We start from the raw sequence: 72,089 nt of genomic DNA, 5'->3' as shown, positions 1-72,089 counted from the left end.
GTAGAGGGATTAGATGAGTAAGTTAGAGAAGTGCAAGTGTTCAGAATTTTAATTTACTCATAAGGAAGAGCATGAATTTAAGGTTTGTAAAAGATTCTTCAAAGATAAGGGGATGAATAAAATTTTCATAACTAGTCAATTCCTTGAATTTGAAACTAAGTTTTTGAACGTCCATTCTAACTAGGGTCTCCTAAGGTCAAACAATGGCTCTGATACCAACTTGTCAACACCCGGATTTTTAAGTCCAGATGCCTATTATGCCGTACATCGCAATCCCAGGAATATTGTTTTTGCGAGACATAATAGTAAGTAGCATAGAGTCATCATTTATTACAACACATACTTGTCTTACAACCATAGATCACATGATCCAATATTACACAAATATATTGTTCAACAACACAAATAGTAGCGGAAGCGAAGTAGTAGTGGACTATCTATTCCACAGGCAACGCTTGACGTTAGAAGACGGTCCTAGTTATCGTAGACGTCCTGTTGTCCATCATCCTGATACTGTTGCTCTCCTTCAAAGCCTGGCATTTGAATAGCCAGGGCAAAGCCATGAGTACTTTTAAAGTACTCGCAAACTAATACTCAAGTAATTACTTACTAAGTATATTAAGGGGTTATAAGCTCTAGGTTCATTTGCATAAAGCCAAGTTTTAGTTTGATAAACATTTAGTAAGCCTTATCATTTGCTAGACTAACTCAAGTGGGAACATTAGAGTCATTCCCACAAATCATTGTGATTCAAATCCATATCATCTTTCAAATTCATCAATCCTTTTTAAGATCAAACTCTGATAACGGAGACAGTATGGCCTTTCCAATCGTCCGTAACCGTGAACACGGCTATTCGAATAGGTTTAACACTCTGCAGAGGTTGTACTCTTGTGCCACAACTTTTGATTACATCCGTCGAGGATAACCCCGAATCATCGTAACTCAGTACGCGGATCATCAACCATAACCTTTCACTTATATATGCTAGTATAGGCACCTCTCCCCATGAGCTTGGCTTCCCGGTGAAAACCAACTGTTAACCCGGGAACTGCACAGGGCTTGGGTCGTACATTCACCTCATTTTCACATCATTTCACACTTAACGGAGGCAGCCTCGGCGTAACCCCTATGATGCTTGTTTAGAGGGAACCCATACTAAAATACACAAGTTTCTAGTTAAGCCCTACCCATAATCAGGTATTGTGGGGGTACTTGTTTAATTGGAAGGGTGTCACATTCAAACCCAATCATCAGTTTTCATTTAACTTCACCAAGTCAACCATGTCACCTTCAACTTCACATTCTTTCAAAGTCATTTCACTTCACCATGTTCCCATCTAGAGTAGTCAATTTTATTTGATTAGCACTAGCACCTATTTCAGGAGGGGTGCTATCTAGCTTTGATTTGTTCTAAGCTAACTTCATATATTGTTCTACTCTAGACCAAGTGAATCATAAATCAAAAAGTACTTTGAAATAAATGATCAAAAGTAAATGTAAGGTAAAAACATGGGATAGGTAAGACATAAATTAAAGGGTGATGGTGCCTTGCTCTTGTAGAGCTATGCACTTGGTGGTTAGCAAGGGTTAGCTTGCCTTGAGCAGGGTAGTTGTCAAAGTTCTCCTCCTCCTCCTGGGAGTAGGCTTCCTCCTCTTGATACTCCTCGTTACTAGCGTCTATATACGAATACGAGGTATAAACACCAAACCAACTCACATACTAAACTAAAACACACCAAAGATTCACACACTAATCCTAGCATCATATCAATCATGGCATGGTGGATTACTTGGTTGGTTCTTAGTTAAGAGAAAAATAATTTCCTCTCATTGTAATTATTACTTTGATTTTCTTATTTAGATCTTTAGAGAAAATAATTTCCTCTAATTAAATCTTATTAAGATTTAATCTCCTCAAATAATAATCAGGTATGAAATATAAGTTGACCAAGGTCAACATTCCATATCTATTATATGGGAGTATAATTTAAATGAAGTGCTACACTTCACACAATTTAAGACTACCATTTAAATGAATTAAAATCTCTAAATAATAATAATCAGAGGTTTATTAGCCTAATGTCATTTCCTCTGGTTGTATTACTTAGGATCAAGATTTAAATGAGAGAGTAGCTCTCATACTATTTATAGAATTTGAATTCCAAAATTTAATTGCACTAGAATTGACTACATAGCCATTATTTTGATCTAGTCCATGATCATACAAACAACCTGTCTAGATTATTGCATAATCAATTAGAAGACATCAATTGTGATTTATTAGAGTTGGAATCAATTTAAAATCAATTATGGTTGAATTTTAAATAAAGTTTCAATTTGCAAAAGTCCATGTCTTGTTATTTTTAGCAGTTTAATTCTACTATGAATTTGGAGATGGGACCAGTGGCATTGGATAGATAATTTCATGGGCTTTCCAACGGTATAAAGTTTGCTAGATTTGGAATTTTAGATTTCAAACTATTCAAATTTTACTAACTCATCTGCAGGACATTTGAATAATTAACAAATCCAGTATTTGAATTGTTGGGCTAGGCGGGAAATGTAAACGGGCCGAAACGGTTTTAAACTACACAGCGCAGCCCAACAAGCATCTGGTGCACTTGGGCCGCCCTGACGAGGTGGGGGCCACCCGTCAGTGGCTTTTAAACCAGCGAAACGTTGCGCAAGATGTGAACCGTAGGATTAGAAAGGGATCGAGCGGTCGGTGATCGTCGTCGTCTCCGACGAGATCCCGACGCGCTGGCGTCGTGACCAGGGGGTCGGAGGGAGTACCAGGCCGCTGGCGAGGGAGGGCAAGCTGCTCGGTGAAGTGGAAGTAGATGAGGAAGTCCCTGGTACAGCGGCGGAGCTCGGCGAGGCTCCAGGCGATGTAGATGTTCCGCGCACTCCGGCGGCGACGAGCTCGCGATTGGCGCTGCTCCGGCGAGGTGGAGTGGAATTGATGGGTGGAGAAGAGGCAGTGCTGAGAGGGGAGCAGATGGTGTGAAGGAATGGAGCTCAGAGCTCCTCTATTTATAGCGGATGGAGGGTGCCGTGGGGTGCTGTGAAGGGGCGGCCACGGCGCGGCGTCTACGGTGAACGAAAGGGCAAGGCAAGGACGGCTAGGCGTAGGCGTCGTCCTGGCGATGCTCAACGTGCAGCGGCGCAGAGAAAAGGGCGACGGGATCGATCGGTGGCTTGATTTGAGTGCGGCAGTACGTGCGGGATGATTCCGACGAGGACGACGGTGATGGTGCAGGGGCAGGCTATGGAGCTTGTCTAGCTCGTAGAGGGTGGCGTGTAGATGCTCGACGCAGTGCTAGCTCGTGCAGGGGAGGACGACGACGCTCGAGCGCGCGACGTACTGGCGCGGCCAGAGCACGCTCACCGCGTCGGCTGGCATGCACTGGCAGGGTTTTGGACGCGCGCGTTCTGGCCAATGCCGTGGCTTGGCGATGCTCAGCCGTGCATGGTGGGGTTCCTTAAGCAGCAGAGATGCTCTAGGACAAGGAGATGGGTTGAGAGGGAGGCCAGAGAGAGATTGGCCAAAGGTGGCCGGCATGGTACGGGTTGGTGCTCCTCTCCTCATTTCTTCACTTTAAACGATGGTGCCAAAGGCTAGGCTCAATGCAGGGGATGCAGAGGGAGCTGATGATCACGAGTTAAAGTCGGTTTAGGACAAAATCCATCGTGTAATAGGGTGTAACACAAATCTGGAACAATGTCTGCCAGGTGTTCGGCACAATGCCCGCAAGAATATTTTTGAGGAATTTTGGATTTCTTTTTGGTGAGTCTCAAACATATAATTAAGGTGAAAGATTGGTGGTGGTGGCATTCAATTTGGAGTTGATTTGCAAAGTTTCAAATTTGGGGTCATCTTCACTTTGTTTCAACATCACCACTTGTCAACTCCATACTGGTCAACCTGGTCAATGTTAGCCATGGTGGTCAACATGAAAGTTGTTCACCTTGACAAGGTCTTGGATGACATGGCAAGGGTTGACCAAGTTTATATTAAGAAAAGATAAAACCAGATGGGTAAAGTAGGGAACATTTTATAAAAGTCACTTTTGACCATTATCACATGTATGTAGGTTTTGAGATTTGCTTTGGTTTGATTCTTGTTTCTTTGATGAAATTGTGTTTGTTTATCATATATAAGCATTCTACAAGCAAGAGATCAAGCAATGGTGGCCTTTGGTGAAGATTTGCAATTTGACCTTATGTGTATGTGAGTGAGAATTGGGTTTTTCTCTATTTCTTCTATTCTTCTCAAATTGGGGTTAGGTGATCTTAGTTTAGGGTTTAAGCACGCTTGATCAACATACTAACACTCATCATGGCAATTGCACAAAAGGAAAAAACTATTATGCATGAAACTATATGTGGCACTATATGCATAGAAAAAGTTTTTGTTTGTTGCAAATTTTGAGTTTGGGAAATTTTCTTTCTTGATTATTATTGTTGAAACTTGGGATGTTACAATATCTCACTTGTTTTTATTTATTTTCTTTCATCAATAAGGTAGAAAAATCCCCTAACTTCTCCACATAATTTATTTTGCATCAATTTCTTGTCATAGAAATGCAAGATAAAGAGGTTGTCTCAGTCACCACCCAATCAATCAACCCATGAAACCAAAACAACATCAATAAAATCACTTTCAAGTTTAACTTAAGCAAGGAACAACTTCAATTTAAGCATTGGGTTCAAATACTATAACAACTCGATGATACCCCGCGCGTTGTAGCGGGATTTTTTAGCTATGTATAGAATAATAATTCATGTGCATATCTTCATGAAAGATTTGATGTAAAGCAACACATTTCATTTATTCAAATTTTGGTAAAAAAAAAACCTATTACATGGTCTGAGTACTTGATGAGTGCATTGGTAACTATCCAGTGTCTTTGTAGATCTTTTGGTCATCGCAGAGGATAGTCATGCCATGCCTCTTTCCACTTTTAATGTATTCAATTGTGACCACTTTTAATGTATTCAATTGTGAAGAACGTATAATCTGTACATGTATGCTTGTGATGTCAGCACGTGAAGGTGCTCCTTGTTTCCCCTCTTGTAAAGTTAGATGAGGGGCGGTCTAATGTCCTTGAGTTTTTACTCCCTCGGCATACACCTTGATGACTTCTATTTGTTGATTATCTGAAGAAGGAAGTATTTACTCGATGGGCCTCACTGGTGTGCTGGATAAAAAGAAATGTGCATGAATGTAGCAATGTGAAATATAAATAAATATATATGGTTTACTAAGCAATTGTTATCACCAGATTTTGACCGAGTCAGAGGTGGGCCGCGATCAAGATGGGCTTGAAGGATATACATGGAAGAAATACATGAATCGGCCTTATATGCAAAGTTTGGGCTAGTTTGCCCTTGTATCTGTAAATATGATAGGATACGTGTCGGTTAGTTAGAGTTTGGCCCGTGCCCGGTTGGGATTATTCCCACGTTAGAAAGTCTACGGACTATAAATATGTATCTAGGGTTTATGAAATAGACAACAATCACGTTCACCACAAACCAATCTAGGCGCATCGCCAACTCCCTTGTCTCGAGGGTTTCTTCCGGGTAAGCATCATGCTGCCTAGATCGCATCTTGCGATCTAGGCAGTACACGTTCATCCGCTGTTCATGTGTTGCTCGTACTGAAGCCTTTTTGATGGCGAGCAACGTAGTTATCTTAGACGTGTTAGGGTTAGCATTGTTCATAGTATCATATGCTATCGTCGTGCAACCCTGAGACGTCTAGCCGCCCTTACGCCTATCTTAGGTGTAAGGGCGGCACCCCGCTTGATCATTATTTAGTAGATCCGATCCATTATGATTGCTCCTTGTTCTTCAAGGATTAGTTTAATATCTGCATAGTTAGGCCTTACAAACGGGTTGAAGGATCCAGTGGCGCGTAGGGTGTAGTTTGCTAGCCCTAGACAGGATGTTCCGGGGATCAACCTCGTGTTGGTTTTTAGGCCCTGTCTAGGGTCGGTTTACGATCACCGTGCGTGGCCGCCAGGCTCAATCACTAGTAGGATGTTCCGATTATGTGGTGAAAACCCTAAATCGTAGTAGGTCGTTTTAGCTTTATTTTGATCAAGCAGGACCACCATATATTCGTACACCTCGTACGGATCATGGGTGGATCGGCTCTTTGAGCCGATTCACAGGACAACCTGAGAGCCGATCGAGGCTCGTATTTAATGTTTACGTGTATGCCATGCAGGAAACTAAGCGAGGCACATCCATCACCTTCCTGACCAGGTATAGGTCAGGTGGCACGCCCTTGCACCAGCATCGGACGTGCGTGCCGAATCTCTGCGGGCCGTCGCTCGGAGGGACCAGGGCCAGCCGCAGTCCTGGGAGCCTCCCGGCTCTACCGTGTTGCCCGTCGCTGCTCGCCGGTGGGTTTCTGACCGTAACACATTCTGGCACGCCCGGTGGGACAATCTGCGACATCAACCGCATCGCCATCTACATCTGAGATGGCGGACGGCACTCCAGTCACGTACGAGGATCTGACCGAGGAGCCCAAGAAGAAGTATGACGAGGTCAAAGCAATCCTCGAAGCCGACCTCATCGGCTCTTTTCACAGAACCCGCTCACATGGCATCAGGTGGAAAGGGTTCTCACCTGAAGGCGCGCTCGATGGAGTGGACCTGTCCGCCCCGTCAGAAGAACGCACCAGGTCCCTGCGTCAGGAGGTTAACTTCATGGTAGCTCATTCGCTACACCGCCATTCTGAGAGCCTGGTGAACACTTTGGAGCGTGTCGCTCTTCGGGTGATCCAGGAAATCATGAGGCATCAGTACTCTCCGTCAGGACCAGCTCTCGGGACTTACCAAGGAGAGATGCCACTCCAGTCCCGTCCACTGCTGCCATTCGCGTTGGCAGCACCAGAAGTGCCGAATTCACCGGCATACGTCGTCTACAAGATCGGTGGTGACCCTAGTGACTACCAGTTCTTGCATGAGGCGCCTAAGGAGATCCCTCACGGATACACGTGCACATACGTGCCAGACTGCGATAGAATCGGGCACTCACAAACCAGACTGCAACAGCAGGGACTTCTGGAACAGCAGGAGGAACTTCAGCAACAGATCTTGAGAAGCAGACGTGGCTAGCTAAGTATGCCACTCCGACAAACCTCCAGAGCTCAGCTCCTGTAGTTGGCTCAGAGCTGGAAAAGCAAGCATGGCTGGCTAAGTATGCCACTCCGGCGAATCTTCAGAGTTCGACTCCTGCAGCCAGCACCGCGGATCAGATCAGTACCATCCTGAGAGACCAGTTCGGCATGGTGCCGAAAAGGAGGACAATCGGCTATTCCAAGCCGTACCCCAACGAGTACGAGTTGATCCCGCTACCACCCAAATATCGGCTCCCTGATTTCTCCAAGTTTAATGGATCAGATGGTTCCAGCTCCATCGAGCATGTGAGCCGATACTTGGCACAGCTGGGCACGATCTCAGCATCAGATGAGCTGCGTGTGAGGTTCTTCGCACAGTCCCTCACAGGATCGGCTTTCGGGTGGTACACATCGCTGCCACCAGACTCAATCCAGACTTGGAAGCAGTTGGAAGAGCAGTTCCACATGCAGTATCACTCAGAGGCTTCCGAGGCTGGTATTGCCGAGTTAGCACAAGTACGTCAGAAGCGCGGAGAAACAGTGTCAGAATACGTCCAGCGCTTCAGGACCGTTAGGAACCGATGCTATTCGGCTCGTGTGACTGAAAAAGAAGCAGTCGAGTTGGCGGTGGTGGGTCTCGCATCACCGATCAAGGACGTGGCCTCCCAAGCAGACTACCCTTCACTGGCGCACATGGTGCGAAGGCATCAATATATGAACAGCGCCACCCAGATGTATACCAGGATAAATTCAAGCGTGCGGTGGTCCTGGTTGAGACAGAAGAAGATGAAGGGTCTGCGGGAGATCAAGAGGTAGCAGTGGCTGAATGGACTCGGGGGGCAACCCCCATATCCTGCAAATGGGTTAAGCCACCAGGTCCGCCCAGAGGGTTTGATTTCGACGTAACTAAAACTGAGCAAATTTTTGACCTCTTACTTAAGGAGAAGCAGCTGAAGTTACCCGAAGGCCTCAAAATCCCCACGGTACAGGAGCTGAACGGAAAGCCATACTGCAAATGGCATAACTCGTTCTCCCATACCACCAACAACTGCAGGGTGTGGCGTCAGCAGATCCAAATGGCGATAGAACAAGGACGTCTAATTTTCAACCAGTACGCCATGAAAGTCGACACTCACCCCTTCCCCGCCGTTAACATGGTGGAGTGCACTTACCCTGGAGGGTGCCAGCCAGGATTCTCGTTCAACATCAACATGGTAGGACCTGGACACCACTCTGGTAAGGACGGAGACGAGGGCAGCTGCTCTCGTAGCAAGGACACAGAGGAAGCCGTTCCACGCGATCGGCTCCGTCACGATGGCAAGCGCTACATCACAGAGGGAGAAGTGAGGAACGTGAGATATCAGCGACCTCTCTCTGATCACCTCCTCAACAAGTATGTGAGTCAATATGACCAACGCCGACGACCCAATGACGATGATGAAAGAGATCGTCTGGCTAGGGACGCCAGGAGACGTCGTCGGCATGATCGCGACGAGGAGAGATATGAGCGCCACGCCAAGGAAAATTCAAGAGAGCAAGACGATGAGGATAGGCACTGGGACTGCCCCTTCTTCATACACTGCTGGGATTCAGGAATGAGCCGATTGCCTACAATCGGCAACTGCCCAGAATGCAGACAGAAGAGGAAGGATGCAGCTAACGTGTCCGTGTTCAAACGTCTAGGGCCTCTCCCACCTCGGAACAAGCACGCTGAGTCCTCTCGGGTGGAAGATCTCGAGGATTTGGAAGACGGTGATGAAGAAGAAGAAGACAGGTACCACCGGCCAAGGTGGTGCCCTGATGGACTCAGCCGTTCCCAAAAGCGTAGAGTTCAGCGACTGCGTGGCTTGGAGGAAGCCGAAAGGTTATACCTGCACACGCTAAGGAAGGCGCGGCCTGATCTGGCCGCGAAAATTCAACGAACCATGGATGAAGAGTGTCGACCACAAAAAATGGAGTGGCGCCCCAAGCAAAGGAAAGCCGATGATGAAACATCGGCTGGCACAAACATGGTGTTCATCCTTCCGACGGAGTTTAGTGCTCCAGGATTAGACGAGGCACCCGTGGCACAACTTGACTGCGGCCCACGGCCAGCTATCTTTGAGAAGCCACGAGAAAGAAGCTACAGACATCTGAAGGCCCTGTACTTGCGAGGTTATATCAATGGGCAGCCTGTCAACAAGATGTTGGTGGACACCGGAGCGGCAGTCAACATTATGCCATACTCCATGCTACGTCGGTTGGGACGCTCTAGCTCGGATCTGGTCAAGACCAACGTGACATTGAGCGATTTCAATGGCCAAGCGTCTGACGCACAAGGTGTTCTGAACGTGGATCTGACCGTAGGAAGGAAAACCATCCCTACGACTTTCTTTATTGTCGATAGCAAGAGCACCTATGCTGTCCTGCTAGGAAGAGATTGGATCCACGCCAACTGTTGCATTCCATCCACGATGCACCAATACGTAATACAGTGGGATGGAGATGAGGTAGAGGTCGTCCATGCAGATGACTCAGCCGAGGTTTCAACGGCTGGCATGAACGCTTGGGAGACAGCAGGCCAAGAGCCACCCTCAGGCATCAATTTGGACGACTGTGAGCGCATCGACCTGACAAAGGATGGGGTTAGGCTGGTCTTATCCACCGGCCTGACCGTATAGCAAGAACAAACCTATGGACAAACATGGCGAGGCCGATCCTTGGGATCGGCCCCAAAGATCTATGGAGGAACATTGCAAAACCTTCATTGAGCGATTCGATCAACATGGAGGCCGATTCCAGCAATCGGCCAAAATTATCCTCACCACACATTCTGTCTGTGTTCAACGTCGATCTAATGGGCAGCGGTTTTACGTCGGCTGATGAGAGTCAACACTAGTCCTAACAGAGCCGACATTCAAATACAGTGCCTTGGCTAGCTACAGAGCCGATATCCGCAGTTACCTGGCAGATTCGGCTCGGGGGGCACCTAATCAGATGAACATGTGCGATACATGTGCAGTGAAATATTGGGGGCCGATAGGAAAATCGGCCAGTAAAAAAAAATTCTCATGATATACAGCCGATGCACGGGCATCGAATTTAGAGCTAAGAAACAAAGCCGATGCACAGCCATCGACTCTAGTACATTTACACAAGATCTACCGTCGGCCTGGCTAAGTTGGCCACCTTCTCAGCTACGCTCGTAGGAATGGCTAGGACCTCTGCATGGTGGCTGTCTCAATTGCCTGAGTTCAAGGCCCTTAGACTGAACTGTGTGTCCTCGCCACTGTTCTCACCTTAACTGAGGCTCGGGGGGCAGCTGATTTGGTAGACGCTCTGTTTTTGGAAGCCGATTGGAGTGTCATCGGCTGACCCTGCATCATAACCTTCTTCGAAAGCGGTGAGTTGTTGCAGAAGAAGACTATTAGAGCTGCGGAGAGGAGCCTGAAAGGGAAGCCGTCGTCATCTACAGGCTCTGGACCGTCCTGTTGCTGCAAGAAGATGAAGGAGACTGGGTTCTCAAAATAGCCGATGAACAGCCATCGGCTATAGGATTGCAAAGTATTATGGTCAGATATCAAATTACAGTCTGAATTTGAGAAGTGCTTGACTGATGGTCTAATTGGTGTCTGAGTCTGGCTTCATGGGCGTCTGAGGCGAAAAGTCCGATACGTTGCTATCGGTCTTGGTGCGGCAAACGGAAGACTTGGAATTGGATTAATTGAGAGTCAAATTGGAAGAACAATTCTTATTGATTCAAAGGAACGGCTTTACAAGGAAGAGCCGATGGCTCTCAAAAGGGGCATCCGATGCCTGGTGCACTGCTACTACTAGTCCTACACTAATTGGCCCCTGTTCTAGGGGTCGTCGCTGTCCTCATCGTCGCCATTGTAGCTGCCGTCGGCGCTGCTTCCAGAAAGTTCCTCGTCGCTGTTGCCCCAGCCCTCGGCCGGCGCCTCTTCTTCCTCGTCATCATCATCATCCTCGCTGTCCGCCCAAGCGCGGAAGCGCTTCGCCGGCGGATACCCAGCGGAGGAGGAGGAATCATCCTCCTCCTCTTCCTCTTCTTCCTCTGCTTCTTCTTTTTCGTCCTCCTCGTCGGAGGAGGTGGAGTTCGCCCAGGAGTGGAGGTCGTCTTCGCTCTCGCTCTTCAGTTCCCCTTCGATGAGGAACTCGAGGTCGTCCTCCCCATCGGTCAGAGGTAAGTCACCATCTGACCCGATGAGTGCTTCGGGTGGGCCATCTGGCACTGGATCAAAGTTCCACTCCTGCTCGCTCGAGGAGGAAGATTGGAGAGAGAGGCCTGAGGAGATGGAGGAAGAGGAAGACATTGCTACAGGGAAAGGGGGTTTTTTAGGTGCCGATGGCCGGAGCAGAGCAAGGGGATGAAGTGGCGAACCGTTCGGCACAGTTAAATAAAGGGAGTATAGTGGGGATTTAATGCCACAGCAGTTTCCGAGGAAGTGATGCCAAAGCTATCAAATCTTGCGGAGAAGTTGAGAAGGCAGGGCATCATGATGAAGAATACTGTGACGGTTCTGCCACGACATGACCCGACGAAGAAAAGCAGAGTGATTTTGGAATTATCAATTCCAAAACCAGGGGGGCATGTGTTATCACCAGATTTTGACCGAGTCAGAGGTGGGCCGCGATCAAGATGGGCTTGAAGGATATACATGGAAGAAATACATGAATCGGCCTTATATGCAAAGTTTGGGCTAGTTTGCCCTTGTATCTGTAAATATGATAGGATACGTGTCGGTTAGTTAGAGTTTGGCCCGTGCCCGGTTGGGATTATTCCCACGTTAGAAAGTCTACGGACTATAAATATGTATCTAGGGTTTATGAAATAGACAACAATCACGTTCACCACAAACCAATCTAGGCGCATCGCCAACTCCCTTGTCTCGAGGGTTTCTTCCGGGTAAGCATCATGCTGCCTAGATCGCATCTTGCGATCTAGGCAGTACACGTTCATCCGCTGTTCATGTGTTGCTCGTACTGAAGCCTTTTTTATGGCGAGTAACGTAGTTATCTTAGACGTGTTAGGGTTAGCATTGTTCATCGTATCATATGCTATCGTCGTGCAACCCTGAGACGTCTAGCCGCCCTTACGCCTATCTTAGGTGTAAGGGCGGCACCCCGCTTGATCATTATTTAGTAGATCCGATCCGTTATGATTGCTCCTTGTTCTTCAAGGATTAGTTTAATATCTGCATAGTTATGCCTTACAAACGGGTTGAAGGATCCAGTGGCGCGTAGGATGTAGTTTGCTAGCCCTAGACAGGATGTTCCGGGGATCAACCTCGTGTTGGTTTTTAGGCCCTGTCTAGGGTCGGTTTACGATCACCGTGCGTGGCCGCCAGGCTCAATCACGAGTAGGATGTTCCGATTATGTGGTGAAAACCCTAAATCGTAGTAGGTCGTTTTAGCTTTATTTTGATCAAGCAGGACCACCATATATTCGTACACCTCGTACGGATCATGGGTGGATCGGCTCTTTGAGCCGATTCACAGGACAACCTGAGAGCCGATCGAGACTCGTATTTAATGTTTACGTGTATGTCATGCAGGAAACTAAGCGAGGCACATCCATCACCTTCCTGACCAGGTATAGGTCAGGTGGCACGCCCTTGCACCAGCATCGGACGTGCGTGCCGAATCTCTGCGGGCCGTCGCTCGGAGGGACCAGGGCCAGCCGCAGTTCTGGGAGCCTCCCGGCTCTACCGTGTTGCCCGTCGCTGCTCGCCGGTGGGTTTCTGACCGCAACAGCAATACTTATTTCTATCTCCTTGTTGCTCCATGTATAGCTTACCGGAGAAGCGTGTGTGTTAAATGTTGTACGTGTATTTTGATATGGTCAAATTAACTGATATTGTTCCTCTTATACAGAGGGATGTTGTGGTGCCTCAAATTTGGTTACTGGTTATTGCAGCAACTTTAAAATGGACCTTTAAAAAAAAATCATTGAAGTACTATATATAAGGTATTTTTATGTCTTAATTGGCAGCATTTTTTTCCTAGAAGAACGACAAATATACCAATGTTGTGCACACACACCAAATGCACACGATGCCCAGGGACACTATCAACAAAGTTGTATAAACAACAATAGAGTAGTTGCCTTTTGAGACGACGATGATGGCTGCTCGAGCAGCATACATGTCTTGGTCAGCATCTCCCTCTTAGGGCCCTTCCGTTGTTGTATACTCGATGGTGTAGACAATTGACCATCAAAGGGTGCAGAACAACTCGATGGTATTTCTTGTGCCTTACACCAGCGGGAAATAGTAAATATAGAAAAATATAAGCATCCTACCTGTTGGTGTTTGAAGAACTGATGTAAATGATTCCTCATTTAATCTTAGACATACTGACCGTTCTTCTATACCTGATGTATTTTGATCAATATGATGTCAATTGAATAAATCGATACGTATATATATTTTTTAGATCAAAGGCCAAAGGCCCGACGTTAAATTAATAACGCCCTCAACGGCGACAAGGTACAAAGAGCTGAACCCAGCTTACAACACAAACCCACACACCCACACGAATTGCCAACATGGCTACAACCGGGAACTCGAACGACGATCACGACCCTTACGAAGCCTACGAAGACTCGGAGAAGAAACCGGACAGCAACAGTGTCGGGCCGGAGCTCACCCTAGAGAGAGCCATCGAACACGCACGCCGTCAACAGAACTCCCCGCCGCGGGCAGCGCCACCAGTGGCCGACCACCACTGTGCATCGACCACCGCCGATCGAACCCCAACAAGCAGCACCATGGAAACTCAACAAGGAGACAGGGCAGGATGCAAGCCTTGCCGAAGTTCGCCAAGCGAAGAACCAACGCCATCCGAAGAAACATGGTAAGCTCCAAGACGATGTCTTCAAGAAGAACACGACACGGAAGCGCCGTCACCGCCCGATCCGCAGATCTTAGGTTTTCACCCGAAGCACCTTGCTCGTCGAAAACCGCGCCTCAGCCTCACCAACAACGGAGAGCCGCACACTGTGAACTCCAAGGCGGTGTCTACAAGAAGATCACGACACAAGAGCGCCGCCACCGCCCGATCCGAGGATCTTGGGCTTTCACCCGGAGCATGTAGAAGGACAAGGAGAAGCCTCACCAACGCCTTCAAGAAGGGAGCGGCGTCCGCGAACGTCGCCGTCGTGGCCCGAGCGGGCAAGGGTTTCCCCACGGCAAACACTCCCCGCCTTCTACACAGGAAATCAACCGACGAACGATCGACCCGCTGCCACCGCATGCTGCTCGCCAGCCACCACGTCGCCCCCGCGACCATGGTTTCCGGCCAGCTCCTGAGCCACTGGCACGCCCGCTAACCAAAATGGCCCCCACCGACCAGGGCCGCCGCCCCGGCGCCCAAACTCTGCTCGCCGCTGAACTGAGGAAGACGAGAACCACCACGAAGAACACGGACCTGCGGACACGCGACGGCACGCACCTGCACCACCACGAGAGAGGGCGCAGCGGGGGATCGACGCCCCACAGCCCCCACGGCTGTAGAAATCGCCAGATCTGGATCTGGGGCTTACGGGAGATCTCGGCAAGGCCCAGGGCCCCTGCCACGGCCCGAGCACGCGGCGACCAGCCGGCCTCTGCCCCTGCCCGTCCCATTCCCCGCCGCCCTCCTCAAGAACGGCGCCGCTGCCGACTCGAGCAGCCGCCGAATCACCGCCCCGAGCGCCGCCTCCCGTCGCCCGCTGCCAGGAGCAGGCAGAGCTCGCGCCGCTCGCCGCTGCGGATGCTCCGGAGGGAGCCGCCACCGCGAGGAGCACGCCAAAGGCCTCGGAGTCTCCGCGCCGCCACCGAACAGCCGCGCCGCGACGCCCTCCGCCCAGCGCCGCGCCCCACCAGCCGCCACGGCCCGCGCCGCCGCCACCGCGTGGAGGAGAGGAGGTGCCCCGCCGCCGCCGGCGCCGCCCGAGCTTCGCTCAGGGCGCGCCCCTTGGCGGCGGCGAAGCGGGAGACGCACCCGGGGAGGGAGTGGCGGCGCGGCGGGTTAGGGTTTCGCCCACGCGCCCACGGGAGCGCGAGGACGAAACAAATACACTTCGGTCATCGATACGTATATATCAGTCAGTATGAGAGATGTTGACCCTGACTAACCTCTATTTCTTTGGTGCACACGCCGGCGCCGGTTGTTGGAAGAATAATGGTTCAGTTGAGGGGTAACAACATGTTGTCACTGACGACATTTTCGTCCATGACTAGATGACACAGAATTCCTACCAATATGGCTCGTGTTATTCTTAGAATTTTCAGAGCTATCCATCTTTGCAACAGCATATATACAGGCGAATTGAAAAGAAGCAGGTATCGCTGTTCTGGTACTTTGACCAAAGATTGCATGGTAGTAAATTCAGGGAAGATTTCATGATACAAATACAGTATAACAGCAGGAGCATAATATTAGAGCTTCCGTACGGTACCATGCATGATTACAGAAATAGATGATGGATGTGCTCATCCAATGTAAATTTAATAAATTCAGGATTAGTAGAATACAACTTGCGTACCGATGCAATTAGGTGTTGTGCAGCGTCCGTAGGCAGTAGAAACCTCCTAGCTTGAGCGAGCAAACCCACAAATCCAATAAATCCAAAGAAATCTGGAGGATTGAGGTACCATCAGAATCCAATCAAATCGGAGTAGAGGAAAAACGTCATGTGGAATTGAAGCCAGATCTCTGGCAGCGTCCGTAGGCAGTTCATGCCTCCTAGCTTCAGCTAGGAAACCCACAATCCCACAAATCCAAACAAATCTGGGGGATTCAGGTAGCATTAGCCGGAATCCAATCGAATCGGACGCTGAGGAAAAACTTCAAGCGGATTTGAAGTTGGATTTCAACCTGGCAGAATTCAAAGATATGTTGAGGGATTGAACAGATCTAGCGAGCGTCTGCATGCTCGTTAGAGGTTTTGAGCACATCCTAAAATAGAAATTTGTTGTCCTTATCTGATCGGTACGGACAAAAAGGTAAGAGACTCCTCCCAGTATAATATGCAGTCAGCTGACGTGCATTAATTTCATTGTACCTTAAAAAACATAACTTCTAAACCGGGCATCAGAATCATGATTTTCGTTTTCATTTTTGGAAGTTTCACGATGAGAACTTTAAAACTAGACCATATTTCATATGTTTTAACTAATTTTTTAAGAAGCACGACGAAATAACTTTGATGTGCGATGAAGCAATTTTGATACCCGACGAAGCAAGTTTGATGGGTGATTAAAAAAAAACTAGGTTGACAGCAATGATCGGCAACTGTGTAGTTAGCGTAATCACACAATAACTGATTAAAACAACTACGACACGTGTAGACAGTGCCTCTGCCCTCGATGGGCAGAGAGAGCGCACCCCAAACACGTGATGCCTAACGGGGTGAAGCAATTTTGCTGCACAGCGTAAATCTACATTCACAACGAAAGTTGCAACGATGGACACTAAAGTTGCTCAGTCATCCATCAAAATTTATTTGGTGAATACCATTGTTGCTTTGTTGGACGTCAAAATTGGGCCGTCACAAACCAAATTTGCTCTGTCGAGTACCAAAGTTGCTCTGCAGGACACTAAAATTGCTCGGTCGGGCGCCAAAGTTGCTCTGCAGGATTCGAAAACTACGTCACCGGGCACCAAAGTTGCTCTCCAGGGCACTTAAGGTTTTTTTTGTCACATATTGAAATTTCTCCGGGCACCAAAGTTGTACCAAAAAGCGTACATGTTCGTTACACACCAAAGTTGTTTTGTCGCATACCAAAGTTGTTTTGCTGCACGACATAGTTACTCTATCGCGTATCAAAGTTGCTTGTTAAAAAATTCATCGAAACGTATGAAAAAGTGGTCTAGTTTCGAAGCTCTCGTCGTGGGGATTTTAGAAGTGAAAACGAATTGTAATTTCGGCGCACGGTTTAAAAGTGATGAGGTCTAAGACCCCGTGTGTGGCCCGATCTCGCGGATTGACTTCGAAACCAAGGGGGAAGATGGGAAAACGCGAGGAACACGAAGAACACGGCGATGAACACGAGGAACTCCGAGACTCACGCACACACACACCCCGATACACCCGATGCTTACCTCCGTGGCTCGATGGACCACGCCAATAGAATCTCCGAGGAAGAGACACGCGGTAGAATTCCCCGGGGAGAGATTGGGATTGGAGAAGAAGAGCTTGGTGAGGGAGAGAGAGTATCTTGTACTAGAATCTCACTCAACAAGTTCCAAATCAACAACCAAGGTGCCTTGATTACAGAGGGATGATACCCAAGGGAGACTAAGCTCAAATTTAGGTTTGAGTTCAAAACAAGTCTAAAGAGCTAAAGGGGCGTCCTGGGGGTATTTATAGTCTTACAAGGCGTCATGGGCCGAAAAGGTAAGTTCGGGCCGAAAATATAACTTAAGTCGTGCAGGCCGGTCAGGAGGCCGGTCAGACCGGGCCTGTGACCGGGCGGGCCGGTCAGGGGGCCGGTCGACCGGGCCTGTGACCGGGCGGTCCGGTTTCAGACCGGGCCTGGGACCGGGCGGCGACCGGACGAGGCTCCAAGTCCCCTGGATGGCGCCCGGATGTCACGAGCGCAAATCCCGGTTGCTGACCGGGCGGTCCGGTCAGGAGGCCGGTCAGACCGGGCGGTGGACCGGGTGGTCCGGTCAGGGAGCCGGGTGACCGGGTTCGGGGCCGGCCGTCCGTCTTCTCTTCCTTGCGCTCTTCGGGCGACTTCTGTCCAGCTCCATGTCCATCTTCATGTCCATCTTCTTGTCCAGCTGCTCCTCTCCTCCCTTTGACCATGGCGTATCCTCCTCTTGGTGACCTTGATGCTCCTTGTACCTAATGACACATAACACGTCGGCATGAGGTAGCAATCCATCCAACGGTGTACCAAGATCAAGGGTGGTGAGGAGCGAGTTCACCTCATCATGTAGTGCTTTGACTCGGGCTCGTGTCATCGGTCCACTTGGGGGACTTGTTGGTCTTGGTGTAGCGACGTCGGTGACGGGGGCTACATCATCTCCCCCCCCTTGGGAAAGAGTCGTCCTCGACTCTTGCACCTCCTCATCTCCATGATAGGGTGACAAGTCCGAGACGTTGAACGTGTTGCTCACCAAGTACTTGGATGTTGGTATGTCGATGACGTAAGCGTTGTCGTTGATGCGCTTGAGGACCTTGAAGGGGCCATCTCCTCTTGGCTTGAGCTTGGAGTTGCGCTCATGAGGGAACCTTTCCTTTCGGAGGTGGATCCAAACGAGGTCTCCTTCTTCGAATATCCTTGCCTTCTTCTTGGCGTTGAGGCGGTTGGCTTGACGAAGAACATGTTCTTGTATGGTTGCCCTTGTCTCTTCATGTAGTTTCTTGACGGCGGTGGCGCGCTTGTCGAAGTCCATGTTGATGCGCTCGTGGAGAGGAAGCGGAAGTATGTCGAGTGCCGTGTAAGGTTCGAAGCCATAGACGACCATGAAGGGGCTCCTTGATGTAGTCTTGTGCTTGGCGCGGTTGTAGGCGAACTCGGCGTGGGGAAGGCACTCCTCCCATGACCTCAAGTTTTTCTTCACGAGGACCCGTAGGAGGGTGGAGAGGCTTCGATTGACCACTTCCGTTTGGCCGTCCGTTTGCGGGTGCGATGATGATGAGAACAAGAGCTTGACTCCAAACTTCGCCATGATCGACTTCCAAAGATAGCTCATGAACTTGACGTCTCGATCCGACACAATGCTTTGCGGTACTCCATGTAGGCGAACGATTTCCCTGAAAAACAATGAAGCAATGTGTGAAGCATCGTCGCTCTTATGGCAAGGTATGAAATGAGCCATCTTAGAGAATCTATCCACTACAACAAATATGGAATCATGACCATGCTTAGTGCGAGGCAAGCCTAGAACGAAATCCATGCTAATATCTGTCCATGGTGCAAAAGGAATAGGCAATGGCATGTAGAGACCATAAGGGTTGGAGGTAGACTTAGCTTGTAAGCATGTTGTGCACCGACGGCAAAGGCGCTCCACATCTCGCTTCATCTTTGGCCAATAGTAGTGGGTTGAGAGCATGGCATATGTCTTGTCACGGCCAAAGTGGCCCATAAGACCTCCTCCATGAGACTCTTGTAAAAGCAATTTTCGAAGCGAAGACGCGGGAATGCAAACCTTGTTGGCTTTGAACAAATAGCCATCATGCAAATAGAAATCATCTACTCCTCGCTCAACGGAGCACTTCTCAAAAATGGAAGCAAAGAAAGAATCGGACGGATAGAGTTCTTTGATCTCTTCAAGTCCCAAAACATGAAAATCCAAACGAGTTAGCAAAAGGGTGTTTTTGCGGGAAAGAGCATCCGCCACAACATTGTCCTTGCCCTTCTTGTATTTTATCACATATGGGAAGGACTCAATGAACTCGACCCATTTTGCATGTCGTTTGTTCAAGTTGTGTTGGCTTTTCAAATACTTCAAGGACTCATGGTCGGAATGAATGATAAACTCTTTTGGCCAAAGATAGTGTTGCCAAACTTCAAGAACACGAACCAAAGCGTAGAGCTCCTTGTCATATATAGGATAGTTGAGGCGTGCGCCATCTAACTTCTCACTATAGTATGCCACGGGTTTGCCCTCTTGCATAAGAACACCGCCAATACCAAGCCCACTTGCATCACACTCAATCTCAAAAGTTTTGGCAAAATTTGGAAGAACAAGAAGTGGAGCTTCGGTAAGACGTTTCTTCAACTCATCAAAAGCATTTTGTTGGGCCTTGCCCCAAACAAACGGAACATTCTTCTTGGTAAGCTCATTCAAAGGGCAAGCGATGGTGCTAAAGTCTTTCACAAAGCGGCGATAAAACCCGGCAAGTCCATGGAAGCTTCGGACTTGGCCGACATTTGTAGGGGTAGGCCAATTATGGATGGCCTCCACCTTGGAAGAATCAACTTCAATCCCATTAGCGGAAACCACAAAACCAAGAAAAATCAATTTGTTTTGAGCAAATGTGCACTTGGGGAGGTTAGCATAAAGCTTTTCATGGCGCAAGATGCACAAGACTTCTCTCACATGTTGCACATGGTCCTCGAGGTTTTTGCTATAAATAAGAATATCATCGAAGTAAACAACCACGCTCTTGCCAATGAGAGGACGCAAGATGTGATTCATGAGGCGCATGAAAGTAGATGGTGCATTGGAAAGACCGAAAGGCATAACGAGCCATTCATAGAGACCAAGTTTGGTCTTGAATGCCGTTTTCCATTCATCACCAATAGCCATGCGGATTTGATGGTAACCACTACGCAAATCGACTTTAGAGAAAATCGTGGCACCACTAAGTTCATCTAGCATGTCATCTAAACGCGGAATGGGATGGCGGTAACGGACGGTAATGGCATTGATGGGGCGACAATCCATACACATCCGTTGCGTCTCATCCGGTTTAGGCACAAGGATCACGGGAACCGCACAAGGGCTAAGGCTTTCACGGACATACCCTTTGGCGAGGAGATCTTGAATTTGACGGTTGATCTCCTTGGTCTCTTCGGGGTTGGTGCGGTAGGCGGCACGGTTTGGGAGCGGAGCGCCGGGTATGAGGTCGATGCGGTGTTCTATGCCGCGGAGTGGTGGTAGTCCATGAGGGAGCTCGTCGGGGAAGACGTCTTGAAATTCCTGCAAAAGAGACAACAAAGACGGAGGAATGTTGATTAAGTCGTTAGTCTCCGACGCGGGTCCCTTGCATATGAGCACATAGTGCAATATGGTGGATGGGTTTTCTTGGAGCTCTCTCCACTCACTCTTGGTGGCTAGAAGGACACTCTTGGACTCACTCATATATGGCTTGTGGCGCTCACTCTCTTTGTGGTGGGTCGCTCCCTCTCCTCTCATCTCACTATGGTGGGTGTGGAGTTGTGCCCTCGCTAAAGCCTTCGCATTGTCCGCGATGATTTGGCTAGGAGTCATCGGGCGCAACTCGAACTTCTTGTCGTTGACCTTGAAGGTGTATGTGTTGGAGAGTCCATCATGTATAGCCTTCTTGTCATATTGCCAAGGGCGGCCAAGCAACATGTGGCACACCGTCATGGGTACCACGTCACACTCGATGGTGTCCTCATAAGGGCCGATCTTGAAGTTGACGGTGACGGTATGTTGTATCTTGACGCTGCCCTTGTCACTCAACCATTGGATATGGTAGGGGTGAGGATGCTTGCGGAGAGTAAGGTGGAGCTTCTCACACAACTCGGTGCTTGCAAGGTTATGGCAACTTCCACCATCTATGATGACCTTGATCGACTTGCCACCAATTCCGGCACGGGTTTGGAAGATGTTGCACCGTTGGTCTTCCATAGCATGAGGTTGTGTGGTTAGCACCCTTGTGACCACAAGTGAGGGACTTGGGTCATGCTCACATAAGAGAGGATCTTCTCCACTTTCTTGCTCATAAGCTTCTTCACTTTCCACGGCGGCTTGCACAAGGGCTTCATATTCATCTTCATCAAGAGTCTCGATGTCACCATTCTCCATAGTGATCATGACCTTGGTGTTCTTGCACTCAAACGATTTGTGACCTTGGGTGCCACACTTGAAGCAAGTGACACTAGAGGGTCCCGTGGATGCCTTAGAGGAGGCGGTGGAGGAGACCGTTTGCTTCATGCGACTTTGGATAGTCGGTTTCTTGGAAGGTGTAGAGGATGCGTCGGCCTTGGCACTTGTAGCATAAGGAGTTGATGTAGTAGGAGGAGTCGATGTAGCGAGCTTGGAGGAGAAATAGGACTTGGCCTTGGAGTACTTGATGTCCTCAATCACTTGGCGCTCGGCCTTCGATGCTTGGTGGACTAGCTCAACCATGTTGGAGTAAGGTTGGAACTCGACAATCCTCTTGATGGGATAAGTAAGGCCATTGAAGAAGCGAGCAATGGTTTGCTCCTCGGATTCTTGGATGTTGGCTCGCATCATAGTGAGCTCCATCTCCTTGTAGAACTCCTCAACGGTCTTGGTGCCTTGCTTCAACTTTTGGAGCTTGTTGAAGAGGTCGGTCATGTAGTGTGCGGGGACAAAACGAGCATGCATCTCCTTCTTCATATCTTCCCAAGTGTCAATTGGAGGTTCACCCTTTTCTTCGCGAAGAGTAAGGACTTGCTCCCACCAAGTGTTGGCGTAGTCTTCAAACTCGAGTGATGCCATAGCCACTTTCTTGGCACCGGAGTAGTTGTGGATGCGGAAGATCTTGTCCACCTTGAGTGCCCATGAGAGGTAAGCTTCGGCGTCGTCTTCACCTTTGAACTTAGGCATGTTGAACTTGAGCTTGCCATACATGTTCTCTTCATCCTCCAAGTTTCTTCTACGAGGAGGGGCGCCGTCAACTCGTGCGGCTAGAGGTGGAATAGGAGGTCTTCTATGGCCAACCATAGCATTGGGTTGGCGTTGGAGTTGAACACTTGCTTCACTTGGTTCACGGTGAGGATGTGGTTGAAGATCTTGTCGCGGTTGAGGACGATGCTCAATGTTGGGTCTCTCATCTTGATCATGGTGTAGTTCTCCTCGTCCACGTTGATCATGGTGAGGGTGGCGACGAAGATCTCGCCGAGGTGGATCTTGAGGATCTTGGTCTTGGGGATGGCCATCACGTCCATGGTGGGCATGGCGATCCGCTTGGTGACGATCTTGGTGAAGGCCTTGAGCTTGTGGAGGACGCTCATGTGGATGAGCATGGCGATGTATTTCTCCACGCCTAGAGTTGGAGTGAGAGTCTTCATGACGAGCAGGTTGGCGATGAGGTCGATGATGGTCTTCACGCCTTGAGGAAGAGCTTGGGGATGAAATGCCACCATGAGAGTAATGGTCTTCATGCCTTGAGGAAGAGCTTGATGAAGAGGAAGTAGAACGGTGTCGACGATGGCGACCCAAGTTGGTGATGGCGCGCTCGAGGCTATCCATGCGCCGCTCCATGTTGGCATCATTGGCCGCCATTTGGCCATTCAAGTTGTCCGTAGCTTCACGAAGAAGGGCCAAGTCGTGGTTCACGGTGGAGAAGTTGTGAGCCACTTCATTGTATTGCTCATCGATGCGCGTCTCGAAGAGGGAGAGTTGCTCCTTGAACTCTTGTCGTTGCGTCCATAGGTTGTGTTGAGTAGCCAACCTCTCGGTGTTGCGAAGGATCTCTTCATCCCTATTGGTATCTCCATTCCTATCCATGATGGAAAGACAAGAACTGTGTTGTGTATGTTAGTGGAAGGAGACTACCTCGCACTCTTACCAAGGTAAGATAGTATTGAGGCAATCCACCAAACCGAAAGCAAGATCAAGTGTATCGGGAACACACGCAAAACCACACGCAAAAGCTAGCAAATATGGTGTTAGGCGAGTGTTGTGGAAAGCCAAAAGACAAATCCAAGATCGAGTATGTTGTTAAAAGTGGGTAAAGTCCAAAAATCCAAATGTCAATGTGAAGATCACTATAAACACGGAAAAAGTTGTGGAACACACACACGAGATAAGCGGGGTTAGTGCAACCAAAAGTGAGCGGAAAAGTGTATGTATAAGTGCTCGGTGTCACACTAACACAAGGAGAGCCAAAGCTTTGGTTGCAAAGGAAGAGACAACAAGATTCACACGTGGCCTCTCTTCTCCTATCTCTCTTTGCTTAAAAGCTTTTTCTCTTTTGTATATGGCGGCACTTGCACTCGTTTGTATCTTTGGTGGCACGTGGACACTTTTGTGTATATGGGCGTATGGATGTATGGATGTATGGATGTATGGTGCTACTCGCACTCTTTTTGTGTTTTTGGGGCTTTTTGACGCACTATGTTAGCGTTAGCCTCGCTTTTGCTATCTTGCCACACGAGTGTTTGCTTGGGTGCCTTACTCAACGCGACACACACACCTCACAATGCGGGGCCACGTGCAATGTCTCGCAACACTAAACAAGCAATGCTCGATGGGATAGATCGCAAAAGGAAGAGGGGTTACAAGGTGACCTGCAAGTTATACCTGCGATGGTGGTGGTGGTGGTGGTGGTGGTGGAGATCGCCGGATGTCGAGGTCGAAGGGGGCGTTGCGTCGCCCGGTCGGAGGCCCGGTTGGACCGGGTTCTGGACCGGCTTGCCCGGTTGCCGCCCGGTTGACCGGGTGCTGGGCCGGCTCGGCCGGTCGTGGGCCCGGTTGACCGGCTGCTCAACCGGATTTCGCGGGATGAACTTTCTCTCTCCTGTTCTTCACGAAAACCAAGCCAAATCGACCAAATCGAGGGGAAACAATGGAATTGGAGGCTAAAAGTTGGGGAAATAGTAGATCAAGCACAACAACACCAGATCCACGGACCAAAACCACTCAAAACGCAACCAAATCACAGATCGGTCAAGAGGCAATTTAGGGCTATTTTTGGGGATTTTTTTGGAAAATTTTCTAGGAACGAAATCGGGTGGGTGGGAGGTCAAATCCGCGGTAACCAAGAGCTGCTGATACCATATGATGAGGTCTAAGACCCCGTGTGTGGCCCGATCTCGCGGATTGACTTCGAAACCAAGGGGGAAGATGGGAAAACGCGAGGAACACGAAGAACACGGCGATGAACACGAGGAACTCCGAGACTCACGCACACACACACCCCGATACACCCGATGCTTACCTCCGTGGCTCGATGGACCACGCCAATAGAATCTCCGAGGAAGAGACACGCGGTAGAATTCCCCGGGGAGAGATTGGGATTGGAGAAGAAGAGCTTGGTGAGGGAGAGAGAGTATCTTGTACTAGAATCTCACTCAACAAGTTCCAAATCAACAACCAAGGTGCCTTGATTACAGAGGGATGATACCCAAGGGAGACTAAGCTCAAATTTAGGTTTGAGTTCAAAACAAGTCTAAAGAGCTAAAGGGGCGTCCTGGGGTATTTATAGTCTTACAAGGCGTCATGGGCCGAAAAGGTAAGTTCGGGCCGAAAATATAACTTAAGTCGTGCAGGCCGGTCGGGAGGCCGGTCGACCGGGCCTGTGACCGGGCGGGCAGTCGAGGGCCGGTCGACCGGGCTCGTGACCGGGCGGTCCGGTTTCAGACCGGGCCTGGACCGGGCGGCGACCGGACGAGGCTCCATGTCCCCTGGATGGCGCCCGGATGTCACGAGCGCAAATCCCGGTTCTTGGACCGGCGGTCCGGTCCGGTCGAGGCCGGTCGACCGGGCTGTGGACCGGGTGGTCCGGTCGGGAGCCGGCCGACCGGGTTACGGCCGGCCGTCCGTCTTCTCTTCCTTGCGCTCTTCGGGCGACTTCCTGTCCAGCTCCATGTCCATCTTCATGTCCATCTTCTTGTCCAGCTGCTCCTCTCCTCCCTTTGACCATGGCGTATCCTCCTCTTGGTGACCTTGATGCTCCTTGTACCTAATGACACATAACACGTCGGCATGAGGTAGCAATCCATCCAACGGTGTACCAAGATCAAGGGTGGTGAGGAGCGAGTTCACCTCATCATGTAGTGCTTTGACTCGGGCTCGTGTCATCGGTCCACTTGGGGGACTTGTTGGTCTTGGTGTAGCGACGTCGGTGACGGGGGCTACATCAAAAAGTTACATTAAAAAAATGACATCTGATATCAGCTACCTACCATTTCTTTGACAGCTGGGACGTAATAGCTGTCGTCTGGTGCGTGTGCCTAGGACGCCCGTCTAGCACGCGTCCGCCCGTAAGATTTCAGGATAATAACCGAGGAATTGAATTGGAGAGTGGCCATGTAGTAGCGTCGAGGCCGCTGGCAGAGACGATGACGCGGGAAGGCCGCTGGCAGAACTTGGAAGCATGTCCTGGTTTTTAACCCGATAGAGGCGGCTGATGATTTCTATCCTACTTGAGCAAGAACAATAGTAGCAGCTGGCTATAGTGGTTTGTCATACCAACTATAGCATGAATATACTATTTTATCTCTTGTAGCCAGCCGAGTGTATCTTATTGTACTCACTCGTAGTGGGAAGTTTTCACACATTGAATGCTAGGAGTTATTTGGTGGTTTCATGAGAATTTGTGAGAAGGAGGCCGTAAGTCGCATTCGTAACATTTGTGGGAAGAAGAACGGACGGTTGCAGTGGCGGAGGAAGAAGAAGAACAACGGTTTTGTGGGGCATAAAGAAACAGAGGGACAGAGCGGGGAGAAGTGACCCACGATCCCGCTCTACTCGAGCGCACAGGGTGGGAAGAAAAGGGGTGATGTGGCTTCACCACAGACCAGAAAAATCATGTAGTGGTGGGGGTCTTCTATTTAAAGATAAAAGATTGATTATAATTATGTAATATTTTTTGTGTTGTTAAATGTGCATAGTTATGTGCACTTAGTTTTTGCCCCCTACTCTAATCCTGATTGGGTCACTGCACATGTGAAAACTACCATAAATGTTGTAGATATACGCAGCGGCACCTCGGTCTAATGAAACCCAGTTTACTATGCGGCCCAAAAATCCGTATTTTCATACCTCTAAAAAAATTAATTTATTTTTTTATATGTAGAGAGATACATGTACTTATGTGCGTGCCACATTATGTACCGAAATTCGAAAATATGTAGCTTGGAAAAAATAATAAATTTACAATGAACAGTCTAAAAGAATTCTGTACATTTCCGAAAGGCCTGTAATTTAGTATGTGGACACCAATTAACTTAATAAAACTTGTAAGTATAATCAAATTTAAAACTGCTCTAATTAGGTTCACCAGAAACCATGTTCCGAATATTCGCGTTATAACTGTTACCCTTCTATATGAAAGCACACATGGCTTCAGCCGAGCGTACCAGGACAAAGAGGCTGCAGCAATTTCACCCCAAGGTTTTATCTGACCAACCACCTCACTCTTTCGTAAGCTTTAATCGACATCGTACACTGTGGGTGGCTTTCACGTGAATTACTAATGCTTTCAATAATGACCCAATTCATATACATGGTCATGCGCAGAAATAATATCAAGTCGTATGCATATATATCGTGTCCAAACTTCCAGAGCAATCCTACTACAAAACCCAAGGTCTCTACTCTCTACAATACAGATACTCCACTACAATGTAAAGTACTCCCAAAGTGATGGTATTGTCTCCCACTACCTTGCTGGCAATGAGGTCTATTAGCTAGGTTGGTAGGAACGGGGGACACTAGGAATTCCTAAAGTACCTGGATCTAGAGTTTAGTTGCGGTCTCCTGGAAATATACCTACAATGAGGCCAACTTTCGTACTTTAACCACAACACTAGGAGATGTAAAAATTTCGCCATGCACTTGGCAAAAAATCTATGCTAGATAAAATTGTATTTGTGCTCGTTGGTGCCCACCCTTTTCTGGTGAACTCAAGGCTAATGCATGTGGTTCAAGCCAGGGGTGCAGCATGACCTATCCATCAAGTTTCTGTAATTGTTGTATTTTGAGCTATGAGGATGCGCTTAGCGGGATATATGATGGTGCACATGCGAAAATGGTGAATGGAACCCGGGTACAGGTGAGGATGAAAACGTATCCAATTAGATAGCAACGCGTGGCTGACAGCATATGTATTTCCATCACATTAATGGGCATTAAATCCCTATGTGCACCGGGTCACATTAGGTAGGTAGGAAGTATATGCCTGCCTGTAGCTTGTAGCCTGTAACTTTATCTGGAAATAAAGCCTGGGCCCTGCGTTGCTATAAGAGTGAAGATGTGTTCTACACGCTGGAGACAGGGATCGGCAGTTCTGAACACGGCGCATCGTGCTGAAAGCACCTTAGGACAGACGCTACTACTACACAAGGACCGCTCTCTTTTCCCCCTCATAGGCTCTCACGCGTCTACAGTACTTTGAGGGTATCTCGCCTCTGGCCAGGCCGCCGACGACCACTCCGCCGGAATAGCTGGCCGGAGTGTGTCTCAGTATGGCGCCGGAGTAGACTAGGGTTAGGATCTATAGTTTCTTTGTGTTTTCCGGCCTCTGTCGGCGTTCTGGGCGGTTTGCCCGTAGCTGGAGGCGGAGCCCTGGATCCCGGCCACTGGATCCATGGTGTTTCTAGGGTTGCTGCTGCCTGGTCTTCTGCTCCTGCGGTTGGAGGGAAGCGGGGCGTCGGCAACACCGTCTTCCCCAATAAATCGGTGGCTTCTGGCTCTGTTCTTCCACGATCTCTCGGCGTCGGTGAAGCTCTCCTGTCCGGACGTGGTGGCAAGGAGGAGGGCAGATCTGGTGCGGTGAAGCGGGTTTCTGTTCCTCTCCTTGCTGGCCATGGTGGTCTGGAGGGGTAGGAGCAAGATCCACTGGTTTTGGATCTGGGAGGTGGATGTCCTTGTCGCCGGAGCTGTTCGAGGTGGTGGAGCTCTTTGTTGCGCGCTTTCCCGGCCTGCCGTGGCGGCGAGGAGGAAAGGTGCGGCGGACCGGCTACTCTCCAAGGTCAGCATCGACGACACCTTCCTGCGTGGTGCTATATGTGTTTCTTCATCGAGCTCAATCACGCAGATGGCCTGCTTGCCTCCGCACCCTTCTGCCGGCATGGCGGCATCAATTCTACCTCCTGTGTGGAGGTCCTTCCCCCAAGCGGCTGGAGCTCGACGCCAGGCTTCCACCAAGTGGTTTGTCCCCAGTGGTTCCTTGGTGTCCAGCAGCGACGGAGCTTCGTCGGATTCGGGCGTTCGAGCTTTTGCGCCCAGTTCCTCGGCGGCGACGCCTTGAGGATACCGACGACTGGTGGTGGCGGAGCACAGGGACCTGATTGCGTTTCTTCTTTTTGTTCCAGGGTGCTCCTTGTAACTTTAGAGGGCCTTTTTTCAAATTTCAGGTTTCTCAGAGCGAGAGATGCCAAAGAGCCTCTTTGTAATTTGTACCCGCCACGTGTGCGCTGAATGAAATCCTTTGGGGCCTTCTAGGCCCTATCCTTGTTCAAAAAAAGCACCTTAGTCACTTACTACTAAGAAGTTTGTGGAAGTTGTGGGCACGAAACCCGGAGCGGGGTGCGAGGAAGAAAGTAGACCCTATCAGCTGGCACGGAGATGAGGGCATTGCCACCGTCTGTGGGGCCATCTCGTTCCTGGTCAACGGGGCCGCCGTGTTGGCCACCATGGCCGCCCGGTGCTGCTGTCTTCCTCTGCCGCCGTCGGGTTCTGATGAAGATTCATGTCAGCTAAACTATTCTTAGTTGGAACTTGGAACCAGTTACTATTACTAGTACGAAATCAGCTTAGATACGGCTTACTCCAAAAAAATTAGCTATTGTTACAACTAAGGCGTCGTATCTTATGAATCCGAGACAAACGTGTATCCTTGCATCCAAATTATTGTTGACCGGCTGATCAAAATCGTAGCCTTGGAAACGCTTCTTGTGTAATCTTACAAAAACACGCCCGCCGCCTCCCTAAGTAAGCCCTGCATATTTGCACACGCACACCAATCGACCGCAGTTACCGCACCACACACCGGAATCCCATGTCCTTCCCCGCGATCTACTACTGTTGCCGGTTTCGATCACCATGGCGGCGACCGTCAGATATAGACGGAGAAGTCGCGGCGTACTCGGTACTTAGACGGACGGAGGAATCCGGCAGCTGTTCGCTTCAGCCCGATCTTCCGACGAGGCGTCGTGTTCTTTCCGGCGATGTACGCACGCCAGGCGTCAGGCTGACTCGATCTCTTCTGATGCAACGTCACTGAATAATCTCCACATCCAAAGCTAGCTCACCTAGGGACTAGCAGCTGGCTAGCTATATGCTCCTAATTGAACTGGACTCACAGCAGGCAAACACAGGGCACGGAGATTGCCAAAAGGCTAGATTAGGACACTGCAAAATGTATCTCTACATTTCTTCCAAGTACTTGTTTGGCAGTGTTAAGAGAACTGAATATGTTCTCAATCTTAATTTGCACAGCTTTCTTTGTAGCAACCATTTTCTATGAAGATATCAGATTGTATCTATGGCCTTATTCAGTTATATTAAATCACATAAGAACATCTTAAATTGCAATTGGTTGTTACTGAAATTTCCCTTCAGAATAACATATACAATTCTCTCTGGAGAAATCGATATTCATCAACGATGTACATTCACATTATGAGTCTCTAGCTACACGGACAGCAATTAGTAAACTGCATCCAAGGAAGTACTAGATAGTACATCAGACAAGAACAAGCAAATTCAGAAAAACAATCATCGTGCTCTGCAAGAGAATCCCCAGCCCACGCGAGTCTGTAGAACCGGCCAGCGTTCCAGGAGTTAGTATACAGGAGAGTCCACTGGACGAGGGCGTAGTGTAAGCCGACCGTGCGCAGGCTGCCGATGCCGGCCGGCGGCGGGCTTGGCATCAGGGGCCGGCGAGAAGGAGGATATGTGCTAAGATGGCCAAGAACCTGCACGGCCGTTGCGCCTGGACCGTCGAATGGCATCTCAGTCCTGGCGCTGGCGAGCTCCTGTCGATTTTCTTTGGGACGCGTCCTGCAGACTCGGTGCCGAGCTAGTCGCCGTCGCCGTCGGGAGAAGACAAGGGTTTGTGATGTGATTCAGGTATTCAGGGGTTAAATTGCAAAATAAAAGGGTTGACGGCGGGTGCTTCAATGCATAATTGCTTTGGAGTGAGCGGATACGTAGGATCAAGATCGGAGGATTAAAACGCTCTGGATACACGGATGCAGCAAACATGTGGATTCATAAGATACGACGCCTACAACTAATTCAAATCGGATGAGACACCGACCTTAAACGGACAATACTAGGTAATCTTCCTAGCTAGATATAGCCCTGCCGGTCGGGAAGCATCAGCATACGTTACGCGATCGTTCGGATACGGCGGACATGGATCTGGAGGACGACGGTGTCAGCGAAGCAACGGTGCCGGACCCCGGCAGCACTGTCAGAGCCCTCGACGGCTGCATGTGGGCCGTGGTTGGTTCCACCTGGGCGATCGCCGGCATCCTGATCGTGGTGCTGGTCTTCTGCCGCAGCTTGGATGATGCCGGAGATTACCCCGTCATGGGCATGGCTGCGTCCGTCTCCGTGGCCTTGGGCGGCGCCCTGATGGCGGTCCTTGGCAGCGCCTTGTGCGTCTGCCTCGCCCTCCGATTCTGCTGCTGGTATTCGTCTGACTTCATCGACAGCCTCCATGACGGCTTGCTACATGTTTAGTTAATTCCTAGAGCTTGGTTCATTGATTTGTATTAAGGATTACTAGCAAAAGTGTCCATGCGTTGCATCGGGAGAAAACCCATTCACGCTGACGCATCTCATCTTTATCCATATCTATATATACTAATAATGAATAGTGGATTGTTTCTTCTCAACCAATTACCCACGGTGCCATTGGTTAATGATAGTAATGCTTCGTATTAGAGGACAACCCTCTCCTTCCTTCTACTCTCAGGCATCACCCTCCACTTCCCTCTCCTTCCAATCGAAAGTACTACTACTAAGTTTCGCATATATGGCGGCATTTTTTACTATGCTTTTTTCCATAATTTTCATGACGAAAGACACATTAAGAAGCCTGTTGCGAAAAACCTAGCATGATTTGAGAGAACCAAACCAAATGGGAAACAATCAATTCAAAAATCTATCTAAACAAGCTTGCTAGCAATTAATTTGAGTAGGTCCATGATTCCATGATTCTCACGGTCCGGTGGAACTCAAGAAGGCTCGGTTGCTATCAACCATGGAGTATATATATTACTGCTTCAAATTCCATCTTCCAAAAGAAATGAACTGCCAAGATTCGTCATTAGTTCCACACATACACCGTTTAGCATGAAGAAAATAAGAAAGAAATGTATTTCTTAAGAAGTGGCAACCTTGCATATTATCAAACCAAAAAACAGTGAAAACAGTGATGTTAAAGTCAGATTATCGTGTACATAGATTTCAATTTCGTATGCATGTAAAGAGCCAAAAGTATGCTTATTTTGCCAAATGCCTCACGGTCAAAAGATGCATTTGTGTGTGGCCTAGTCGATGAAGCACATTATGCACATAAGCGATGAAGCATATTATGCACATAAGCAGGCAAACACTGCATATGTAATCCAAAAATCAAGAGTTTGTTATCAGTATAGGCATTTTACATGCTATCACAAGTTGACATACCTTCTCCAAAATTGTCAATTGGCAGGGTTTTAAGTCGCAGATTATTCCAAATCTACCAGCATTCCCTTTCCCTGGGATGTAGAACAATTTATCCGCTCGCCACCTCCTCTTGGGCTATTCGTCTCTCCAGTCAACTCCATGCTGAGCCAGAACATCATCTGGTTCTTGGTGCTTGTTCAAATTGATATTTGGTGAAGGGATAATTCGCCAACAAATGGTTGATAGGTCTATCTCCAGCACCAACTACATAATTACTTTCTTGGAATTTCAAAGAAACATCTTATGTTCAAGTTACCTGCACAATCGTCCGCCAAAAAAAGGTTAGCTGCACAATTATATATTTATATCTATGTTACTATGTACATATATGAGCAAACTTAGAGCGGAAGAAACATATTTGAAATTTCATAGTAGCAGACCTAACGGAACAGAGCTTTATATGGCATTAGGAACATGGTTACAGGCATTATCTCTCCGTGTCTTCAATTTTGATAGGGATCAAGAGGTCCAAATCGCTCCAATCTCCACCCAGGTCACTGTGTGATTGCCCTACAGCTTCATCCTTTTCCGTAGTATACGAATTGCTGGGCGCTACAAGAGGGCATGGCAGGCACCACCACGCCGGAGGCAGAAGCAACAGCAAAATCCATGAATAAAGTGATGCATATACGCCGTCGCTGGGGATCGATTACCATCTTGCCGATCTGGATTCGTCTGCCGAAAGTCCCACATGTTTAGAGAGTTGTGCAGCAAGGCCTCGATCTCAGCTTCGATTACCACCTCGTCGGACACAGCATATTCGAGGTGGATGAGGACGTCGGCGCTCGCGGCTGGACGGCGCACGATGCTCTTGGTGAAAGTTGTGGCGGCGCAAAAGGCAGAAAGAGCGCGGGAGGAAGGAGATGGGCACAGACGATTCACGGGAAAGTTTCTTCGGTTTGGGATCGAACCGTTTCTAAACGAACCCTTACAATTTCATGGCAGATACAGTATTATGCGATTTGGTGGGAGGGTAAAACCGTCAAATAAAAAGTTGGATGACTACCGAGGGAGAAACCCTTTTGCTTTTATTATTAGGTATAGATTGTTGCATTGATTTGGCTTTGGCTACGTGGACCGTAACTCGTAAACCCACGTCAAAGAACCATTACTGTCAGCAAAGGCTTTGCATGAGAGCATACTTATGGCAAACTTAGTCAGCATATTTGTTAGCTGCAAAGGCATCTTTGGCTCATATCCTTCCATCGGGCTCACAAGCTTCCTCCATGTGGTCAGTAAACAAAAGCAAGAAGACGACGCGCGGGAGATTGTGACAACGGATCTAGCAGGCAAAACCCTTGTCGTGAGTCTTGTGTAGTGCACTTGCACCATGCTAAGTAGAAGTAGGTACACAATATTTTTTCCACACTAGCCTACAAAAATAGCTCTACCTTTTAATGAGAAAGGAAACAATTTCAACTTAATAATATTATCATCTACATCCTTATATTTTTGCATCTCACATAGCTCAACAAAATTGTTGAGGTGAGAAGCAACATCATCAGCAGAAAATTACTCTTTCATAACAAAGTTCAACAAGACAGGCTTAATCTCATAAAAAGCTGCTTCAGGAACGGGTGGAGCAATGAGTGTGCAAATAAAATCATTGTTGTTGGTGCTAGTGAAATCACACAACTTAGTATTCTCAGAGTAGCCATTTAATAAAAATAATGCAAACAGGATAAAAATAAAATATGCAAGCAAAACAATAACAAAGAAGAAAGAGAATGAGAGACTGAGACTCCCCTCGCAGAAGAGATGCTTTTCTTCCCGGCAACGGCGTCAGAAAAAGTCTTGCTAAGCGCGGAGTTGATAAAGGAGAATTTATGCGCAACGTTGAGTGAAACCCCAAGAGGAAGGTATGAGAAGCATAACAGGAAGTTTTCCCTCAGTAAGAAACCAAGGTTTATCGACCAGTAGGAGAAAAGCGTTCTCTCCCGAGGTGTTGCGAACCAACTCGTGGAGACCTGCACATAAACAACCAAGTACTTTGTCCCCAACTTTCAGCGAGGTTGTCAAGCTCACTGGTTTTGCTGAAAACGAAGGATTAAACGAACCACGTGGAAGAGTAATTTTTTGCAGAGAACAGAACAGAAAAATGTTGCAGAAGATTGCAATTAAAAGAAGAAGGACCGGGGTCCACAGTTCACTAGAGGCGCCTCCCCAATAAAATAAATATGTTGGGTAAACAAATTACAGATGGGAAATTGACAAACAAAGATTCTACGCTAATGGTTGGTGAAAAATACATGCTATGAAAGTATGCGGGCATTACAACAATATACATAGACCGTAATCCAACTGCATCTATGACTAATAATCCACCTTCAGGATTGCATCCGCGACACCCTCCAATATTAAGTTGCACGCAACGAACTATCGCTTTAAGCAATGTGTGTAAAGTAAATGATGAAACTACCCTTGAATGGAACACCGTTGTTTTCTCCCTAGTAGCAACGGCACATCTACAACCGTAGAGAACAAGGTCACTTCCCATGGTTAAATAGAGGCATGAACCCACTATCGAGCATAAATACTCCCTCTTGGAGTCGCTAGCATTTACTTGGCCAGAGCATCTACTAAAAACGGAGAGCATGCAAGATCATAATAGCATAATACATAATCTCAACCAAAGCAATCTCTCTATAAATCGGATCCACATCAAACCAACATGTAGTAATTACAAATAGATGATCTTGATCATGTTAGGCAGCTCACAAGATCTATACATGAAGCACAACAAGGAGAGGACAGCCATCTAGCTATTGCTATGGACCCATGGTACCGTGGAGGACTACTCACGCATCACCTCAGATGAATACATGGCGATGTAGAGGCCTCCGGCGGTGATTTCCCTCTCCGGCAGGGTGCCGGGATGGACTATAGAACCCTCCCGAACAAGGGTTTCGGTTGACGGCGGCGTCGGAACTTTTCGTGGATGGAGGCTCTCGTCCCTGGGGTTTTCCCGATACGAGGAATAATGTCAACACCCAGATTTCTAAGTCCAGGTGCCTATTATGCCATACATCGCAATCCCAGGAATATTGTTTTTGCGAGACATAATAGATTGATATCACAGAACATCATTCATTACAACTCATAATTGTCTTACAACAAAGGATCACATGATCCATTCTTAATACAACATAGGGGATCTAAGGATCCAATACAAAACACACAGCAGAAGTAGCGTAGTAGTAGTCCATTGCTCCACAGGCAACTGTTGATGTCAGGAGTAGTCCTAGTTGTCATAGACGTCCTACTGTCCTTCATCCTGGTACTGGGGCTCATCTTCATAGTCTGGCCATTTGAATAGCCAGGGACACAGCCATGAGTACTTTAAAGTACTCGCAAACAAATACTAGTGTAAGCATTATCAACTATAGTAAGGGGGTTCTAAGCTCTAGGTTCATTTGCATAAGCCAGTTTTATTTCATAAGCATTTTAGTAATAAAAGACTCTTTAGTTGTCTAACTAACTCAAGTGGGAACATTAGTGTCATTCCCAAAACTCAGTTGTGATTCAAAAGTCAAAGTCACATTTCTCTTTCAAGTCACAAGTCACAAGTCACCTATCATATTTTGAAAAGTTCTGATGACGGAACAGTATGGCCTTTCCAACTGTCCATGACCGCGGACGCGGCTATTCGAATAGTTTAAACTCTGCGGAGGTCGTACACTTGAGCCACAATAATTGCAATAGTCCGTCAGGGGTAACTGGCCCTGATTTATCGCACTCAGTGCGCGAACTGCCAATCATAACCTTTCATTTACATACCCTAGTATAGGCACCTCTCCCCATGAGCTTGGCCTCCTAGTGAAGACAAACCGTCATCCGGGGAACTGCACAGGGCTTGGGTAGGACATTCACCTCATTTCATGTCATTTCACTTTCAACGGAGGCAGCCTCGGCATAACCTCTATGACACTTGTTTAGAGGGAACCCATACTAAAATACATAAGTTTCCAGTTAAGCCTTACCCAGATTCAGGTATTGTGGGGGTACTTAAGAATTGGAATGGTATCGCATCCGAACCCAACCATCAGTTTTTGGTAAAGTTCACCATGTCATTCACAAGTCATATTCACCTTCAAAAGCTTTCAATAGAATGACTCATCATTCCAAGGTTTTCAAAGTCATTTGATTCACCTGTTTCCCATCTAGAGTAGTCAATTTGAGTTTAGCACTAGCAGCTAGCCATGAGGGGTGCTAACTAACTTGTATTTCTCTAGGCTACTTTTGAGGTTCTTGTAACACTCTATACTTAGACCAAAGTTAACTATAAAGTATGCTTTGATAAATAAAGTAGAAGCTTGCAAGAATAAAAATTGGGATTGGATCTTTAAACAAAAAATAGAAGTGTAATGGTGCCTTGCTCTATTAGACCTTTGCACTTGGGAACTTGCAAGAGTATAGCTTGCCTTGGTTGGGGTAGTTATCAAAGTTCTCTTCTTCTTCTTCAAAGTAGACCTCCTCCTCTTGGTAGTCTCCGGTACTAGCGTCTATAAACGAATACGAGGATAACAATCACCAATCAATACTTAAGGGACTACTTAGCCTTCATGGCTCACTCAAAATGATCTATCATCATACAAATTACTTAGCAACAACTAGGGTTTTCTATTTAGGGGTAGGAAAATAATTTCCTCTCATTGAAATATTTATTAGGGTTTCTATTTATTATTCTTGAGAAATAATTTCCTCTCATTGAATCTTGTTAAGATTTATTCTCCTCAAATAATAAATATGAGCACATGTTGACCAAGGTCATTACTTCATATTTATCATCTGGGGAAAATGATTTAAATGGGGTATTACACCTCATGCAATTTAAATACTACTATAGACATGATTTAATATTCTCAAATAATAACATATGGGGTCATGAAGACAAATGTCATCACCTCACCTTGAATTACTTGAGAAAGTGATTTAAATGAGGTGCCACACCTCATAGATTTAAATTCCTAAATTTGAAAATAATTATAAATGGGCTAGTAATGACTACATAGCCATTATTTGATTCTAACCCATGATCATCTGAAATAACTATGTTATATTTTTACATAAACAATTAGAGTATTTAAAATGTGAATTATGAGAATTTGAATCACCTCAAAATTCATTATGGTTGATTTTTAATAATTATTTGAAGTTTGGAAACCTACTACCTTGTTATTTTTATCACATAAATTATACAATGCATCTAGGGTTGAGACCAGTGTAGTTGGATAGATAATTTCACAAGTTTCCAGATATATAAATTTCATTAAATTTGGCTTTGTAGATTTAAAATTAAATTTTGAATTTGACACCAGCATGTAATTTAACTGAAATGAATTAATTCGAATTCAAATTCTTGGGCCTAGGCGGGAAAAGGAAATGGGCCAGAGAGGGGTTAAACGGGCCAGCCCAGCTGAGTTGCCACGCGGGACTCGAGTGGCCTGACGGCGGGGTCCACTGTCAGCCTCTATTTCCCTTCACCGAAACGGTACGCAGCGATGACCGTTAGATTAAAAGAGGATCGGACGGTGCACGATCGTCACCTTCCGCGACGGCGAGCAAACCCTGGGCGCGGCAGAGGGGGTCGACGGCGGCTGGCCGGAGGCGCGGCGAGGGTTGGTGATGCAGGAAAACGATCTAGGAGTCCATGGCGAGTCGAAGGAGGGTCGAGGGAGCGGCGGAGGTTGCCTGGAGCTTCTCCTCCATCGAGCTACTGTCGCGGCGGTCTCTGGCGAAATTGGAGTGGTGTGGTGGCTAATGTGATGGGGAAGAGGGCCGAGGAGAGGCAGAAGATAGAGGGGAGTGGATTGGTGTGCTCAATGGAGGCCGGGGCGCTCTCCTTTTATAGCGACGCGAGGTGGCCGAAGGCGCGGAGCAGGTGAGGGGTGACGACAGCGATGGAGGTCACGCGGGGCCAGGGGAGTAGGCGTGTCGTGTAGGCGATGTCACCGTGGACCTAACGCGTGTCATGGCGAGGACAGGGGTTGACGGAGGCGGGCAGGCGACGTCGTGTACTGCAGGACCCGTGGCGGAGGACGTCGACCATGTCGTCGTCTACAGGGCGCCGGCGAGCCAATGAGGTTGTCTACGGGATTGCTGGGGTCGTGGTGAGCAGGTGGGTGAAAGGAGTGGGTGAGGGGAGAGCTGTGTCGACAGGACGCGTGCGTGTACCGGCGTGTCCAGGGCGCGTCCATGCACGCTCTGGCGCGTCCTGGCACGTTTGGGCACGGCGTGTTCTGGGCATTGTCGGCTTCTCCTTGGCCAGGGCTCACGCCAACAGGTACAGGGTGATGAGGTGAGCCTTCAGGACAAGGTGAGAGAAAGAGAGCAGGGCCATGGTGAGGGTTGGCATGGTGGTGATCAAGTGGCCGGCATGGTGATGGTATGGGATCAATTGTGCATTTTTCTTTGTCTCCGAGGGCATGGCCTGCTGTAGGGGGTGAGACCAAAGAGTTTGACAAGGTTTGCTAGGTTGGAGAGAGCTAGGGTATGCATAATTAATCAATGCCAACATGTATATGTGATACATGCAATGACATTGAGTGTCCTTGTGCTAGGGTGAGCATGGCTAGGCTAAGTGAGGTCATTGGGAGTTGTTGTGGTACCTGGTGTACTATGGAGGAGTACAAGAGAGGTGGAGTGAGGGGTACAAAGTGGTTGAAATAGTGGTTGTACCTCTATGTAAACAATTTGATCATAAGCCAAGGTCTCATGTGTGTTTGAATTTTGACCAAATTTTTGCATAGATGTGTTCTAAATAATGTTTGGCATCCATTGTGACATTGGTTTGTGTTTTGGAATTGATTTGTGAAAATTCTAATAATTTGGGTAATCTAGAATCTGTTTCAAAGTGGCATCTTGGCATGCTTATTTTTAGAGTTTGACTTTGAACCAGCAAGGTTGACTTTGACTAAGTTATTCACTTTCATGAAGTCTTGGATGAGGTGCAAAGAGTGGGGAGAGTTTTTTTTAAGAATCTCTAGATACAAGGGCTCAAAGTGGGTATCATGATATAATTGTCAATTTTGACCATTATAATATGTGGCAAGATTTTAAATTTTCCTTTGCTTTGCTTTGGGTTTCTTTGATTCAAAAAGTGTTCTTAAGTGTTTAGTAACATTTTCCAACCAATGGCACAAGTCAAATTGGCCTAGGTTAAGTATTTTCAAAAATGGCCATAAGCCATATGTGAGGGTTTTTGCAATTTTCTATTTTTATTGTTTGCTTCCCTTTGATCTCAAAGAGCATGGTTTTAGGTTGCTTGAGTGTGAGGTTGAGTTGTTCAAGGGTTTCAAACCATGTTGGTAAGGTAAATAGGGCATACACCTATATTTGCAAGTATAGCTATATGCCCACATATGCCTCTCTTTTTATTTTATTTTAATTTCTTGATTTCTCCTTGGTTTTGAAAAGGGGTAGGGTTTAGGGTTTTGGCATATTGTCAATGATTTTAAACACACACCATAGCAATAACACAAAGATTAAGTATGAGCACTATGCATAGCACATGCTGTAATAAAAGTTTTTGTTGGTTCTTTTTTTTGGAAAAAAGGAAATTTATTTTCTTCTTTGTTTGAAAATTTTGGGATGTTACAAACCCTTTCCCCTTAAACAAATCTCGTCCCGAGATTTTAAGAAAAGTTAGGTTCCTAAGAGAGATTGAGCAATTGGATTAACAGGAAAACATACTTGGCATGGCCTGAGGGGCTTCCTGGGCTTCTGTTGCATTCATGTGGTAGAGACGGCCGTTGCGGTTGTTCGGGTTTCTTCTAGCTGCGAAGCGGCGCTGTTGCTGGGCAGGTGCAGTGGTATTGGGGGCTTTCTTCGCCAGTGTCTTGGGGCACTCATTGGAGTAATGCCCAACAGTTCCACATTCATAGCAGGTTATCGTTGACTTGTCCTTTGGGGTGACGGGGATGGCATTGCTTCCAGTCCTTGGGGCAGTATTGGGGTTATTGTTGTTGGCACCATTCTGGTTGTTGTTGTTGTTGCTGTTGTTGTTGTTGTTGGGGTGGTGGTGGTGGCCTCCGGGCTTCGAGGGTCCTCCATTATTGTTGAAGTAGTTTGGGCGGTAGGTCTGAGTAGTTGGCCTGTTGTGTCTTGGGGTAAATCCTCCGGTTGAATTGTTGTGGTACTTCTGGGTATGGCTGGGTCCATTCTGGTTCATCATCCTACGCTTGCGGTTCTCGTTGGCTTGATGCAGTTTCCCTTCCATCTGTATGGTTGAGTCCACAAGAGCTTCCAAGTCAGCGAACAGAATGTTCACTAACACAGTTTGCATTTCATCATGCAGTCCATTCAGAAATCTTTCCTTCCTCTTCTCATTGGTGTCGGTCTCATCCGGGGCGTACCTTGACAGGGTGAGGAATCTGTCGCGGTATTCCACCACGAACATCCTTCCTTGTTTGAGTTCGCGGAACTCGTCTCTCATCTTCTTGATCAGTCCCTGGGGCACATGATATTTGCTGAACTTGAGTTTGAAGTCTTCCCAAGTCATCATCTGTCCCGCATTCATTGCAAAGGCACTTGTCCACCAGGCTCTGGCAGGTCCTGACAGGTAGTGGGTGGCGAACAGTACTTTCTCTGCGGCTTCTACTCCCGCAACTTCCAGGTTGTTCTCCATTGTTTGGAGCCAGTCATCAGCATCTAGGGGCTCTTCTGTCTTGCTAAACATAGGTGGGTTGGTGTTCTGAAAGTTCTTCAACTTTGATCCATGGTGATCGTGGTTTCCATGGCCTTGATTGTTCTGAGCTATCTGCTGCAGTGCGGCAATATTGGCTTGTCATTCAGCTCTCTCGGCTTCTCGGTCTGTCATCATCATCTGGAGCATCTGCATCATGGCGTCTTGGTTGGTGCTGCGGGTTGGTGGGGCCATCTAAACATTGAGGTAGATGATAAGATAAGAGGGAAATTTCTATGGTTTGTTTGGTTTAAAGTTTAAAAAGTTCATAACTTGAAACCTTGAGTAGTGTTGACGGGGTAAAAACCAACAACACTTTTTCATTCATACCAAGCATCACACCTTACAAACAAACACACCGGTGGTTTTAAGAACCATTCATTCGTTCTACGATACAAGGGATCCTGATACCACTCACACCTACGAGAGTGCTCTAGGGATGCTACTCTTCATGGTGGGTTTTTCGTCTTCAGGGGTAATGTTCTTGGCGAAATACGCGGGTGTTGTCCAACTCCTTGCGGGTCTTGTACAGCATGAAGTCCAGGTATGCGACATAGTGGTTCATCTCCGGATGCGGTGGCATGGTTATTGGTCTTCCCATGGGGTCATGTCTTGGGTAGTAAATGAAGCGAGTGTTCCTGAGCTTGTTCACATTTTGTCCACACAGACAGGCAATTGCTTCTTGCATGGCTTGGGCTAGTCCTTCCTTCCAAGTGTTTCCCTTTACAGAAAACCATATAGTTTCCAAAATTGGGGCTCCCAGCTTTCCTCTCAGATCTGCAGTAACTTCCCATTGGGCTTGTCTTCCCGACGATTATTGAGTGTCACTCCAAAGAACTCGGGATACGGGCGTCCTAGATATTCGACCAGTTGTTTCAAATCCTTCTCGAACATTAGGTCTCCTCCATGGCCAAGCTGATAGGACTCACAGTTGTACTCCATCTGTGAAGAATTAGGATGAGTAAGTTAGAGAAGTGAGCAAGTGTGTAAACATTTTTATGTAGTAATATAAGGAAAAATAGAGCATGGGTTTATCATTTTGAAAAGATCTCAAGGATAAGAGTGAGAATAAGTTTTCATAAATATTCAATTCATTTGTTTTGAAACTAAGTTTTTCAGACGTCCATTCTAACTAGGGTCTCCTAAGGTCAAACAATGGCTCTGATACCAACTTGTCAACACCCGGATTTCTAAGTCCAGATGCCTATTATGCCATACATCGCAATCCCAGGAATATTGTTTTTGCGAGACATAATAGATTGATATCACAGAACATCATTCATTACAACTCATAATTGTCTTACAACAAAGGATCACATGATCCAGTCTTAATACAACATAGGGGATCTAAGGATCCAATACAAAACACACAGCGGAAGTAGCGTAGTAGTAGTCCATCTGCTCCACAGGCAACTGTTGACGTCAGGAGTAGTCCTAGTTGTCATAGACATCCTGCTATCCTTCATCCTGGTACTGGGGCTCATCTTCATAGTCTGGCCATTTGAATAGCCAGGGACACAGCCATGAGTACTTTAAAGTACTCACAAACGAATACTAGTGTAAGCATTATCAACTATAGTAAGGGGGTTCTAAGCTCTAGGTTCATTTGCATAAGCCAGTTTTATTTCGTAAGCATTTTGGTAATAAAAGACTCTTCAGTTGTCTAACTAACTCAAGTGGGAACATTACTGTCATTCCCACAACTCAGTTGTGATTCAAAAGTCAAAGTCACATTTCTCTTTCAAGTCACAAGTCACAAGTCACCTATCATATTTTGAAAAGTTCTGATGACGGAACAGTATGGCCTTTCCAACTGTCCATGACCACGGACGCGGCTATTCGAATAGTTTAAACTCTGCAGAGGTCGCACACTTGTGCCACAATAATTGCAATAGTCCGTCAGGGGTAACTGGCCCTGATTTATCGCACTCAGTGCGTGAACTAACAATCATAACCTTTCATTTACATACCCTAGTATAGGCACCTCTCCCCATGAGCTTGGCCTCCCAGTAAAGACAAACCGTCAGCCGGGGAACTGCATAGGGCTTGGGTAGGACATTCACCTCATTTCACGTCATTTCACTTTCAACGGAGGCAGCCTCGGCATAACCTCTATGACGCTTGTTTAGAGGGAACCCATACTAAAATACATAAGTCTCTAGTTAAGCCTTACCCAGATTCAGGTATTGTGGGGGTACTTAAGAATTGGAATGGTATCGCATCCGAACCCAACCATCAGTTTTTTGGTAAAGTTCACCATGTCATTCACAAGTCATATTCACCTTCAAAAGCTTTCAATAGAATGACTCATCATTCCAAGGTTTTCAAAGTCATTTGATTCACCTGTTTCCCATCTAGAGTAGTCAATTTGAGTTTAGCACTAGCAACTAGCCATGAGGGGTGCTAACTAACTTGTATTTCTCTAGGCTACTTTTGATGTTCTTGTAACACTCTATACTTAGACCAAAGTTAACTATAAATTAAGCTTTGATAAATAAAGTAGCAGCTTGCAAGAATAAAAATTGGGATTGGATCTTTAAACAAAAAATAGAAGTGTAATGGTGCCTTGCTCTATTAGACCTTTGCACTTGGGAACTTGCAAGAGTATAGCTTGCCTTGGTTGGGGTAGTGATCAAAGTTCTCTTCTTCTTCTTCAAAGTAGACCTCCTCCTCTTGGTAGTCTCCGGTACTAGCGTCTATAAATGAATACGAGGATAACAATCACCAATCAATACTTAAGGGACTACTTAGCCTTAATGGCTCACTCAAAATGATCTATCATCATAAAAATTACTTAGCAACAACTAGGGTTTTCTATTTAGGGGTAGGAAAATAATTTCCTCTCATTGAAATATTTATTAGGGTTTCTATTTATTATTCTTGAGAAATAATTTCTTCTCATTGAATCTTGTTAAGATTTGATCTCCTAAACTAATAAAGTATGAGTACATGTTGACCAAGGTCATTACTTCATATTTATCATCTGGGGAAAATAATTTAAATGGGGTATTACTCCTCATGCAATTTAAATACTACTATAGACATGATTTAATATTCTCAAATAATAACATATGGGGTCATGTAGACAAATGTCATCACCTCACCTTGAATTACTTGAGAAATTGATTTAAATGAGGTGCCACACATCATAGATTTAAATTCCAAAATTTGAAAATAATTTTAAATGGGCTAGTAATGACTACATAGCCATTATTTGACTCTAACCCATGATCATCTGAAATAACTATGTTATATTTTTACATAAACATTTAGAGTATTTGAAATGTGAATTATGAGAATTTGAATCACCTCAAAATTCATTATGGTTGATTTTTAATAATTATTTGAAGTTTGGAAACCTACTGCCTTGTTATTTTTATCAGAAAAATTCTACAATGAATCTAGGGTTGAGACCAGTGTAGTTGGATAGATAATTTCACAAGCTTTCTAGATATATAAATTTCCTTTAATTTGGCTTTGTATATTTGAAGTTATTAAATTTTTTATTTGACACCAGTATGCAATTTGAATGAAATGAATTAATTCGAATTCAAATTTTTGGACCTAGGCGGGAAAAGGAAATGGGCCAGAGAGGGGTTAAACGGGCCAGCCCAGCTGAGCTGCCACGCGGGACTCGAGTGGCCTGATGGCGGGGTCCACTGTCAGCCTCTATTTCCCTTCACCGAAACGGTACGCAGCGACGGCCGTTAGATTAAAAGAGGATCGGACGGTGCACGATCGTCACCTTCCGCGACTGCGAGTAAACCCTGGGCGCGGCAGAGGGGGTCGACGGCGGCAGGCCGGAGGCGCGGCGAGGGTTGGCGATGCGGGCAAACGATCGAGGAGTCGATGGCGAGTCGAAGGAGGGTCAAGGGAGCGGCGGAGGTTGCCTGGAGCTTCTCCTTCATCGAGCTACTGCCGCGGCGGTCTCCGGCGAAATTGGAGCGGCGTGGTGGCTAATGTGAAGGGGAAGAGGGTCGAGGAGAGGCAGAAGAGAGAGGGGAGTGGATTGTTGTGCTCAATGGAGGCCGGGGCGCTCTCCTTTTATAGCGACGCGAGGTGGCCGAGGGCGCGGAGCAGGTGAGGGGTGACGACGGCGATGGAGGTCACGCGGGGCCAGGGGAGTAGGCGCGTCGTGTAGGCGATGTCACCACGGACCTAACGAGTGTCATGGCGAGGACAGGTGTTGACGGAGGCGGGCAGGCGACGTCGTGTACTGCAGGACCCGTGGCGGAGGATGTCGACCATGTCGTCGTCTACAGGGCGCCGGCGAGCCAATGAGGTTGTCTACGGGGTTGCTGGAGTCGTGGTGAGTAGGTGGGTGAAAGGAGTGGGTGAGGGAGAGCTGTGTCGACGGGACGCGTGCGTGTACCGGCGTGTCCAGGGCGCGTCCATGCACGCTCTCGCGCGTCCTGGCAAGTTTGGGCACGGCGTGTTCTGGGCATTGTCGGCTTCTCCTTTGCCAGGGCTCGCGCCAGCAGGTACAGGGTGATGAGGTGAGCCTTCAGGACAAGGTGAGAGAAAGAGAGCAGGGCCATGGTGAGGGTTGGCATGGTGGTGATCAAGTGGCCAGCATGGTGATGGCATGGGATCAATTGTGCATTTTTCTTTGTCTCCGAGGGCATGGCCTGCTGTAGGGGGGTGAGAACAAAGAGTTTGACAAGGTTTGCTAGGTTGGAGAGAGCTAGGGTATGCACAATTAATCAATGCCAACATGTATATGTGACACATGCAATGACATTGAGTGTCCTTGTGCTAGGGTGAGCATGGCTAGGCTAAGTGAGGTCATTGGGAGTTGTTGTGGTACCTGGTGTACTATGGAGGAGTACAAGAGAGGTGGGGTGAGGGGTACAAAGTGGTTGAAATAGTGGTTGTACCTCTATGTAAACAATTTGATCATAAGCCATGGTCTCATGTGTGTTTGAATTTTGGCCAAATTTCTGCATAGATGTGTTCTAAATAATGTTTGGCATCCATTGTGACATTGGTTTGGGTTTTGGAATTGATTTGTAAAAATCCTAATAATTTGGGTAATCTAGAATCTGTTTCAAAGTGGCATCTTAGCATGCTTATTTTTAGAGTTTTACTTTGAACCAGCAAGGTTGACTTTGACTAAGTTGTTCACTTTCATGAAGTCTTGGATGAGGTGCAAAGAGTGGGGAGAGTTTGGTTTAAGAATCTCTAGATACAAGGGCTCAAAGTGGGTATCATGATATAATTGTCAATTTTGACCATTATCATGTGGCAAGATTTTAAATTTTCCTTTGCTTTGATTTGGGTTTCTTTGATTCAAAAAGTGTTCTTAAGTGTTTAATAACATTTTCCAACCAATGGCACAAGTCAAATTGTCCTAGGTTAAGTATTTTCAAAAATGGCCATAAGCCATATGTGAGGGTTTTTGCAATTTTCTAATTTTCTTGTTTGCTTCCCTTTGATCTCAAAGAGCATGGTTTTAGTTTGCTTGAGTGTGAGGTTGAGTTGTTCAAGGGTTTCAAACCATGTTGGTAAGGTAAATAGGGCATACACCTATATTTGCAAGTATAGCTATATGCCCACATATGCCTCTCTTTTTATTTTATTTTAATTTCTTGATTTCTCCTTGGTTTTGAAAAGGGGTGGGGTTTAGGGTTTTGGCACATTGTCAATGATTGTAAACACACAACATAGCAATAACACAAAGATTAAGTATGAGCACTATGCATAGCACATGCTGTAATAAAAGTTTTTGTTGGTTCTTATTTTTGGAAAAAAAGGAAATTCATTTTCTTCTTTGTTTGAAAAATTTGGGATGTTACAAATAAATAGGCGGAAGGGCGGAGCAAACAAGACGACGAGGCGCCAGTACATGGGCCAGGCGCGGCCAAGGGTGGGGCCGCGCCTGCCCTATGTACTACCACATGGCAGCTCTCCTGCGCGTGTCCTTCTGGCTCCGTCTTCGTCCCGGAAAAATAATACTCTGGGCTTTTGTTTCGTCCAATTCCGAGAAACTTTCATATACAACTTTTCTAAAACACAAAAACAGCAGAAAACAGGAACTGGCAATGCGGCACTGCGTTAATAGTTTAGTCCTAGAAAATGCTAAAAAGTGTGGAAAAGTGCACATAAAACATATAAGAATTGTAACAAAACAAGCATGGAGCATCAAAAATTATAGATACGTTTGGGACGTATCACCGATCGTAAAAGTTATGCTTGGAGATATCGGGGACGATCAGGACGAACGGAGAGACGTCGGCGATCGTGTCTGCTAGGGTAAGTTGTGGGGGCTGCGAACTTTGTTGGGGATTTTGGTGGAGAGTAGAGGTAGAGGAAGAAGATAGATTGGCGTCAGCGCTGGCGTGCGCCTCGGCCGCGGTCCAGAGTGGACGCGTCTGCGGCGGCGGTGGAGTGGGCGGACCCATCTAGGTGTGAAAAACCTAGGCGTCTGATACCATGATAGTTTGGGAGAATAATAACGTGTATTGATTTAGACAATATTACAATGTTTATATATAAGAGAGGGTCGGCCGGCCTAGGGTTAGGCCCAAACCGACTTAGACTAGAGTCCTAACATAACACAAAACAAACTCTAATAATACCGCTGAGGCGCTGGCCCAGCATTGCGCGCTCTGGGACTCGCCTTCACAGCCCCACACTCTGCAGCAATCACCCTGCTGGTCGAGACAAATCCAGTAGTCATAGTCCCCCGCCGTCTAGTCGTGCGGCTTCAAGCCTCCTAACAAAAGTTGTTTACTCTTGAAGAAAAAGCTATCAACCGTTGATTTGCCAAAATAACCTAATCCACATCAAATCTCAATATTTACCAATTTTTTTATTTTTTTCATCAAATTCATGTAGACATGTACCGTAAGAAATAAATAGGTTGTATTAATCACTACCCAGTCAATCAACTCCTGAAACCGAAACAACATCAACAACATAAGATTCAAGTTCAACTTAAGCAACCAACAATTTTCAAATCAAGCATTGGGTTCAGATACTATAACAATTGATTGATAATTGTGCAATGTTTTGTATGCTATCGAATATGTTATTTTTTTTGGGATAGTTATGATCATTTACGTTTGGGCCTGTGCTGGAATCCTGGTTTGGTCACTACACATGTGCTACTCTAGAGGAAAACTACCACAAGCATCGTCCTTCTATATGTAAGCACACATGAAGTAATAGCATACCACAGTACCAGCCTACCAGGCCAAAGAGGATGCAATGACTTTACTCCAAGGTTTTTTGACCTGCCTCCTCGCTTTTCCCTAAGCTTTAATCGACCGCGTACACCTTGGATGTCTTTCATGTCAACTTTTGATGCTTTCAGTTATGATCTAATTCATGTACGTGCTCGTGGCCCCAGAGATAATACCAAGTAGTAGGAGTATATATCATGGCCAAGCTTCCAAAGAAACCCTACTAAGAAACCCAAGGTCTCTCCACTAGCAAAATATGAAGTACCAAAGTGGCGATATTGTCTCACACTACCTTCTTGGTAACGAGGTCCATTAGCTAGGTTAGTAGGAATGGGAGACGCTAGGAATTCCAAATGTGCCTGAATCTAGAGTTTAGTTGCAGCTTCATGCAGATGAAGAGATCAAGTGGGCGCTCATGCTCAGCTTCAAAAAGTTGTCGGTGACATTACCGGCGTCTTGCACCTGTTCATCTTCTCCGTCTCTGTCAATGGAGATGACCGAGACATAGAACGGAAGGGAGAGGTTGATGATGGCGTACCTGGTCTGAGCTGCAGCGCCGCCGCCCGCTGTCGCTGCCTCTTCTGTTCCCGCCTGTGTACAGCAGACAACGACGCCGCCGAGAGATCGCGTCCGTCATCCTCCACCGGCGTGCAGTATGAAGCCGAAGACTGCGTCGCCTCCGCTGTTGACTCGTCGTCGGAGTCATCTTCCGGCGAGATCGCCCAGAACCTACCTCGCGTCGCCTCCAACGGCCCTCCGCTAATCGCGCTCATGCTATTCTAGTTGCCAGTACAAATTTGTTCAGGATGAAGAGATCATACGGGAAAGACACAGGCGATCAGGTGGCGGCGTAAAACCCATCTAGGGTTTCGTCCCTCTCGTCGGCGACGCTGCCGGTCCGCTCCGCCTCCGGTGGCCTTGGGGCCTTGGAGGTGTGGCGGACCGCAGCCTCTCGCCGGCGGGAAGGTTTCAGTTCTTCGTTTAGTTTGTTCTCGGTGTCTTCTTCAGGATGGTGAGGCGGCGGCTACTTCCTGAAGTCAGAATAAGGTCCTCCCCGTCCTATCCTCGCTCCGGTGGTGCATCTAGCGTCGGCGGAGGGCGTGTGGAGTTGTGTGTCCGGCGGATCTCCCGAGATCCGGTCGTCTCTCGTGTTCGATTGTGTGGTTTCAGGTCAGTCTCTTCCGATCTACGGTTCTCATCATTGGCGATGGTTGCTGCTCTGGTGCGCTGGTCCTTTGGGGCCTTAGCACGACGACTTCCCGTCTGTCTACTACAACAAGCTCTACTACGACAAGCTTTGCCTGGCTCCGGTGATGGAGGGGCGAGGACAGCGGCGCGCCTTCGGCTCGTGCTAGTGTCTGTAGTCGTCGCTAGGTGGTCCAATGACCTTTTTGTAATTTTTATTACTTTTAGGCATCTTTGTACTACTGTTGATGATTATTAATAGATCGGTGGAATTTTCGCAAAAAAAAAAAAAAAAAAAAGTACGAGATGAAGAGATCAAGTGGCCTCAAAGGGCAAAATTAAATATATTCAAGAAGGGGGAGATAATACCAAATATTTTCACCTTATAGCTAATGGTAAGCACAGGAAAAAGAAAATTTATCAACTGGAACAAGATGAGGGAACCATTGTAGGTGATGATAATTTAAGGGTTTATATTTTGGAATACTATAAAAAACTTTTCGGTAATCCTGAGCCTAGTTCGGTTGTGCTAGATGAAATCATAGTTCAAGATATTCCGCAATTGTCAGCGGAGGAGAATCAAGTGTTAATTAAGAATTTCTCGATGAAGGAGGTTTATGATGCTATTTTTCAAATGGAACATAATAAGTTCACCGGACCAGATGGTTTCCCTGCGGAGTTTTATCAACATTTTCGGGGGGTTATTAAGTTTGATCTGCTGGCTTTATTTGATAGCTTTCAGAAAGGGGAACTACCGTTTTATAAATTGAACTTTGGGGTGATTACTTTATTACCGAAAAAGGAAAATGCAACTCAGATTCAACAATATAGACCAATTTGCTTACTTAATGTGAGCTTTAAAATTTTCACTAAAGTTGCCACTAATCGTATTTCGGAGGTAGCTCAAAAAGTCATCAGACCTTCTCAGACAGCTTTTATTCCTGGAAGACACATTTTAGAAGGGGTTGTGGTACTTCTATTAGACTTTTTATGGCCTGGTTATTTCTGTTTCGAATTTAGATTCTCAGTGATTGTAATAAGTGAGGATGGTTTATGGTGAATTGACACTTGAGTTTTAATAAAGAAAGCCATGTGCATCTATTGATGCAGAGGCTGGGGCGATGCTCCTTTATCGAAAAAAAAAATCCTACGAGATTTTTTTTTCAGAAAGAATGTGCATGGTACATAATTTCATTAAGAGTAGCAACAAAAAATGTTTATCCGATTTCAATGAGCGCATTGCAACGCTATGGACTACACAACAAACTCGGACACGGTTAAAGAAAAAAAAAACTATGTGATGTTCGCCACAACCATTCACACATTTACACATGGGGATCTGTTGGTGTATCAAGGAAGAAATCTTTATGCAGTAATTGGACCAGAGCATGAATTATAAATGTTTTGTCCTCTCTATGTACCCACGGTGAGACCTTGCTTGCACCACCGATCATAGGGATAGTGATGCTACGTCTATGTCCATATGATAGAGAAGAAAATATGAATTATGATGGTCCAAACGCATGAGAGGACAAATAATTGCTAAATAAGTAGATCTTATGAAAGAGTTGTTGTTTCCATTATTTATCTTATAATTGCAGCCAAAACCTAGTCAAAAATAGGCATCATAAAAGCAACAACATATGTCTATTGTACATATCAGATGCTCGATACACACCAGGCCCGTTGATGGCCATGTTCGAGATGAGAGATCGCACAGGGCCCCCAAAATTGTGGGGCCACTGATTAGGGAGAGCTCGAGAAGCCAATCCTTCTGCTTGTTTTGTGAGTTGTCGCATGCCCCGATCTGCCATAAGAAACCGAATCTGTAAGTACCCCATTGATGTTGAACGGCCCAAAGCCCAAAGCGCCATGCAAGAATAAGTTGGATGATGCACGTATTCCCTTCGTCCTCAAATGAGGGTATATTAAGTCAAATCTTATTAAATTTGAAAACATTCCTAGAAAATAGTAGCAACAATTATGACACTAAATTAATATTACTAGATTCATCTTCCAATATAGTTTAATAATACAGTAGTTGATGTGACCTATGTTGCTATTTTTGTGTAAAACTATGGTTAAATTTGAAAATACTTGACTTCTAAAAATAAAAACGTACACTTATCCAAGGACGGAGAGAGTATCGATCAATTGATCCATTTTTACATGAGGCTAACTTCCCAGTCTATTCCACTTCTTCAAAGCCTCGAAGGTCCGCTAGTCCGGCAAGACTAGCCAATCTGCCAAAGGTGTCTGAACTTACAGGGTAATGTCACAACTCATGTCCTACCTAAACCCTAATGTACTATATATTTTTAGGGCTTCTATACTATACAAAATACTGATTATGTTTTTGGTTAGATCATTTTCGCATTACATAAGGTATTTCATATAGTAGTAGTAACCCAGAATTGCATGAGGCGAGATATTAATTTACACTTCACAAGAATTTAATCTGAAGTCAAATTTGTGATATAGTATAAGATTATTGATTTTGATTGAAGTAGTTGGCCGTACAGCTGCATTCAAACTTTATGTAGCTTTATTTTTCAATTGCAAAGTACATATTGTTTTAGTCTGATATTAATGAAATATCCAATACTTTGTCCATATTTTGGATCATACTGCATAAAAAATTTGGGGACATAGCATTGGTATTTTATATGGTTCTAAATATCATAGGAATAACATTTATTTGAAATTTTATGATGAACTGAACTTATACTTCAGTTACATGAAGTTTTCAAATTTTAGGGCTCCATTTAGCATTTTGCACCGGAGCCGTAAATTCCCGGAGATAGCCCTAGATGCCCCTACAAAAAAATGAACCTAAATTTGTGTTTGTGAATACTTAAACCTAAATGGTTGGATTGTACATCCACTTTCCCTAAGCTTTAATCAACATCGTACACCTTGGATGTCTTTCATGTCAATTACTAATGCTTTTAGCTATGATCCAATTCTTACTAATGTTTTTAGTTATGATCCAATTCAAGCCTAACCCTAATTCGTGTGCATGCTCGTGTCCCCAGAGTTAATACCAAGTAGTGGGACCATATATCATGGCCAAGCCTTTAGAGGAACCCCACACTAAAAAACCCGAGGTCTCTCCACTAGCAAAATATGAAGTACCAAAGTGGCGAAATTGTCTAGCTCCCATAACCTTCTTGGTAATGAGGTCAATTATCTAGGTTAGTAGGAAGGGGAGTGACGAGGAAACACCTCGGCAATACCTACGTATTGTAGACTTGGGTTTCGTGAGAGAGCGACGATGAAGATTTCGGGAGCGAGATTAGGCACACGACGTACCCAGCTTCGGGTCCCCTCGGTGGAGGATCCCTACGTGCTGCTAGCAATCCAGTATATGAGAATAAGTATGTTTACAAGGTGCCGCCATAGGCGGAGCTATGGTGTCTATCTCTTGTCTATCTATTGGCCCCTCTACTTCGGGTGCCCTGGCTAGCTTTATATATGCAACTAGCCTAGGGTTTTACAAGAGTCCTAGTCGACTACTTCTTCGGATTGCCTTGTTGGGCCTTCTCCATATTGGGCCGAGCCGATCCAGGTATACTAATAGTGGGTACCCGAAGGGTATACCCATGTCAGTAGCCCCCGGGTGTCTAGGGAAGTCGAAGACTTGCGTAGAGACTCCAAGCATTATCATCTCCGACATCGAAGAAATACAAGGCGAGGTCCATATCGTAGATCATGTGTAGCGTAGATGATGTCTCGAAATTATTTTCTATCGGGTGCGCGGCAGCGCTCCCGATGGGAGTAGCCCCCGAGCCTATGGGCAAGTGCTTGCACTTGGGCATAGCCTCAAGTTGTACTACTCGATGAAAAACTTAACTATATTTCTGGAGGACTTGATGAAATCCACACTAGTAGGAAAACACTTATAGGTGGAGCTTAGTTCTGTGGCGCACCACAAAAAATACGCCACAGAAAGTTATTTTGTGGCGCACCAGGCACGGTGCGCCACAGAAATAGCTTAATTTTGTGGCGCACCATGGATCCATGCGCCACATAAATTTGGTGGGGCCAGCCCCAACCATTGGTTTCACTATTTCTGTGGCGCACAGGATCACGTGCGCCATAGAAATAAGACATTCTGTGGCGCACTGGTCCTGGTGCGCCACTGAATTAAGACTTTCTGTGGCGTACGTGGGATGGTGCGCCACAGAATGAGTTCCATGCGCCACAGATTTTTTTTTGGCTCCCCACGCAACTCCAACCCCCCCCCCCCCCCCCCCCCCGTGGATCGCCTTTTGTACCTCTTTAAAAAATAAAAAAATAGATAAAAAATTCAAAAAATAAATTCCTTCAAGATGCCCATGTATTATGTCATCTTTTACCACTGAGAATTAACAAACAATAATTTCGACTTTTTTTGCAAAATTGCGTGGGAAAATCATCAAACTGGATTTCTGGTTGCATACGAACTCGAAAAAAAACGCATAATATATTAAAATGTTCCCACGAAAAATCTACATCCGAATTCACCCAGGCTTGCCCGGTTGGACAATTTTTAGAATCTACAAATTCCAAAAGAGTAAAAAGTTACGGGCAGTTAAAGATTTTTTGCTGCAAAATACAAAAAAATAAAAAAAAATTCTGTGGCGCACCTAGTGCCCATGCGCCACAGAATTAACGTCCAAAATTTGAATTTTGTGCCGCTCTCCTCCACTTCTCCTCCACTTCTCCTCACTTCTCAAACTTCTCCTCCACTTCTCCTCCTCCACGACCACCTCCTCCGGTCGGCCTCCTCCTCCTCCTCTTCCTCCACCACCACCACCACCTCCTCCTGTAGGGATTCGTTGCATAGAAAACAAAAAATTTCCTACCGCGAGAACGCAATCCAAGCCAAGATGCAATCTAGAAGACGGGAGCAACGAGGGGATGATCAAGACTAACCCTTGAAGATTTCCAAAGCCTATAAGAGTAGGCTTATTGTTGCGGTAGACGATCACTTGCCGCTTGCAAAAGCGCGTAGAAGATCTTGATCACGGTGCCACAATCGGGCAGCACCTCCGTACTCGGTCACACGTTCGGTGTTGATGAAGACGACGTCCTTCTCCCCGTTCCAGCGGGCAGCGGAAGTAGTAGCTCCTCCTTAAATCCGGCAGCACGACGGCGTGGTGGCGGTGGTGGTGGAGATCTCCGGCGGAGCTTCGCTAAGCGTGCGGGAGAAGAGGAGGAGAGAGGGGGCGGCTAGGGTTTGGGAGAGAGGGTGGCCGGCCACCTAGGGGTGCGGCCAAGCTATGGGCTTATTGTGTTCAGCCCCCTCTCCTATGCCCCTCATTATATAGGTGGAAGCCCCAAGTGTTGGACTACAAGTCTTCGAATAAGACCCGAACCAAAAACCTTCCATGTGTAGGGAAACCTACCCAAGGTGGGAATCCCACTTGGGGTGGGATTCCCCCCTTCCATGAGGGGGGTTGGCCGGCCACCCTTGGGGAGTCCACCTTGGACTCCTCCCCTTTAGGGTTGGCTGGCCATGCAAGGTGGAGTCCCTCCGGGACTCTACTTTCCATGGTGATTTCTTCCGGACTTTTCTAGAACCTTCTAGAACCTGCCATAAATGCACCGGATCATTTCCAAACTTGGAATATGACTTCCTATATATGAATCTTATTCTCCGGACCATTCCGGAACTCCTCGTGATGTCCGGGATCTCATCCGGGACTCTGAACAAATATTCGAACTCCATTCCATATTCAAGTTCTACCATTTCAACATCAAACCTTAAGTGTGTCACCCTACGGTTCGCGAACTATGCGGACATGGTTGAGTACTCACTCCGACCAATAACCAATAGCGGGATCTGGAGAACCATAATGGCTCCCACATATTCAACGATGACTTCAGTGATCGAATGAACCATTCACATACGATACCAATTCCCTTTGTCACGCGATATTTTACTTGTCCGAGGTTTGATCATCGGTATCACTCTATACCTTGTTCAACCTCGTCTCCTGACAAGTACTCTTTACTCGTACCGTGGTATGTGGTCTCTTATGAACTTATTCATATGCTTGCAAGACATTAGACGACATACCACCGAGAGGGCCCAGAGTATATCTATCCGTCATCGGGATGGATAAATCCCACTGTTGATCCATATGCCTCAACTCATACTTTCCGGATACTTAATCCCACCTTTATAACCACCCATTTACGCAGTGGCGTTTGGTGTAATCAAAGTACCTTTTCCGGTATAAGTGATTTACATGATCTCATGGTCATAAGGACTAGGTAACTATGTATCGAAAGCTTATGGCAAATAACTCAATGACGTGATCTTATGCTATACTTATTTGGATGTGTCCATTACATCATTCATATAATGATATAACCTTGTTATTAATAACATCCAATGTTCATGATTATGAAACTAATCATCCATTAATCAACAAGCTAGTTAAGAGGCATACTAGGGACTCTTTGTTGTCTACATATCACACATGTACTAATGTTTCGGTTAATACTATTATAGCATGATATATAAACATTTATCATAAACATAAAGATATATAATAACCACTTTTATTATTGCCTCTTGGGCATATCTCCTTCAGTCTCCCACTTGCACTAGAGTCAATAATCTAGTTTACATTTGTAAAGATATAACACCTTGGCCTTCTAGTGTTTTATCATGTGTTGCTCACGGGAGAGGTTTTAGTCAACGGATCTGACATGCTCAGAAACGTATGTATTTTGTATTTCATTTGCGTCTCAACGCATCACTCATTTCCAAATGAGTCGGCATTAAATATGTTTGGTCTTCTGGTGGAACCTTAATTCCGTGGTCTGAAATATGTTACTAATATTGTCACACACAATATAGAACCTCTTGACTTTAACATCCTTTGTCATTGTCAAAACAATGACATATTCTGCCTTATTTTGTAGAATCCGTCATAATATTTAGAACTCTTCTAAATCTAGCATAGACAATTTCTAGCTCATCGTGCTACCTTTTAAACAACACTTAGTTTAATTTGAGATTGAAATTTTATTTTTATATGTGACAAAATAAATATCGGTGCAACATCTTACAGCGATTTGTTTGTCATTTCCCATACAAAACTATATATATATATATATCCTTAGTTCTTCTAAAGTACTCAAGAATATTCTTACTGTCATCCAATGATCATCATATGAATCATTCTGGTATATGCTCATAACACTTTATAGCACATGACATCTGATTGTGTACATATTATTCGTGATCTATAATCACTCATGTGTTTTTACTCATTGAGTGTCAGATACACTCAAGTCTTGTTAAAACTTAACATGACAAGAATATTTTCTTAATATTTTTATATTGAACTATTTCAATATTCATTCTATGTACTTTGACTTGAACATATTATGTGTTTCAATCTATCTTCATAGATCTTGACACAAAATTTGTTTCAGTCCATATCACTTTCATTGAAGTTAATTTTTCAATGAAACCTTTTAATCAAGTATGTAATTACATTATTTATAACCAACTATATGTCTTCTACATAAGTATTATAAATATGTCTCAGCGCTCCCACTTAATTTCTTGCAAATGCAAGCCTCTTTATCGTCTCTGATGAAATCAAAAATTCTTTGACTATTTCATCCAGTGAAGATTCAAACTCCGCTATACTTACTTCATCAAATTGAAGTTTGTATACCTATCTAGTATTCCACGGACCAGCAAAACTCTTGGTTGTATCTTGTATACACCTTTTAATACATACTTCTGATAAGTAATGTATTTTGCCATCCTACTAGCATATCTCATAAAAGAAATATGTAGTGATTACTAGAATAATCCACATAGACTATAAGCATTGCTACGGAAGATCTAATCTTATCGTAGTCAACTCTTTGAACTTTGTCGTAAACAATTTTTCGACAAGTCGAGCTTCTTTAAGGATATTCCATCCAAGTCCATCAATTTTATAGATCCATTTACTTTCAAAAAGTATTTATCTATCTTGGATTTCATGGCATATAGCCATTTTAACGGAGTCAGGGCCCATCATAACTTCTTTGTTTGTAGTTGGTTTATCATTGTTCAAAATCAATCCTTTGTTCACAAATCATTTATTTGATCACAAAGTAAACCATACCTACAAGGTTCAATATGTACTTCGATCTCCATGGCTAAAACACTTTGTAGTCATGGGAGCCATGTTCGTCATGGTCGCTTCCGGAACCAATTTCCGATGCTGCGCTACTCTGATCATTATGCTCAGGTTCATAAACCTTATCAAGTTCTATTGTCCTCCCACTCAAATACTTCGCTAGAAAACAATTTCTTGGAAATAAGCAAGTAACATTAACAAACACTTTTGTTGTTTACTTCATAGTGGAAAGAATTCCCAATCAATTCTTTGGGATAACCAACAAAGACATTCATCCGATTTTGGTTGTTAACTTTTAGACAAAAATTTAAAGAAAGGACTATTAGGGTTTATACCCATGCCATAACTCGTATGGTGTCATTTCTACGGATCATGATGATGCTATATTCAGTGTAAAAGTGGTAGTCACTAAAGCATAATCCACAAAAATATAATGGCGTCATAATATTGTATCTCATCATTAATCCAACAAGGCTTGGATACATCTCTCGGATACTATATCATCATTATGATGCTCCAAGAAATGTGAGTTGTAGAACAATTTCATGACTCTCTTAGATGTTCGCTAAAACTCGTAATTCAAATATTTTCACCATGATCCAATCATAGATATTTGACTTTTCTATTACGATGATTTCCACTTCATGCTGAAATTTATTTGAATCCATTCAAATGTTTCAAACTTCTTCCTTATTGAATATATCCACATATATATACTCAATTTATTGTTGAAAGTTTTCATGAAGTAGAAGAATCTCCCGCACACAACTATGCCCAGTGAACCACATACATCATCATGTATTTTTCACTAAGTTAGTTGCCCGTTCAACTCTTGGCCTATGAACGGTATTTTAATCATTCTCTTTAGAAAAGATTTGCAAGCGCCAAATGATTCAAAAATCAAATGACTCCAAAATCCATTTGCATGGAGTTCCTTCATGCGTTCCTTTCTAACATGACCTAAATGGCGGTTCCACAAATACGTGGAATTCAAATCATTTGCCTTATGGCATTTTAGCGTCAGTGTTATGTATGTGTGTTTCACCATTAAGATTTATAATAACTTATCCATCGTACATGGAGTAATGTCATAATTTGAACAACTCATTGTTTTCATTTGACCAGAGAAAAATAACAATTATTAAGTTCTTTATTATAAATTCTAAGGGCTAGATAGAATGCCAACGACGAACATAATAACACTTTATTTTGTTCCAGACGTGTATTCATATCATATTCCTTGTCAGTCACTTGGGCCATTGTATTCTTGTATTGTGTTGTTTTGTATGACACTTCATACCAACCAATATAGTACTAATACCCAAGAATTTCATAGTGTGACCTAACTAGGAATACAACCATAACATGTATATCATTTATATACACCTGAGCTAGATTTTCTAGTCTTTTCTTTCTTTCTGCCAAAATATCTTTTGCAGTTTCTCTTTTAGCTTTCCTCATTATTCAGAAAAACACTTCAACATCAATAACTTCTACGTTTGGTGGTCAAATACCAATAACCTTGAGGTTCTTACTTTGAAGTTGATCATCATATGACAAGTGTTCCGGATTTCTGTATTAATAACCTTTTAATATGATGAACAATTTCACTCATAATTTTATTCATCATATCAAGACGAAATTTTCGAGACCATGTCTGTACATGCTAGGCTCGTAAAGTTTAGCCTTAGTATTCGCATGTGCAAATCTGGCTTGTACCCGTTGTAAGCACACGTAGAATCTATAACACCTGATCATCACGTGATGCTTCGAAACGACGAGTCTTAGCAACGGTGCATACTAAGGACAATCACTTCATGGATATGCGAATATCGTTAGTGCCCCAATAGTTGGAGGATTGGGACGCCTTGCGTCTTCAACCTTCGTACATTCCCATAAAACTTATGAGTTTATGTAGTCTCACCAAAATATATTCTATCATCTTGCAATAAGGTCTTAGATATCACATATATCTCATACCTTGATTATTTCTGAAAACTAAATTTTCAGCTCCTTATTTTTCAAACAGATTTGAACTTCAAGTTTTACGGAGACAAGATAACTTTAGGTACTAATTAAAACCACAACTCTTTGAATCAACAATGTGAGGTTTACTAAAAGTTTGCAATAGGACTTAATCATTTCTTGATTCTTTAACAATACGGTACCAGTCCGTAAAGTTTCTTATCAGACTTAACAGTATTTCTATCTCAACTACAAGACTAGCGCATGGTAGAAAACGGATGCCAATACTACAAAATTAATTCAAAATACTACTCAGACTATGTTTATGATAATTAGTTCATGTTTTAATCTAATTACTAATGAACTCCCACTTAATACAACATCCCTCATAGTTGTTAAGTGGTACACGATCCAAATCCACTACACCAAAACCGATCATCACGTGAGATGATGTAGCTTCAATGGTGAACATCAACATGTTGATCATATCATCCATATGACTCATGTTCAACCTTTCGGTTTCCGTTGTCCCGAGGCCATGTCTGTACATGCTAGGCTCGTCAAGCAAACCCAAGTATTCCGCGTGTGCAACATGGCTTACACCCGTTGTATGTTGAGTTTATCACACCCGATCATCACGAGATGCTTCAAAACGTCAAACAATGCAACGGTGCATACGAGGGGAGAACACTTTATTATCTTGATATTAATGTGAGGGATCATCTTATAATGCTACCGTCGCGTTCTAAGCAAAATAAGATGCATAAAGGATTAACATCACATGCAATTCATATGTGATATGATATGGCCCTTTAGTCTTTGCACCTTCGATCTTCATCTCCAAAGCACGGACCTGATCTCCATCATCAACGGGCATGATCTCCATCATCGTCGGCGTAGCGTCAAGGTTCATGGCGCCGTCTTCATGGTTGTTCACCTCATGTAGCAACTATTACAACTACTTTGAAATACTACTCAACATGAAATTTAAAGACAACCATAAGGCTCCTGCCGGTTGCCACAATACAATAATGATCATCTCATACATATTCATCATCACATTATGGCCATATCACATCACCAAACCCTGCAAAAACAAGTTAGACGTCTCTAATTTGGTTTGCATATTTTACGTGGTTTAGGGTTTTCGAGAGAGATCTAATCTACCTACGAACATGAACCACAACGGTGATACTAGTGTTGTCAATAGAAGAGTAAATTGAATCTTCACTATAGTAGGAGAGACAGACACCCGCAAAGCCTCTTATGCAATACAAGTTGCATGTCGAACGAGGAGCATGTCTCATGAACGCGGTCATGTAAAGTTAGCCCGAGCCGCTTCATCCCACTATGTCACAAAGATGCAAAGTACTCAAACTAAAGACAACATAAGCATCAACTCCCACAAAACCATTGTGTTCTACTCGTGCAACCATCTATGCATAGACACGGCTCTGATACCACTGTAGGGATTCGTTGCATAGAAAACAAAAATTCTCCTACCGCGAGAACGCAATCCAAGCCAAGATGCAATCTAGAAGACGGGAGCAAGGAGGGGATGATCAAAACAAACCCTTGAAGATTTCCAAAGCCTATAAGAGTAGGCTTACTGCTGCGGTAGACGATCACTTGCCGCTTGCAAAAGCGCGTAGAAGATCTTGATCACGGTGCCACAATCGGGCAGCACCTCCGTACTCGGTCACACGTTCGGTGTTGACGAAGACGACGTCCTTCTCCCCGTTCCAGCGGGCAGCGGAAGTAGTAGCTCCTCCTTAAATCCGGCAGCACGGTGGCGGTGGTGGTGGAGATCTTCGGCGGAGCTTCGCTAAGCGTGCGGGAGAAGAGGAGGAGAGAGGGGGCGGCTAGGGTTTGGGAGAGGGGGTGGCCGGCCACCTAGGGGTGCGGCCAAGCTATGGGCTTATTGTGTTCAGCCCCCTCTCCTATGCCCCTCATTATATAGGTGGAAGCCCCAAGTGTTGGACTACAAGTCTTCGAATAAGACCCGAACCAAAAACCTTCCATGTGTAGGGAAACCTACCCAAGGTGGGAATCCCACTTGGGGTGGGATTCCCCCCTTCCATGAGGGGGGTTGGCCGGCCACCCTTGGGGAGTCCACCTTGGACTCCTCCCCTTTAGGGTTGGCTGGCCATGCAAGGTGGAGTCCCTCCGGGACTCTACTTTCCATGGTGATTTCTTTCGGACTTTTCTAGAACCTTCTAGAACCTGCCATAAATGCACCGGATCATTTCCAAACTTGGAATATGACTTCCTATATATGAATCTTATTCTCCGGACCATTCCGGAACTCCTCGTGATGTCCGGGATCTCATCCGGGACTCTGAACAAATATTCGAACTCCATTCCATATTCAAGTTCTACCATTTCAACATCAAACCTTAAGTGTGTCACCCTACGGTTCGCGAACTATGCGGACATGGTTGAGTACTCACTCCGACCAATAACCAATAGCGGGATCTGGAGATCCATAATGGCTCCCACATATTCAACGATGACTTCAGTGATCGAATGAACCATTCACATACAATACCAATTCCCTTTGTCACGCGATATTTTACTTGTCCGAGGTTTGATCATCGGTATCACTCTATACCTTGTTCAACCTCGTCTCCTGACAAGTACTCTTTACTCGTACCGTGGTATGTGGTCTCTTATGAACTTATTCATATGCTTGCAAGACATTAGACGACATTCCACCGAGAGGGCCCAGAGTATATCTATCCGTCATCGGGATGGACAAATCCCACTGTTGATCCATATGCCTCAACTCATACTTTCCGGATACTCAATCCCACCTTTATAAGCACCCATTTACGCAGTGGCGTTTGGTGTAATCAAAGTACCTTTCCGGTATAAGTGATTTACATGATCTCATGGTCATAAGGACTAGGTAACTATGTATTGAAAGCTTATAGCAAATAACTCAATGACGTGATCTTATGCTATGCTTAATTGGGTGTGTCCATTACATCATCTATAATATCTAAATAGGAGCAACCCACTAAGGTGAATTCTCTCAACATGCAAGCATGCCACCTCATCAAGATGCCACCTCAGCAAATAACAGTTTTTCTTTAATTAGCCTTATTTTGCACAATATTTATCATGACTCATCCCCTACCACGCCACGCAAACCAACCTTTCCTTGCAAGCTTTTAGTCTTCCTCTTCCTGTGGTGGTAGTGGTAGATATGAATCGGGGTGGAGTAACTTCCTAGACAGCTCAACGATTGCCGGATGGCCGGCCTCCTTCTTATTCTTCTGTGCCTGCATCATTTGTGCCCGGTGTCCTCACTCCACCTTGCCTCTGTTCTCCCTGTTGTAGATCACACGGTAACTGCATGGACACCAACACAGTTCTGACACTCTGGTCTGGTGCATGCCTTGGCCAGATTCTACGCCCCACCTCTGAGCGCTTGGGTTTCTCATGTGACACGGATACTTTCCTACTTCCCGGGATTTCTTTGACATGCCAAGGTTCTGTGCTGCACCTTTTTGATTTAGATGTGACTTATGGTTTGTGCTCTTGCTGCAGCCAATTTGCTCCCAGGAGATATAGTTGCATACAAGAAAGGATCACATGTGTGGCATATGTCTACATAAATGTAAAGGACAAATTGAGGTTGCAATAATAGTTTATACCTTCATTCAACCTTTTACCCTTCAAATCTACAAACGGATTTCTTCATATTCCTTACCATGAATCAGGTTAGCTCAGTTAAGCCGGAATATGTTCGGATTTGTTACTAACCGTGCTATTTCATGACATCTTTTTAACCAACTTGATGTTGCTTCTAAGACATGCTAATTTTCTGTTTTGCATTGCTAAATCTGGTATTACCAAAGGAAAGTTTAAGGTCATCTTGGAAGTGACAAGGTTGCCCCTTCGTTAACCCACATATATGATAATTGATTGTTGAAGTCTCTACCTGCAAATCAAGGATGTACAAGTTCTGGATTTTGATCTTCTGCTGGCTGCGAGCAAAAGCCTCTTTGTCAAACCCATGAGCAAAGAAAGGAAGCTTTTTCCTATCATGCTTCACGAAATATAGGTGGGTGCTAAGCTGGTTTCAGGATAATATATGTGTGCCATAATCTTAGGAGGACTGAACTGGAGTTTAAACATCTAAAGATGGACTATAGATCATGTGAAGATGTTCCAATTAATGGATGATGTGAGCATACTTAGACTAAAGAGTGAGCTCTTCGATTTATTATCTACTTCAAATTTGTAGATCCGATAAGTTTTATGCTTTTCTGTTGGTGTGTGTTTGAACCTTAGGTGTAAGAGGACTTTTTGCACATTCAATTCCAATATAATAGTGGATATCTATTTCAACCACCCTCCCCCCACATCAGCTGTGTTCTATCAGTTTCAGTTCATCTTCCTCTGTCTCTTCACGGTTACATGCCACTTCTCTTCATGGTTATTAGGCCCCTGTGGATCATCTGATTTCTCCTCCCAAATCTCTGTAATCTTGGGAGTAAATATAGAGGATGTTGCCTGTTCCTGTGTATTCGAATTTTCCTGCATCGATTTGGAGTTGCCCAGGGTACAGCCCCTTAGTTCATTCTCTCTTTTTCTTCTTTGCTTGTATGTTTGGATGGGCCGATATTTCCCAAGGATCAAAGTCAGTGCTCTAGCCTTCCTTTATATTTCTTTACTGTGGAATAATCTAGCATCTCTAAGTAATGTTTCCCTTTTATTTCTTACTGCAGGCAATGAGCGACAAAACTCGTGATATCCTGTACAGAATCACAACACAAGGGTGACCTGCATTGCCTTGAGGATAGTAAAATCTGAGAGTGCTCTTGATACTAAAAATAGAGAGTTCTCTTTGGCAGATGACTAGAGCTTTATTCAGTTCCATCTTTTGGTAAAAATAGTGCTCATGAAACTTGCATGGTTGACAGGTTGAGGATTTCTCAACTCTGTTCCACCTCCCCTCTTCGTTCAGGCTTATCAGCAATTTATTCAGGTTCATGCTCTACTTTCTTCTGATCTAGATCAATGGACTTATGTATGGAACATATACTCTTTTGGTACGAACAAAGACTACAAATAGGTGATGTGCACCTCTCAAGTCCCTCCCATTTAAATTGGCTTTGGAATTCTCCAGTCAACTCACGTGCTTAACCACCTAATTTTTGGCACCTCTTTCATGGCAGCATCAATACCCAAAGTTCTTCCGCCAAGATTAAAAATTTATAATCTGGCCTTCTATCATGATCATGTCGGGGAATACAGTTGTACCTTTTGTAGGATTGTTGATTTACCCTGCCATGCTTGGACTTCCTCTACCCTAACATTAAAATTATGTGAGCGGAAATTCTTTGAAAATATACTTCTAAGCATTGACTGATGGAGAATTAAAGTCGGAACACCTACATGTAAAACTGAATTCAGAGGTCTAAAATCTCGGGGACTTATTTCCATGTCCACCTTCAGATTAAATATATGTCTTATAATTGTTTAAAGAAAATAGACCAGCTTTATTTTCAAGAAATTGTTTATTCTGTTTTTCTTCTCAATATCTCTAAGTAACCTATTTCTGTATTCTAATGTAGCAATGCATTTCTGTGGTACTTTGTACGAACGTATCCTAATAATTATATTGTACCAACATATGCAGAAGAATAGAGGATGCACGGTGAACTTATTTTATCTTAGTATGAACGAGCTGACCAAAAGAGCACCATATCATCAAGTTTATCACATTACAATAAACATCAATGTGCATACATCATACTACATACTACATATTTTAACCGCTACATGGTGTTTTATTTAAACCACGTATTCCCGCAGCAAAGCGCGGGAAATCATCTAGTTCATATAATGATATAACCTTGTTATTAATAACATCCAATGTTCATGATTATGAAACTAATCATCCATTAATCAACAAGCTAGTTAAGAGGCATACTAGGGACTCTTTGTTGTCTACATATCACACATGTACTAATGTTTCGGTTAATACAATTATAGCATGATATATAAACATTTATCATAAACATAAAGATATATATAATAACCACTTTTATTATTGCCTCTTGGGCATATCTCCTTCACCTCCGGGGACGACCTCCTACTCCGGCGACCACCTCCTCCTCCTCCGGCCGGCCTCCTCCTCCTCCTACTCCGGCGACCTACTCCGACGACGACGACCTTCTCCTCCTCCTCCGGCGACCACCTCCTCCTCCTCCACCACCTCCTCTTCCTCCACCACCACCTCCTCTTCCTCCACCACCACCACCACCACCTCCTCCTCCTCCTCCTCCGGCCGTCCTCCTCCTTCACCGGCGACCACCTCCTCCACCACCACCACCACCTCCTCCTCCTCCTCCTCCGGCCGTCCTCCTCCTTCACCCACCCACCCACCTCCGGCTACCTTCCAGCGAAATAAAAAAAAATTAAAAATTTCGGCGGCAAGATCTAGATCTAGATCTGGCCGCCATTTTTTTTGAATTTTGAAAAAAAATTCTGTGGCGCACCACCGCCGGTGCGCCACGGAAATAAGTTTCTGTGGCGCACCACCGCAGGTGCGCCACAGAAATAAGACTTTCTGTGGCGCATGGGCCGGTGCGCCACAGCAACGTTATTTTTGTGGCGAGAATTCTGTGGCGCACCGCACATGCGCCACAGAATTGATTTTTGGTGCGCCACTGATGAGCCTTTTCCTACTAGTGCCATGGGCTCCCGATGGGAGTAGGCTCCACTCGAATCGTAGAATCGAGTTGAGTCTACAAAGCTTGATTGTCGTAGATGTTGTCGAAGTTATTTTTCTATCGGGTGCGCGACCAGCGCTCCCGATGGGAGTAGCCCCCGAGGCTACAGCCAAGTGTTTGCACTTGGGTGTAGGCTCAACTTGTTTTTAATCGACTCCACAATTTTTCCTCTTTCTTGTATCTTATTGAGAGGGTGAACAATGCTCTTGATAAGAGTAGCCCCCGAGCCTATGGGAAGGTGCTTGCACCTGGGCATAGACTCAAGTTGTACTACTCAATAACGAACTTAACCATATTTCTGGGCGCAACCCCTCTTTTTATTGACTCCAGGCCGTTGCTATTTATGTTGTTCAGGGATAATGGTAAATGGGGCTGGTTCATCTGACGGATCAGGTACCAGTTAACTGCTCTTGTGGCAATCCCGCAAGAACCTACTTCAAGATCACGTCCCTGGACATGATCTCGGGACCTGGCGTAATTCTTCACGTGCCTCTTAAAGATTTACCATGATCCGAATTCCAGTAATGTTATCGGGTCCACAGCGCGTCCGCCGGGATATTTCTTCACATCTGTTGATGTGGAAAAAAGTAGCAGAGCGCAGTCTTTGGCGATGCCACGCCACATAGGACGGATCTCGGGGTCTTACCTTCGCAGAGTTTTGCGGCATTCAGAGATTATTCGCGACTTTAGCGCTCTGAGAATATTTTGTCAAGTGCCTTGTTCGGCTGATGCAATGACCCATTTTGCGGGTTCTTCTATTTTTTTCTCGGGCTTGATGAGACAGCTGAATATATTGGTTATTCTATATTGTCGGGTACATCACCGATGCTCTTGCTCGGAACAATATGACGAGTCAATGGACCCGAAGATTTGTCCACTTTTTTTTTGGTTCCTCCTTGATGAAAATTTCGTCGAGTTCGTCCTTCAGGAAAATTTCTTCGGGTCCTCTTTGAGGACAATTCTTCGGGTCCTCCCTGAGGAGAATTCTTCGGGTCCTTTTTGAAGATAATTCTTCGGGTCCTCCTTGAAGATAATTCTTCGGGTCCTCCTTGAAGATAATTCTTCGGGACCTCCTTGAAGATAATTCTTCGGGACCCACTTGAAGATAATTCTTCGGGACCCCCTTGAAGATAATTCTTCGGGACCTCCTTGAAGATCGGGACCTCCTTGAAGATAATTCTTCGGGACCTCCTTGAAGATAATTCTTCGGGTCCTCCTTGAGGATAATTCTTCGGGTACTCCTTGAGGATAATTTTTCGGGACCTCCTTGAGGATGTTTTTTCGGGACCTGTTCTTTCTTGAAGACAATTTCGTCGAGTTCTCCCTGTAGACAATTTCGTCGGGTTCTCTCTCATATATGTTGAATTTGCTTTCTCCTGCACAAATAAACAAATTTTTTCTATCTTTTCCTTGACTCTCTTTTTCGCATGCGGTGTCAGATGCTCATATTCGATGATATGTAAAGTGAATATATGCCACGCACCCCCCAAGTGTCGGGTGCGACGAAAGTAAACGATAATCAACTTTGTGCAAAATAAAAGAACACTTAGCTTTTTGGACACGACGAAGTCGATGCATGATGAAGTCTTCGAGTGTAGATAAGAAATCTAGCCAAAGTAGAAACCACCAAATAGCAAAAGTGGATGCCGCGAAATTGTTGATGAAGAAATAGCCGAGCCCCCGAGCGTTGCTGAGGTGATGTCATGATTGTGCAGTCGTGACCCGAGGCGAAATCGTTGTTGAGCCCCCGAGCGTTTAGGCGTGACGTCGAAATAAGTTGATGGAGTCGCGGCGTCATATTTGGTGAAGCCATTTAAGATGAAGCCATAGACAATAATATACGAAGATGAATCCCAGATGAAGTATTTGAGATGAATCCATATTGAAGATTACGTCATTAAATATAGAGCATATATTGAAGATAAATCCGTCGATATCATAGAGGATGAATCCATTGGCCCGAATTATCCAGTAATAATCATAGAAGATAAATCCGCTGATATCATAGAAGATGAATCCATTGATCCGAAGAAAATAGTTCTAGCAATAACCATAGAAGATGAATCCATTGTCCCAGAAACACATCGGGTAATATTGTATAAGAGTGAACCAATAATAACCCGAAGAGAAACAATCCAGCAAGCCGAAGAAGATAAATCCACTGTTCCGAAGAAGATAAATCCACTAAGTCGAAGAAAATAATTCCACTGAGCCGAAGAAAATAATTCCACTGAGCCGGAGAAGATACATCCAGGGCCGAACAAAAGAAAATCACCAAGTAATCGAGTATATTTGTGATAATGAAGTAATGGCGCAGCCCCGGATGTCGGGTGAATTTGCTGTAGTGATGCAATGTTGCAGTCCCGAGTATTCGGGTGTGGCGAAAATGAATAATGATTGACTTTTTGAAGAGTAACACTTAGTTTTTTTATCGGTTGTGGCGGCGCCTGACCGAAAGTAGTCAATGCGCGATGCCTGGACAGAAGTAGTCGATGTGGCCGTCATAGTCGATGAAGAGGACGCAGTCGATGTAGCGGGTCCACAACGGTGAGCAGCCGAGTATGTCGAGTCCGTGATGTCGGGTCCGCGATAGGCGAGATAGCCGGAGTTTGTTCTGATCTGTTTGTTCTTTGTGTCGGATAAAAAATTCACGACCACTAGTGCGCGCTGGTGGGTGTGTGATGGCGCGTGCACGATTGCGGTTGATCTTGATTGTTCTAGGCGTAAATAAATCTGCAGACAAAAAACAAAACAGGCCCAACGAATAGAGGTAATTTGTGATCTATAATGATGCAGCGAGATAAATAACACCTGATTGTTCTTTTATGCGGGTCACCGGCTATCTCCATCATGAAGAAATAGCGAGGTCAAACTTGAGCGATTCATATTGAGATTTCGTCGACGCATCTAGGCTGCACCGCTTCATGCCATGAGTTCCATCTTGCTGGCCGAGCAGCTAGCTATATCTTTGCGTAAGTGTAATGTAGACGAGTCAAAAGATCTACACAGTAGTACTAGTCTGAATACATGTGAGAATACTTAGCTCTATTTTTCTTCACGAAGTGGTTGTTTGATGGCATTGATGCGGGTACGCCAACCAAACTTCTCTCCTTTTTCTCTTACGTGGAGTGCTGTTTGGCCACGGGTTGTCTTCACGTTTGATTGACTTGTTCTTGGAGAGCACGGTCGGAACCAGCAGATTTCCGATCAGCTTACTGATTGCACCGTGGTGGTAGCTTGCGAAGTAGATGCGATCTAAGTTTTTTTTTTCGTCTTCAATCTTGATGTTGATGAAAAACTTGATGGATCCCGCCCGGATAACAAAATCCAACCGTCGTGATCCCCAAGGTCGGCGCCAATTGACGAGGGAACACCTCGGCAATGCCTACGTATTGTAGATTTGGGTTTCGGGAGAGAGCGACAATGGAGATTCCGGGAGCGAGATTAGGCACACGACGTACCCAGCTTCGGGTCCCCTCGGTGGAGGATCCCTACGTGCTGCTAGCAATCCAGTATATGAGTATAAGTATGTTTACAAGGTGCCGCCATAGGCGGAGCTATGGTGTCTATCTCTTGTCTATCTGTTGGCCCCTCTACTTCGGGTGCCCTGACTTATATATGCAACCAGCCTAGGGTTTTACAAGAGTCCTAGTCGACTACTTTTTCGGGTTGCCTTGTTGGGCCTTCTCCATATTGGACCGAGCCGATCCAGGTATACTAATAATGGGTACCCGAAGGGTATACCCATGTCAGGGAGACACTAGGAATTCCAAATGTACCTGAATCTAGAGTTTAGTTGCAACTTCACAGAAATCGGCCTAGAATGAGTTTGGCATTCGTACTTTAAGAACTCCATCGGCAGTACTGATCCAATTGGCAAGGCTGATTATGCTATAGATAATGGTAATTTGCTGCCCACCCTTTTGTGGTGAACCTAGACAAGGCTAATGCATGTGGTTGTAGCCAGGGGTGGAGTAAGACTTGAATCCCTTGTACTTCATTAATTGTTGCATTTTGAGCCACCAGGGTGCTGTTCTTCAAATAAACGTTTTAGGGTGGCACACATGCTAACTTTTTTTTAGCAACTTGCTTAAAAAATCTTGATTAGGTGTGTGTGAACCACCTAAGCCATGATTAGATCGGTCCCTAGCTAGAGATCATCTTCATGTTTTTTGTATTTTGAAATAGAATATGTACTCAAAATTTGTTACGACCCCAAATTCGCCTCAAAAGATAACCCATGGTATAAATATTACTAGATTTTTTTTTGTCAAAAACATGTGCTTGTTACATAATTTCATTAAGAGTAGCAACTGAAATTGTTTATCCGATTTCAAAGAGCGCATTGCAACGCTAGGTACTACATCACAAACTCAGACACGGTTAAAGAAAAAAAAACTATGTGATGTTCCCCACAACTACATTCACACATTTACACATGGGGATCTGTTGGGATATCAAGGAAGAAATCTAGCTTTACGAAGTAATTGGACCGGTGCTTGAATTATTAATATTTTGTCCTCTCTATGTACTCACAAATCTGCTAACTCAGATACTCACGGTGAGACCCTGCTTGCGCCACCCATCATACGGATAGGGATGCTACATCTATGTACATATGATAGAGAAGAAAATATGAATTATGATGGTCCAACTGCATGAGAGGACAAACTTGCTAAATAAGAAGATCTTATGAAAGAGTTGTTGTTTCCATCACTTATCTTATAATTGCAACCAAAACCTAGTAAAAAATAGGCATCATAAAAGTAACATGTGTCGATTGTACTCATCTGATGCTCGATACACACAAGGCCCATTGAAGGCCATGTTCGAGATGAGAGATCACACATGCCCCTGACTGGAGAAGCCAATCCTTCCGCATGTTTTGTGAGTTGCTTGCATGTCCCAACGATTCTTTATCTACCATAAGAAACCTAATCTTAAGTACCCAATTGATGTTGAACATCCCAAATCCCAAAGCGCCATGTAAGAATTAGTTGGATGATCCACCTACTCCCTCCGTCCTCAAATAGGGGTACGTTAAGACATATTTTAAGTCAAACCTTATTAACTTTGATCAACTTTCTAAAAAAAAAGTAGCAACATTTATGACACTAAATTAATATGGGATTAATATTGCTAGATTTATCTTCCAATATAGTTCAATAATATATATAGTAATTTGATGTGAAGTGTGTTGTTATTTTTGTGTAAAATATGGATAAATTTAAAAGTAATTGACTTCTAAAAATAAAAAAACGTAGAGTTATTCAAGGACAGAGAGAGTATCAATCGATCCATTTTTACATGGGGCTAACTTGCTAGTCTGTTCCAGTTCGTCGAAGCCCCGAAGGTCCCCCTGTCCGGCACGAGTAGCTGATCTGCCGAAGATGTTCGAAGTTACAGGATAATGTCACAACTCGTGTCCTACCTAAACCCTAAGGTACTATATATTTTAAGGGTTTCTAGACTATAAAAAAATACTGATTATGTTTTTGGTTAGATCATTTTCGCATTACATAACGTATTTCATATAGTATTAGTAACCCAGAACTGTATGAGGCGAGAGATTAAATTTACACTACACAAGAATTTAATCCGAAGTCAAATTTATGATATAGTATAAGATTATTGATTTTGATTGAGGTAGTTGGCCGTACAGCTGCATTCAAACTATATGTAGCTTTATTACTCAATTGCAAAGTACATATTGTTTTAGTATCATGTTAATGAAATATTAAATACTTTGTACATATTTCGGATTATACTACACAGAAAATTCGCATGCATATATTGTCGTATTTACTCTTTTAGCACTGATATTTAGTATGGTTCTAAATATCATAGGAATAACATTTATTTGAATTTTTATGACTAGTTGAGCTTATACTTTTGTTACATGAAGTTTTCAAATTTTAGGGCTCCATTTAGCATTTCGCATTGGGGTCGTAAATTCCTGGAGACAGCCCTGGATACCCCTACAACAAA

This window comes from Lolium perenne, chromosome 7, assembly GCF_019359855.2.
Source record: "Lolium perenne isolate Kyuss_39 chromosome 7, Kyuss_2.0, whole genome shotgun sequence".
Classification (NCBI taxonomy): Eukaryota; Viridiplantae; Streptophyta; class Magnoliopsida; order Poales; family Poaceae; genus Lolium; species Lolium perenne.
This window is presented reverse-complemented; position numbering follows the sequence as displayed.